This window comes from Oryctolagus cuniculus, chromosome Y (genome assembly GCF_051225735.1).
Source record: "Oryctolagus cuniculus isolate XC-2025 breed Fujian yellow rabbit chromosome Y, ASM5122573v1, whole genome shotgun sequence".
In the NCBI taxonomy this organism is placed as follows: domain Eukaryota; kingdom Metazoa; phylum Chordata; class Mammalia; order Lagomorpha; family Leporidae; genus Oryctolagus; species Oryctolagus cuniculus.
The window spans coordinates 23,636,260-23,708,348 of NC_142889.1; the positions used below are offsets into that span (position 1 = coordinate 23,636,260).

Here is a 72,089-nt window from a genome sequence, read left to right on the forward strand (position 1 = left end):
ACACGTGCTCTCTTGGCTCTGCTCTCCTCTCTCCTCTTCTCTGCTCTATCTTCTCTCCTTGCTAGCTCCTCTTCTCTCTGTTTCTCTCTTATATTCTTTTTCTCTTTTTCCTTCACCGCCCCTTCACTCCGGTCTGTTGGGTGTTCACCAATAAACCCTTTCCCTTACTCCAGTGTCCGGTGTGTTTTGCTAGGGCTAACATTAATGTATAACAACATATATTTAAAATTCAGTTGCATGAGTGATTATTTTTGAATTTTATTGCATCAAGTGTATTTAATCACATCATTTATTACATCACATATTAGAAGCAGGGGAAATGTGCAGAGACTAATTCAGTTATCCAAGCTTCACAAGAAGTCTTTGTAGAGCCTGGTTTATGGAGGGGGAAACCCCAAGCATCCCTGAATCCAGCAGCAATGGAGAAAGGCAAAAAGCACTGTATGGAAGAGAGCCCACCTGAGAAAAAGTAAACAACACACTGAGGGGGCTGTGACAGCAGCCTCTCTCACCTCCAATTAGGTCTTCTATCACCGTGTAGAAGAGTTTCATGGGGACCTGATGTGAGCTATGATCACAGAGTTTGCTTGCATCATCTCGAGTCCAAAGGCCTCCAAATCAAGGTACCAGCTGGGAAGAACTGAAGCAGGTGGTTGTGGACCTGTCAGAGCAAGATGAAGAAATGGCTGAATCAAAAAGGTATGGAAACCTGGGGCCTGGAGTCCAATCTTCAACAGCTGCTGCAAGGGTGATCTGTGAGGGAGGCCTCTGGGTGCTCGAGGGCCTTGTGGCTTCTGGATACAATCCATTCAACTGACCCGAAAGGTGCTGGAGCCCCAATCTGTAGTTACCAACAATGGCTCTGCTAAGGCCATGGTTCTCAAGTGCTTCCAAGTGAAGCTCAATGAAGTGGCACACCTGGTACAGCCCCACCCCACAGATGCCTGGATGCTTATGCACTGGCTCCAGAGGGTAGGGAGCAGAGCATCATGTCATCCACTTAGAACCCTAAAACAGTGCTACCCCCTTCCTGGAGGCATGCTTGCAGGCTGTGAGTGAAGGAACACTGCTGTACCTGACCTGAACCAACATGATGGTGCTGGCAGGAGCAGCTGAGAGACCTGCTATAGCAAGTCCATGGCCATGGCTCTCAAGTGCTGGCCCTGCCACAAAATGTCCCTGAGGTTCATCCTGCATAACCTGAACCTCCAGGCCAGCTGCAGCCAGCGCCCCTGGTGCCACTGCTCATGTAAGGGACAACTTCTATCAATGTGTGTTTGTTGGAGTGTTCACCAGCAATGTCAATGTCAAGCTCAAGGCCTGTGCATGCCAGCAGCACTGGTGTTCCAGTGCGTTGGTGTGGGCTTCTACCTTTAGTTCATCAGCAAGGCAACAGAAGCCCCTGACAGTTGGCTCATATTCTCTGCAGTCTGTGGTCCCTCTGTGACCCTGACCACTGAGTATGAGCATTGTGGGCAGGAACACCAATTTGGAGGCCCCCTGTCAGAAAAGCCCCTCCACAAACTGGACTGTGTGGGCTGTGTCCTTGGGGCTGTGAGCACCAGTTCCAGACACTTTGGCACCTCAGAGCAGGTATGTAGCATCCTTGGCATTGTTACTGGGGAACTCCCAGATGATCCTCTCCACTACACACTGCATGGGCTAAACAGCACCCTCCTGTGTCAGCATGACCAGCCTCCTGCAGCTACACTCTGCCTTCCTCCACATGGGCTTCCCGTCCTGCTCTCACAAGCTGTAAGAACCTGGTCAGGATGGAGCCTCTGCCTTGTCTCTCTGGAACCTTCTGGGAGGAGTGTCTTGGAAAATGGGGTTGACAGAGACCAACCCTGTCTTGTGCATTCTCAGCCTGTAGCCCAAGCTGCAGGCCAACTTCACAATCAACCCAGCTTCCAGCAGCAGGGACTCCAGGCCAACAGGGAGGCCAACTGGGGTCCCAGGTCATACACCCAGTCAGGGGGCAAAACAGCAGAAGAAGCAATGGAGGACAGACGCAGCCTGTACCAGAATAAGCAGAAGGAGCCCCCAGAGGACCCCACACAGTAGGTGGCCAGGTTCAAGATGATTCCTCCACAAGAACATGTGTCCATGGGGACCAATGCTGCTATTCCTACAGCCCCCGCAGCCTGCAGCTTCCACTGATGTAGCCACCACTGGCTTCCCAGAGACTCCCTATCATAACCCTGGGCCTGGGGCCAACAGCATGCCAGGCACAGACTGTGCTGATCAAGAGATGAGGCCTTAAATATTTAGAAGCAGATTAAATGTCAAGGATTAATTAAATAATATTACCAATTCAATAAAAAGGTTGATGTTCTTCATAATATGTTGATTTAATTAATTTTTAAATATCTAATGCAGGGGCCAGAGCTGTGGCATAGTGGGTAGGGCCATGTGCCGGCATCCCTTAAGGGCACTGGTTTGAATCCAGGCTGCTCCTCTTCTGATCCAGCTCTCTTCTTTGACCTGGGAGAGCAGTGGAGGATGGTCTAAGTCCTTGGGCTCCTGCACCCACATGGGAGACCTTGAAGAAGCTCCTGGCTCCTGGCTCCTGGCTCAGATAGGTCCCATTCCAGCTGTACTGCCATCTGGGGAGAAAAACAGCAGATGGAAGACCTATCTCTCTCTCTGCCTCTGCCTCTATGTAACTCTGCCTTAGTAAGAAAGAAGGAAGGAAGGAAGGAAGGCTTTCTGAAAGTCATTTAATTGTAGTACATGCGTTTATGAAGGAGGGGGTGCCTGTGTGGTATTTAAAAAAAATCTAATGCCAGTGCTTCTATTTAACTCAGATCTATTTAATAGTAGGAAAAAAAGTCTCAAAATTCACTTCTAATGAATGGTATCATGTTAATAATGTATCTTCCCCAGCTGCTCCAATTCTGATGCAGCTCTCTGCTGAGGTCTGTGAAAGCACTGGAAGATGGCCCAAGTCCCTGGGGCCCTGCACTCACAGGGGAGACCCAGAGGAGGCTCCTGGCTCCTAGCTCCTGGCTCCTGGCTTCTGGCTCCGGGCTTCGGATCGGCACAGCTCCAGCTGTTGCGGCTAATTGGGGAGTAGACCAGCAGATGGAAGACCTTTCTCTCTCTCTCTCTCTCTCTCTCTCTCTCTCTCTCTGCCTCTGCTTCTCTCTCTGTGTGTAACTCTGACTTTCAAATAAGAAATAATTTGTTTTAAATATATCTTTCCAGAGTGGTTTCTAAATGCCTATCAGCAGGGCACAGGAATTTGTATGCATGAACTGTTTTTTTCTTCTGTATCCCTCCCTTCCTCCATCCTCTTTTCTTTCATTATAGATTAAACAATGCAGCATTGATACATGTATGCTTTGTTGCAATTTTTCACGAGTATGCAACATTCTTTGTAAAACAAATACAACATGATCTGGTCACTTATTGATTGATTTTAGGTTTTCCACACATTTTAATGATGATCACAGACAACATGTAACCAGTATAGCAGTTTATAAATCAGCTACTGCTTTTGTAGGAAAGATTCCTACTTGATGGGTTACCAGTGAAGAATAATACACATTTTAAATTCCAATAGATACTCTCTCGATTTTCCATAAAATTTACACGAAGTTAAATATCTACCAGTAATGAATACCTCTACAAATGTCACTGATGTTATATATGAATGTTAGCCATCAAAAAACACACTGAACACTGGAATAAGGGAAAGGGTTTATTGGGGAACACCCAACAGACCGGAGTGAAGGGGCGGTGAAGGGAAAGAGAGAGAGAGTATAAGAGAGAGAGACAGAGGAGAGGAGATAGTGAGAAGATAGAGCAGAGAGAGGAGCCAAGAGAGAAGAACCAAGAGAGTGCAGGAGAGAAGGGCCAAGAGAGCAGGCCCTTTTAAAACTTTGCCTTTTAAAACTGTGCCCCAGGGCAGACAGGGAAGCAGGAGCAGTGAATCCCATTAGGATGGGGGTGGAGCTTGACCACAGAGGTTGGGCGATGTGGCCACCTGGCTAAACCTGGGCCAGTTTCCCAACAACTGACAGTAGCAAAGTTTTTGGTCTAGTAGTCAAATAAACCTTAAAATTTTAATTTACATTACCCTGACTGCTAGTAAGTTTCCACAGCTCCATTTTTTTCTCACTATAATGGTCCTCTTATGAATTAACTCTTTATATTCTATATCCATTTTCATTCAGGGATTCATTTTGTTTACATAAGTTCATGGAGGCTCTAATTTAATATAGTGTGAATATAATGTTTTCTTAAATACATGTCAGCATTGTCTCAGATTTTTTTAAATTTTGTTGAACAGAAGCCTTAAATATTTTATGTAATTTAATAGTCTTCATTTATGATTATTATATTATGGTCCTATACTAGATGAAAAATCTGACTACCAATTATCACTCTTGACTCTTGATATTATGTAATTATTTATTCATGTATATACATAATTCAGATTATCAAATATAAATTTAAAATTTTTATAATATATATTTGCTTTTATGCATGTTCTATACTTAAAGCCATTTTAGTGCCTATATTAGCTTCACATATGTTAAAACACAAAAATATGCTGCAGTTTATAAGTAACTTGACAGCTGTCTAGAGTTGGTCATTTTCTCATATTTCCTTGCTGCTTTTTAAGCCTCAAAAATCTTTTGAAAAAATTTATCTTCTATAGAATGCAGGCAATTCATGTTTTTCTGAAAATACTATAATTCTTTGCTAAACTCCTATTTATTGTTTAATGTTAATCCCTTTATATATGAAAGCAGAAAATTATGAAGGACAAAAGTACTATGTTGTTATAGGGACTCATGGTTTTCTTTTTGCTTGCTTGGGGGAATGAGCATCAGGACAAGGTTCAGGAGAGACCATATCACTGTACCCTGAGAACTAATGCAGCTCAGCAAATAAAACACTAAATGAACACGTGAGTATTCACTAGTGACAAAGTGTGTTTTCAAATTATAAAATCCATACAGTTTTGAATTTCACAAATGAAATATTTTAATATCATGGTAAATTATATTAACCAATTAATATAATTTATTTAAATAATTATTATTTATTTAAATAATTATTTAATAATTTAGATTAATTGAGATATGCAATAAGTTTTCTCCCATTTTTGGATGTACACTTCATGCTCACTTTTTCATTTAATAACAATTTTAAAGTATGGATTACTCTAGATACTAGAGATATAATTTTATCGTTTCTATGGAATGATTAATAAAAATTTTTAAATCAATAGTTTAATTAGGGGGCCACCATTGCAGTATTGCTAGTTAAGCTGCCACCAGTGACACTGGCATCTCATATCAACACTGGTTTGAGTTCTGGGTTTTCCACTCTTGATCCACTCCCCTGCTAATTCACCTGAGAAAGCATTGGAAGATGGACAAATTGTTTGGGATCCTGACACCTGTATGAAAGCCCTGGTTTGAGTGTGAAGCATCTGGCTTAGGCCCCACCTGGTCCCATTCATTGTAGTAATTTTGGGAGTGAAATAGTGGATAGAAGATCTATTTTCCCCCACCCTCTATTCCTGTACCTCTTTGCCTTTCTCCCTCCATTCCTCACTTCCTCTTTCATCCCTCTTTACATTTGCCTTTCAAGTAAATAAAACATGTGGGTTTTTTGCAAGGTAGCAAGGTTTAATGAGGTAGAGCATCCATCAGGACAGATGGGACAGAATCTGATGGAGAGTGCCCAGGCTATTAGATGGGGAAATGCAAAGTTACATGGTTTAATGGAGAGAATACACGTGACAGGGAAAAGTGGGCAGCTATTCAGGAATGTCTTAAACTTTTGGAATTGAAGTTCAAGTTTTAAAAACTGTACCTAAGTTATCTTTTATAAATGATGGTTATGATTTCAAAAAATGTTCCACAAAAGGAATTTCTGTATTCCTCTTTCTTTTTTCACTAGTAACTTGGAACTTTTTTATAAACATCCCCTGATGAATGACAACAAATTTGTCCAGTTTTGATCTTTGAATATGATTATTTATGACTGACAACAGTCAAATAAAAACATACTTATAAACTGAGCCAATTTAGCTTGATCCTTTACTGACTTTTAGTTTCATGGGCATTTTGTCCATATACAACTCACATCAACCATTAACTGAATTATTTTCCACTTAAAAATTATGGATACTGATTACAGACATAAGGTACAGTTTTGCTAATATGTAGGGGATTAAAAAAGACAGGGAGAAAATTACAGGAGAAATAATTTACTTATTTACATCACCCCAGTGTTGTTTACAGAATTAACACTTATAGTTAGTACTGCCTAATATGTATCCTGTGACATATATAAAACCACATTTCCTAAATGAGTTTCCAAATAATTTTATATGGAATTTAGAAAGTCAATTTCCAATGGTAATTTTAATAAGTACTCATAGCTTTTTAAAAGTGATATTATAGCATTCTATTTTCCAAAAACTCTTATAAAACTAATTTATCTCAAAAATATTGGATGTAAAGTTTGCATTTCAAACAATGAACTTCTCTTTTTCCAGAGCTATTCAATTCAGAATACAAAATATTACTGTTATTATTTAGAAAGCTGGATATCAAAATATCTTGAAAATGGTAAATTATGCCAATTTTATTTGTGTGGGTATGACGATTTCAACTTTGAAGATAAATACCAGTTGGTAAATACGCGTTAAATGATTCCACAGATATATAAGTGCATAGTAAAGTATTTTATTTCTTATCATTACAAACATAAAAATTCTGAAAAATGGTTAAAAATTCGATCAAAAATTTGGAAATGGCATTCAAATATTTCTCTCTCTCTCTCTCTCTCTTTTTTTTTTTTTTTTTTTTTTTTGAGATCCGCGGTCTTTATCAACCAAGCTTGCCTGCAGGCCCTGCATTCTGCAGGCGGGGTCTGCGTGAGACGGGCGCGGACACTCGTGGGGCCTAAACACGTGTGCACCAGCTGGACGGAGGGCAGGGTCTGCACGATCTGGATGGAGGACAGGGCCTGCGGGGTCACGACGCCAGGCCCAGCTTCTGCGGGGACCACTTGTGCCATCTGGGCCGGGGAGCGGCGGGGAGCCTGGCGGGGCAGCCATGGGGCCAGGCGGCGGCGGCGGGGCCAGTAGCTGCAGCGTGGCTACGCCTCCCCCGGCTCCACTGCTCTCCAACAGCTCGCCTGCGTGGGCGGTGCGTATGGTGAGAAGCTTCTGCCCGGGTGAGCTGGGGGCGAGGGTCTCGACCTCCTGCACGCACAGCCCAGTCTGCTCCCCATCCGCCTCGCTCAGCACCAGCACCAGCACGCTCTGCAGCCCCTTGTCCGTTTGCAGCGTCTCGAAGAGGACGTCCTGCACCACCCCCGTGCCGGCCTCTGCGTCCCCACGCCTCCTCAGGGCCTGGGCACGTGAGCAGCTCCTCCGAGGCTCCACTCTGCACCACCAGCAGGTTGGGGACCTCGGTGGTCACGGTTGCCCCGCCGGAACCCGACTGCTGGTCCGCTATGGGCTGGCTGCAGCTGGACCCCACTCACTTCCTGCGGCCCTACCTCCCCGCCCCCTACGTTCTACAGAACAATCAGGCTGTGCCCTCCGCACCAGCGTCCGCAACACCCGCCCTCCCCCTGCCCCCCAGACCTCCGGACCTGGCAGCCACATGACTCCAGTCCCCTGACCGGCTTTCCCCACTGCCTGCTCACACGGCCTCCCGCGGCCGCCCCTGGCCCCAGCGCCGGCGGAGGGCAGCAGGATGAGCTTGGGGGGTGCGGGCGGAGCTGGGGGTCTGGGGGGCTGCAGGCTGCTGAGAATCAGCTGGAGGCCCTGGGCGGTCTGCACTAGGAGAAACGTCTGCGAGTTGGGGACTGCTAGGTCCGGGACCGCGCCCCCCCACCCCCCACCCCCACCCCCACCTCGAGGGAGAGCGTGGCCTGGAGGTGAGCGAGCATGTGCACGTCCTCCGTGGCCAGCGGGGCCGAGGCGGTGGCCAGCGGGGCAGGTGCGGGCCGGCCGCGGGGGCTGCGATGCAGGCAGCGCTGGCGGGGGCGTGCATCCGCATGTGCCGCTGCAGGTAGGCGGCCATGACGAAGCCGCGGCCGCACAACGGGCGGGCAAAGGGCGATCGGCCTAGTGCTCTGGTGCTGCTGCGGGTTGGAGGTCTGGGCGAAGCTCTTGCCGCAGACGCCGCAGGCATGGGGGCGCTTGCCCATGTGGTTCCGCAGATGGTACCACAGCCCTAGGAGCCCTTGAAGGACTTGCCGCACTCGGCGCGCTTGTAAGGGCGCTCTGCAGAGGCCGGGCGGGGGCGGCGGGAACCAGCGGTTCCTGGGTGCAGGTGACCTCGGCGCCTCGGCCTGCGGGGGAGGGCGCCCGGCCGCCACCTCCTCCACGTGGCACTGCTGGTGCGCCAGGAGGCTGGCCAGCTGCGGAAGGCGCCGTCACAGCTGCCCCAGCGGAAGGCCTGCCCGGCGGCCGGCCCGTGGCTGTGCCGGTTGCTGGAGAGGCAGGCCACCGTCCTGAAGGACTTCCCGCAGGGCAAGCAGGCGAAGCCGGGCGCGGCGGCGGGAGCGGGCTGTGGCAGAAGGGACCCGGGGGCCAGCGACGCCGGCGGGTCGACTTTTGGCGGCTCGCGGGGCGCGTCCTGGGGCCCTGGAGCCCCTGCTCGCAGCCGTCGCAGCGGTACACCAGCTCCACCGTGGTCTCTGCGGCCCCAGAAACAACTCGGGCACCACAGGCGGGGGCGGCGGCGCGGGGGGCGCAGGGGGGCTGGACGGCTGCAGGTAAGCCTCGGTCACCAAGACCTTGCCGGTGTCCGGGTAGGGCTCCCGGAGCGGCGGGGGCCGGCGGCGAGCGCGGGGTTGGCGGCGGCTGCGGGGCCTTGCGTGCGCTGGTGCCGCAACAGGTTGGAGGAGTGCGTGAAGGTCTTGGGGCAGAGCGGGCAGCGGAAGGGGCACTCACCCGTGTGCACGCGCTGGTGCTGCTGCAGGTTGGAGGTCTGGGCGAAGCCCTTGCCGCGGACGCCGCAGGCGTGGGGGCACTCGCCCGTGTGCACCTGGAGGTGGCGCTGCAGGCTAGACGAGTTCTTGAAGGCCTTGGGGCAGTCGGGGCACGGGTATGGGGCCATTCTCCTGTGTTCGTGCGCTGGTGGTGCAGCAGCCGCGAGGACCAGCGGAACGACTTGCCGCACTCCCCACACTCATACTGGGCTGAGGGTGCGGGGGCGGCGGGGCCCGGCTTCTTCCTGGCCCCCTCCAAGGTGGAGGCAGGCGCCATGTCTGCGTGGGAGCCGATCATCACACCTGGCGGAAGGATTCTGGGTCAGCGGCGGGCGCTACACTCAGCCTCAGGCCACACTGGGTGCCTCCCCAGGCCACACTGGGTGCCTCCCCGGGCCACCCACCCCCCAGAGGTCCCCCGTGGGATGTGCGCTCCCAGCAGCCCACGGTTGCCCAGGAAAAGAGGCTGGTAGTGTCAAAATGGAAACCGTCCGACAAATTAGGACAACGGGTCACCCTCGCGATGCTGGCCATCTCCCTGGACTGAGCAGCCTGGGCGCGGCCGGCAGGATTGTGCTCCTTGCCCGTACATCCAGGCCGCATCCTCTGCCGCCCACAGCTCCCTAAAGACCTCACCCACCTGCGCCTCCACAAAGGCTGCAGCCCCGGCCTCGCCCTAACCCTTCAGTCTGACCATAGCCTCTGCAGGGCTCTGGCCTCCAGCCAGTCCCCCTAGCCACCATCACTCTGCCTCCTGGCTCACCGCTCTTGGAACACCAAGTCCCTGGACACCACCAGGTCTGCGGCCCCTGCTGCTGCTGGCCCTCTGCCACTGTCCCGCCCCCATTCTCACAGCCCCTCCCCCAGCCTATGCTGGCCCCCGAGGCGGCCTGGCCGGCCCCACTGCATACACCGCCGGCTCTGAGGCTCCTTGGCAGCCTCTCTTCTCCCCAGACTCCAGTACCCGGTCCCCTCCTGCTCTAAGCGGGCAACTCTGCCACAGACCACACCGGTTCCAGGGAAAACACAAGCAATCCGGAGAGGCAGCCCTCTGCTTCCAGCCAGCGCGCCAGGGGCTCCCACCTCCCAAGGGAGCCCCGGCTGTCTATCAACTGCAGGGCAGGTGCTGCCGGCCTCTGGGGTGAGACCAAGAGTTCTTCTCAACACTGCAGGGTTGCAGGACCACCCCACGCAATGGAGAATGCTGAGACCCCTCCCCGACGCGAAGCCCACTGCCCTCCATGCCTGTGCCCTCACATTCCCACAAGTCTCCCCCTGGGAGCTGTCTCCACTCCCAGGGCTGCACACCCCTGCCAGGCTGTGCCACGTGGACCTGGGACTCCTCGGACTTCCCATGCCCAACTCCAACCCCAACCCCAGCTTCCTGCGCCCGCTTCAGCCCCGACTCAATCCCCGTCTTCTGTCTGAAGGTGGCAGCCGGGCCTTCCTTGCCGCCTTTCTCCCCCTGGCTCCCGGGAGGCGGTCCGCCAGCAGGGTCCGGTGCGGAACCCGGCCACTTCTGGAGGCCCACTTGTGTGCTGCCACCTCCTCTCCCGGAGGCCGCGCCAGACCTCTGCCCCTGCCCCTTCCCTTCCTAACCCCATCTGTTCCCCACACAGCAGCTCCAGGGAGGCCACTCCACTCCGCTGCCCTGAGACCTCCCAGAGTTCCTGTTTCTGAGCCTGTCGTCTCCCCATGGCCTGCAGCCTCGTCCCCTCCGTGCCTTCTAAGGCTGCACCCCGCCCGCCAGCCTGCTCCCTCCTTGGGGCACCTGCCTGGCTTCTCCAGCACGCCAGCGTCCCCAGCCCCTGTCTCATCCCCAAGTCTTTGCCGACACTCCCCAGTCTCTGCCCCAGCCTCATCCGTGTCTCCATGGCACTCTTCGCCTCAGCAGTGGCTGTACCAAAGTGTTTCGTGGGACTATCCCGTGAACGCCACCAGTACCAACCACGCCCTGGCAGCCAAGACCACCACACCGGCTCCAGACTGACTCGTGGGGCTTGCTCAACCCTCCTCTACCGCCACCAACGCCAACTGCTGCAGCCTCTGCTGCAGGGCCGCCGGAGCGTGCAGAGGACCACCCAGGGTGTGGCCTCCGCCATGATTTCCCAAATCATGGCCGCAGAAATGGGGGCTTGTGTCCAGGGAACGAATTCCTTTGAAGACTGAATGAGCACCCACCCCTTGAAACGGTAGGGGAGGCCTCTGCAGGGACCCGCGCGTGCCCAGAAGCTGGTGCGCCTCTAAGAAGGCAGAGCATAGCCAGGGTCCGAGTGGCCACGGCCCCGCCCACAGGTGCGCGGAGCAGAGCCTGCCCCTCCAAGGCCGGTCCACGCCCTTCCAGCAGGTCGGACTTCCTCTTTAAGAGGGCGCCGCCACTGAGCGGCTGGGGAGCTTTTCCTGCCATTACCTACACAGCCATGACAACTCCTTTTAGGGGGCAAACAAACAACAAGAGGGGCGTCTTCTGTAAAACGCAGCCTCTGGCCCATTAAGAGGGCGGCGCCGGCTCAGCGGGCAAGAGTAGGCGATAAAATAGTGACCTTCCCTTGGAGGCACCCCTTCCGGTTTCACGCTCTCGGTTTTCTCAAGTCTCAGCCCTCCGGTCCCTCCCTCCACTCCCACCCCCACTCTCACCTGTGGCCCGACCCAGGAACAAGGGCGGGGAGTTCCAGGGCCTTCCCGCAGGGGCCAACAGAAAGGGAGCGCCCCAGTAGTGGCCGCACGGCCAGGGCGGGGGGGGGGGTTTCTGGGAAGGGGGCGGGGGCGCGCTCCCTCCCGCGGCCCCCAGCACGAGTCACCCTCAACTATTTCTCTTTCAACCATTCTTTATTATCTGATGAGAATCTATAGAATTCAAGCTAAACAAATAAAAGATAAATCATTCAAATATACTTCAAGATATTGAAAGAGATGTTATGCAGGATGAGATTTTGAATTTTACAGTTTCCTCTTCTCTGGATGAAACAAAGTGTTGTGCATAAGAGTTATAGCACGAGCCTGATCTCTGGGGAGGAACACAGGAAAATAAAGAAATAAAAAAGGCAAATTAAAGTGAAAGAATGCAGGGACGCAAGTACATGATAAAACATAGACTGGTTATCTAGAAGGTGATATGAAATTGATTAATCATTAAATACATGAACTTACAGCTGTACAAAGAATCAGTACAGTGTCCTACATATAAAATATTCTATTATGTGTCTGAGATAAGTTGTGCCAAGTTGGATAACATACATATATAAGAAAGCATATCCAAATATGTACAAAAGCGAACAATAATTAGGCTAGTGAATGTTTGGAAAGCATCCTATTTTGGATGCAGTATACACAACAAGCCATAGGAGAAATGTGCAAATCAGCTTTCATAAATATATACACATACTAAGGGTTCTTTCTTAAAGACTTATTTATTTAATTAAAAAAGTTACACACAGAGAGGAGAGGCAGAGAGAGAGATAGAGAGAGAAAGAGAGAGAGGTCTTCCATTCTCTGGTTCACTTTTTACATGGTTGCAATGGCCAGAGCTGCGCCAATCTGAAGCAAGGATCCAGGAGCCTCTTCCAGGTCTCCCACATGGGTGCAGGGCCCAAGGACTTGGGCCATCTTCTACTGCTTTCCCAGGCCATAGCAGAGAGCTGTATTGGAAAGGGAGTAATCAGGACTCAAACCGGTGCCCATATAGGATACCAACACTGCAGGTGGCGGCTTTATGGGCTATGTCACATTGCTGGCAACACATAATACAATCTTAAAACTGGAAATATAAATACTATTGAGATTCATGATAAATATTACAACTCAATGGCTATTCATAAACAGCACAGGATTAGGCTTACAGAAGTATATGCTTCCCGGTGCCACAGCTCAATAGCCTAATCCTCTGCCTTGCGGCACCTGCACACCGGGTTCTAGTCCTGGTCGGGGCACCGGATTCTATCCCGGTTGCCCCTCTTCCAGGACATCTCTCTGCTGTGGCCCAGGAGTGCAGTGGAGGATGGCCCAAGTGCTAGGGTCCTGCACCCCATGGGAGACCAGGATAAGCACCTGGCTCCTGCCATAGGATCAGTGCGGTGCGCCGGCAGCGGCGGCCATTGGAGGGTGAACCAACAACAAAGGAAGACCTTTCTCTCTGTCTCTCTCTCTCACTGTTCACTCTGCCTGTAAAAAAGAAAAAAAAAAGAAGTATATGCTTCCATGGTCCGACTTATAACACATTTTTTTTAATTTTCCCTCAAGATTTAAAAAAAGCTTGAGAGATAACATTTCTACTTTTTATCTGTACTCCCCGCCACCATTTTATGCTTTCATTTTTTGAAAACAACCTCCTTTGAATGTGTCATAATTTGTATCACACTAAATACTTTTATAATTTTAATTTTTAGAGGCCTTTGGACTGAAGAAAATCTAGGTTCATCCATAGCAAAGCACATGGAAGGCCCTGAAGTCTACACTTCATTAACATTTAGAGAAATCTGTCACTAGAGAGAACTGTGATACACCTGTGGAGTGTCTGAGGCCCTCTCCAGAAATTAATTAACTGATCAGTAATTTTTGTAGTAACTTACACTGACATCAATTGCTCAATAATGTGTGTAGCAACTGGCAAACATTTTGGAAATGAAAGGAGGAGTAACACACATTTATGCTAGAAATTTCTCATGGAGTGCATGATAAAGACCATTAAGATCATCACACAGTGGTGATTTTTGTCCTTATTAGTCACAAAGTTTTACCTTTAATAATCAATAAACATTAGCAGAGTAATTATATGCAAATATTGATTGGTTATCTATATAATAATCCCAGCAATGAGAATACATGTGACTCTTAGTGCCATATTCTAGAAAGAAAAGAATTCATTGGTATAGCAAAATAGTCATAGATTTGTGAACCAAAAACATGAGCATTCTAAACTATATAGATTTTTTCATATAAAGGAGGATATCATTATATTCATATAAGTGTATCTATGAACTCACTGAATCTGTTCTTTTTGTATTACTATCACATTAACATGAGAATTGATGAGAATTGTGCTGTAGTGATTATCATGTGTTTGCTATGGCCTTAAGAATCAAATGCATTAATAAATTCCTTAAAATGTTCTTCTAAGGGCCGGCATTGTGTTGTAGTGGGTAAAGCCACTGCCTAGGTGCTGGCATCCCATATGGGTGCCGGTCGAAGTCTCAGCTGCTCCACTTCTGATCAGCTCCCTGCTAATGCACCTGATAATGAAGTAGAAGACCCAAGTATGGCCCAAGGACTTGGCCCTTTCACCCACAGGGGAGACCTGGAAGAACCTGGCTTGGGAGTGGCCTAGTTCCAACTGTTCTGGCCACTTGGGGAGTGAATGAGTGGGGGGAAGATTTTCCCTCCCCTTCCTTCCCAACCCTCCCCTCTTCTCTCCCTTCCCCTCCCATCCCCACCCCTCTCCTCTCCTCTCCTCTCCTCTCCTCTCTGTAATTCTGCCTTTCAAACAAATACTTCTTTAAAAAATGATTCACAAACTTCCTCTGAAGTATGAAATATCCTAGATCTTTATTTAAAAAAATCTACAGTCAGTTGATGGGAAACATTTTGGAAAGTTAGTGTGAAGGAGCAGGTTTGGACTTTTTGAGTCAAATGAGCTATATTTATCTCACTTCAATAAATGTAACACATGAGTCACACTGAGCCTCACTTTCCTCATTGTTGACTTTTAAAGTAATCTCTACATCAAAGTATTGTGAGGGTGTTAAGTTTTGGAAACAACATAGAAAGACCTTAGTGTACACCAGGTTCTTTGTTTGCAGGGTCTTATTGGGTCTTACCTTCAGGGCAATGTTGACTTCCCAAAATGAACTGGGAATTACTTCTTTCCATTTTCTTAACCAGTTTGTATAGAATTAGTATTCCGTCTTCCTCAAACATTTGGTAGGATGTATGAGTGAAGATTCTTGAATATATATACATGTAATATTAATATTTGTGTGTTTATACATTAAATATAATGTAATGAAGAAAGAGTAGATAAATGATAGAATATCTCGTAAGATCTCATTGCTGGGGAGTTGGAGATTAACTCGAGAGTGAGGACCAACTGAAACAGCCTGAAACAATTAAACAGAGCTCTGGGTATATTAGGTGGAAAGCACCCCTCCATGTACATGGGTTTCATTCACATTTTCAGATTCAACTAGCTAGACATCAAACTTTTAGAAATGTATGGATGGATGTTCCACAGCCCTGGGATGTGAGGCCTTGTTCCCATGCTGCACTGCTGCCTCCTGCTCTTCCCCAGCCTCCAAACATGCCTGACCCCACCTCACCCTGTCTTACCACAGCACAAGGGGACCTTCATATGTCCCTGTACCCATTGGTGGGGACATGGAGCTTGGAATGCCAGAGACTCTCTGCGTGTGGGACCAGGACAGCCCAGGGGCAGTGGCTGAGGCAAGGGTTGAACAAGGCCCATGTCAGCTATTCATGGGTGTGTTCTGGGAATCCACAAGGACACCTTCACTGATGTATTTGCTACAAGTGAAGGGGCCTACCTGGTTGCCAACAATTGAGGTTATGCTGTTACAACCATAAAGAACAATACACCTGATATCTGGTTTTTGGGCCAAAAGAGAGCACTGGAAGATGGATATCAGCCAGAGAACCAAGACTGAGAAGCCAGACTGAACCAGAGAACCAAGACTGGCTTCCCAGGGAGACTTGATCAGTTCTCCAGCACTCCCTGAGGGTGCACATGACAGAAGAGCACAGGATCCATATGGAACCGTGGGCCTGCTCAGTGGCAGAGGAGGTGAGCAAGTAACAAATTCCAGCAGATCTAATGCTTCAAAGTACAGATCTCTTCAGATGGCAGTGGTCTATCTGCCCAGAAAGTAAAGATGCCACTGGGGGCCAGTGCCATGGCTCACTTGGTTAATCCTCTGCCTGCGGCACCAGCATCTCATATGGGTGCTGAGTTCTAGGCCCTGTTTCTCCTTTTCCAGCCTAGCTCTCTGCTGTGGCCTGGGAACTTGGGCCCCTGCACCTGCATGGGAGACCAGGAAGAAGCACCTGACTCTTGGCTTCATATTGGCACAAGTCCAGTCGTTGCAGCCATTTGGGGAGTGAACCAATGGAAGGAAGACCTTTCTCTCTGTCTCTCTCACTGTCTATAACTCTACCTGTCAAAATAAATAAATAAATAAATAAATTTTTAAAAAAGATGCCACTGAATGACCTTGTGTCTTGGGGTCATGGGAAGCAGCAGTTAATGGTTCAAGTTCTTTGAACCCTTTTACCCATGTGGTAGACTGGGATGAAGTTCAGGTTCCTGGCTTCAACCTGGCCTAGACCTAGCTGTTATGACCATTTGAGGACTGAACTAGTGGGTAGATTCTCTCTCTCTCTCCCTCTCTCTCTCTCTCAAACACACACATCTCTCTTTTTAGTACATACATAAATAAATATTTTAAAAAAGAAAAACAGGAGCAACACAGTAGAACTATAGAGAGAGAAAGTATCAGCCATATTACTCATTACAAAAACAAATACCGAATATTCTCAGTCTCATTGTCCTGTGAGGCCACTTTTGAAAACACAGTTTGGGGAATGCATGCTGAGCTATGCAGAACTGGGGGCCCTTATTCTGGCTGATGAGGACCTCTGCGTCTTCCTACAGAGGCAGCTGGGGGCTTGATACTGTCAAAGTCACTGATGTCTTTCCCTGACTCAGCAGGCAGGTGTAGGGGCCATGACCCATGGCAACACCTCTGTTGATGACTCTTCCTCATGGCAGCAGGTGACTGAAAGTGACCTGGTGTCTTGCAGCACATCCTGGCTAACACATGGAGCCCATGCACAAGATGACATTTCATGTGGCTGGGGAAAGAATAACAGTAAATGGAACCCTTCATGTGTTGATCTGCAGATATCTCTATTTCGATGTGACTATAACAAGTATGGCCCTCAATGGGCCTTGCCTCTGATGTTGCCTTGGGAACTCACATGGCCAGTATTTCCCCCAAAGCCTTGATCATCATGGTCACAGGGTTTTAGGGCTAGGACTTCCAGCCCAGATTGGCCAATGACAAGGGGACTGTAACCAGTCCTCTTTAGGGACACAACCAAGTTCCCTTGCTGAAGCTTAACCCTACCCCCAAGTAGCTAATGGGAGACACACTATCATGGGAACCCATAAACCTGAGGTGCCTCTGGTTTCTGGAATTCCTGTCTGCAGCTGCCAGGTTGGCATTGGCCACAAGAGGGCAGCAGTGCTCTAGGGCTCAAGAAAGAGCACAAGGGTGAGGTTGTGTGTTACCCTCAGCCAGCATGACCTACCATCCTTAGCATCAGCATCTGCAGGGGGCACTGTCCCAGGGACTCTAATCTTTACAGTCAGTACCTATGCCCCAGATATGCCCCTGGTCAGGACTCTGCTGGGCTTGGGCACATCTCTGAAATGGCCAATGGGGACCTGCTCATTTTGGAGAAATGAAGAGAAAGTCCTAGAGGAAAATTGAGGCCAGGGCTGAAGGTAAGGCTGAGGGTCACCAGGTGGAGGCAAGTGTGTCCCTATGGTGACATTGATGATGCACCGAGAAGTACAGGATCAGCCCTGGAGCAGTGTGTAGGGAGGGCTGAGTGCTGAAGACTGGGGCAGAGGTGAGTATGGCCAGGGAGGGGAAGGGGTCATGTGGCTGCAGAGGGCTTGGGCATGGGGGAGCAGTGCAGGGCTGATCCCAAAGGCTAGGCCTGTCCTATTGCTGCTGGCCAGATATTTCCAATGCCAGAGAACCTGCAGACCAAGATCCAGACCCATATCTGTCAGAAGATTCATTCTAATCCCCCAGGAGGCTATGCCCACACTATCAGCTGTGGTTCAACAGGGTTTGACTGCCTCTGAGCTCACTGCCCTGTTGCTGGCAAGCTGAAGACTAGGCTGAGGGCCTCAGTGCCTTTTGAGACTCTGTTTCCTTTCACTGGGGCCTCTCCATAAGAAGCTGATAATATCTCTGCCTGTTTTTGTAGAGCAAGGGGAGAGAGAGAAAGAAAGAGAAAGAGGGAAGAGAGTGCAACATCCACAGAGATGGTCTTACAGTTTGGGCAGTGCCATTTCATCACTTTTGTAAAGTTTCATTTCTTAGGACTCAAACCCTGAGTCCTGTCCACATGGAGGGGAGGATATCACAGGACTTAGGTGCCAAGAGGGATGATTGCATGGGGGATCTGTTTGCCATTGACCACCTCAGAGTCCCAGAAGTGGCCCCGAGGTGATTCTGAATGTGGTGGGAGCCATGTGGCATTCCCTGTCACAGAGACCACCCATAAATCTATGCAAATCTCAACATCCTGTGGTGAAAGGAGGGACCATTGAAGGGAAGTGGTTTTCCCTGGATGATACATGAGCCCTGCAGGGTTGGGCCAGCATGCAACATTCTTTCTCCCAGTGCTTCTTGGGGTCCTCCCATTTATGGGTTGGGAGTAATCTGCAAGAGATACAAGCCCTCAGGGTTCACAGGTCACAGTGGTGTTTGTTTATGGTCTATACACCAGAGGGCAGCCACTGGTAGCAGAGGGGAGGCTAAGTGCCAAGGCACAAGGATTTTTCCAGGGACACAGGCCTGGACAAAGAAACCATCAGACCTGGCTGATGCATGGCTCACTTGGCTAATCCTCTGCCTGCAGCGCCAGGACACCAGGTTCTAGTCCCAGTTGGGGCACCAGATTCTGTCCCAGTTGCTCCTCTTCCAGTCCAGCTCTCTGCTGTGGCCCGGGAAGGCAGTGGAGGATGGCCCAAATGCTTGGGCCCTGCACTCGCATGGGAGACAAGGAGGAGGCACCTGGCACAGCATGCTGGCTGCAGTGGCCATTTGGGAGGTGAACCAATGGAAGAAAAACCTTTCTCTCTGTCTCTCTCTCTCTCACTGTTTAATGCTGCCTATCAAAAGAAAGAAAGAAAGAAAGAAAGAAAGAAAGAAAGAAAGAAAGAAAGAAAGAAAGAAAGAAAGAAAGAAAGAAAGAAAAGAAACCATCAGACCTGACTCCACTGACCAGACTCCAAATAAGTCTCCTCCTAGATGGGGGTGCTTCACCTCCGGGCCTGTGCTGGTGAGTTGTGGGTGGTTTTGGTGTAGCTATTTGCAGGTGTGCACATGGCATGAATGTGGGAGTATTCAGCAGCCCACATGGCCTTGGGGGGGTCTTGTCTTAGTAAGAGTCTCAGTTGAGGGGTCCTCAAGAGGTGACCACACTTCCTTGACAATGGGCACAACAGAACTTGGAACCCTGGTAGCCAGATGCCAACATTCTTGTGTTGGTGACTTAGTCAGATAACCAAACCATAGACCCTCAGGAAGGCATATTGCCTCCCACTGTTCTGAAGGTGAGGCCTCAGCCAACCCTGGTCTGGGAGACTTCTTGAGTGCTGCAGACAATGGTGCTTGTACATCTCCCAGAGAGAAACAACAGTGACATGGGGCAAGCAGATCAAGCCAGCTTCAGTTAGAACACTGCCCTGAGACCTTCTGGGTGGCCCTACAGCCCTTCCTATGTGTGAGTGGTAGAGACCTTGAGGTAAGCTACCCTTATGAAGTGGAGGTTCACAGGGACAAAGAGCCTAGTGGGACCATGGAAACCACAGCCAATTAGATGTTGAGGGAGTACTGGGCAACCCATCTGATCCATCTTTGTAGCAACTTTCCTTGTTTCACTCCAGAATGAGTCAGTCATATTCATGAATGACACCAGCAGAGTGGGGACCATCACAGAAGGCAGACTCAAGAGGAATCCTTTGGCAAGAAGAGACCACTCGGCTTCAGTGGTGCTGAGTCCTGCTGAGTCACAGGTGGTTGTACTGGGGCCAGCATCAGTTCCTACACTGTAGTATCCACCGGTAGTCACACTTGGACCCTTCTGGTCTGCTGCCAGCAGCATGGGGACCCTCAAGGCAGACATGGTGAGAGTGTTTATTAATCAGCTTGTGCCTCCCGAGCAGAGAGGGGACCCCTTCTTCATCCCCACCTTCCTGTTAATCTACTTAAGGTTTCCCACAACCTATCAGGTGGTGTATCTGCTGTTTAGGGCTGTACCTGTAGGCATGGGGATACCTGCCACACCCTGGCTGGGTTGTGGTGATACCCTGGCACACTCAGAGCCACAGTTTTCTAATGCAGCTTCTATGTGCTCAGAGAACCAACCCCATGGGTGATGTCAGGACTAAGTGGGATGATCATCAGGGTTTTCCAGTGCCTGGCTGTGGTGGAGTGAGAAGGTGAAAAGGTCATGCCAGGAAGGCTGCTGAAGTGAGAAGGTCATGCCAAGATGGCTGCTGAGGTGAGAAGGTCATGCCAAGATGGCCACTGACAACAGAAACTGCCTGGCAACAGGCTGTGATTGGATGGCTTCAGAAACGACATGACAACAGAGCCTAACTGGCAACAGGCTGTGATTGGATGGCTTTGGAAACTGCCTGGCAACAGGCTGTGATTGGTTAGGGCATAGACTGCCCCTTGACCAGATTGGCTGCCTTGGCTGTATAAGCAGCTGTAGCAACTGAAATAAATGAGTTTGCAGGCTGCTTATCTCTGGCCTGCTTTCACCCAACTCCCAGGGTCTTTGTGATGACTCCGCGCCTCTTGCCCCCACCATGCTCCTCCTCTCAGAATGAATCCTCTCAGAAGAAATCAACAGCAACACCTGACCATAGGAGTGGGCTGGCCATGACAGGAAGTCTTATTTAGGGTATTCTTCCTCCCATGAATAGGCAATTGACCTCAAGGCTGCCTTGACACAGTCAGACAAAATGATTTTATGGTCCATATATGATCCATGGGCCAGATGTTCCCTACACCGAACTAAAAGTGAGCCAATGTCCAGATCCAAACAGAGCAGAGAGGGGCTTTCCAGAATGGTAGCTCCACACCTAAGAGACCCAAGAGCTCATATCCTAAGAGATTGGCCTACCAGAGCCTCACAAGCAGACACATCAACTTCTGTTACAACAATGGGGGGAATAATCTTCTCTCATTCCCCCTGCAATTTCCATGCTTCCTTTGTTGAACCCTTTCTCATGAACCTGCCCAGAACCAAAGCCATGTAGAACAGCTGTTTTCATACAGAGAAGGCCATCCATCTATTTGTAAAGACGCTCATTTGGATATCTGCTGACTCCTTGGGGCACATCAAATACTCCCAGTTCCCTAGCATTTGACACCCATCATGAGCACAGGCATATGCCAGATCACTTGGGGGAAGCAGTTTCAGAGTCTTCCAAAGGGCCAGAGGGATGAATACTGGCTAAGTATGGGAACCCCAATTTGCACATATCCAAGATAAAAATGATTTTCCTGGGCTTTCTAAGTGCAACATGAAATCATGCTATATTTAGTGCTGCCTTTTCTCATTCATACACATCTCAGATCCTTTATCTCATCCGAAAGACCTGGAACCATTCCCCTGTGATTGAATGGAAAGCAGTTCACAGAGAAAGGCAAGACAGAGAGGGAGAAAACAAAAAGGAAGAAACTGGGATGCTGAGGCTCCATGCATAGCCAGGTTATGTGCAGCAAAGATTTATTCTGTAATAGGGGGATGATGCAAACAATTCTCGGGTGCATTTTAGAGCAGTGGATGACCTTGTGCCCTATCCTGCTTCTACCACATAAACCACAGACCTGCCTCTGTTCATAGCTCCAACCTCCATGCCCATCATCTATAAGCACTGACCTTTTATTTTCCTGTAATTCTTATAGTGCACTGATAATGAAAGGTTAGAGAGGAGCTAGGGTAGAACCAAGAGTGTAGTAGAACCAGCTGGGTACCTTTTCTGGCCATACAAGTATATCCTGCTGCCCCACTCTATGACCCTAACCCAGGATTGTATGCAGCCACTGGTACAGTCAGCACATTAATAGGCTTTGAGGTCACAGTCATGAACATTCACTCCCACATTATCACACACACTTGAAATTAAGGCCATGATACTACTTGATGTGGTACCTGTTGTACAGCCCTGACATTTGGAAGGTGTTATGGGTTGAACAGGACTTGGCTTCCCAGATGGGTGCAAATGGTTGAATGTCAATGTCTCATGATAAGTTAGTAGATTAATGCCAATGGGACTGGGGTGTAGTCTTGGTCGAAATATAGTCTTTCGGAAATGACTGGATTGCACTTGGTTGCTGGGATGGAGACCCATGTTGGAATCATGAGGGCTTTATAAGAACAAGCCACAGAGACTGCAGAGAAAGTGCTATTCCTGTGGCCCTGCTCACCAAAGGTTCTCTCTCCTCACACTCCACCACTCTTAGCCTCCACCAGATGCCAGAATTATGGTACCAATAACACAAAGGACTCTTGCATTTCTTTGGCTTTTTTCCCAATTTTCTTATTTCTCATGGTTTGTAATGAATTTTCTGATGTGAGCTTTGACTTTGAGGCTGGAATATGGAGTTCAAGACACGGAAGGAATGGTCTTTTTCAATCAGGGCACAACTGTTGGCTTGCTCCCATTCTGGATTTCTGTCATTGTTTTGGGTGCTTCAGCCGACTTTTGGGTTCTTGAGTGGCAATTTCCTAAATGGTTTCTGGGTCTGAGTTGGTTTTGTCTTTTTCCCTCCCAAATTTTGTATTCTGACGCAATACAAACAAGAGTTTAGACAGAGGATCCATTATGAAATAAAAACCACAACCAATTGGTGTGTCATGCTTAGAAATCTCCAGGCAGCACGGCCAAGATGAGTTTTTGTGTTTTGGAAAAAAAAAATGGAACCCTTTTGCAGAGGGGACCGATAATTAATTCCCCTCCAATCAAGTTTGATGGAGATTTTCAGGTGAAAATTCAATTAGTTTCCAAAGCCAGTCAGCTGGGAGTCGTGGATGAATCTGGAAACAGCTGGTTTCCTTGTGACTAAATCAAGCCCAATATCACAAAGGACTCTTGCATTTCTTTGGCTTTTTTCACATTTTTCTTGTTTATCATGGATTGTAATGAATTTTCTGATGTGAGCTTTGACTTTGAGGCCGGAATATGGAGTTCAATACAAGGAAGGAATGGTCTTTTTCAATCAGGGCACAGCTGTTGGCTTGCTCCCATTCTGGATTTCTGTCATTGTTTTGGGTGCTTCAGAAGACTTTCGCATTCTTGAGCGGCAATTTAATAAATGGTTTCTGGGTCTGAGTTGGTTTTGACTTCTTCCCTCCCAAATTTAGTATTCTGACGCAATACAAACAAGAGTTTAGACAGAGGATCCATCATGAAATAAACAACACAACCAATTGGCGTGTCATGCTTACAAATCTCCAGGCAGCACGAGCAAGATGAGTTTTTGTGTTTTGGAAAAAGAAATGGAACCCTTTTGCAGAGGTCACCGATAATTAATTCCCCTCCAATCAAGTTTGATGGAGATTTTCAGGTGAATTCAATTAGTTTCCAAAGCCAGTCAGCTGGGAGGGGTGGATGAATCTGGAAACAACCAGTTTCCTTGTGACTAAATCGAGCCCAATATCACAAAGGACTCTTGTTCTTTGGCTCTTTTCCCAATTTTCTTATGTATCATGGTTTGTAATGAATTTTCTGATGTGAGCTTTGACTGTGAGGCTGGAATATGGAGTTCAAGACATGGAAGCAATGGACTTTTCCAATCAGGGCACAGCTCTTGGCTTGCTCCAATTCTGGCTTTCTGTCATTGTTTTGGGTGCTTCAGCAGACTTTCGCTTTCTTGAGTGGCAATTTCCTAAATGGTTTCTGGGTCTGAGTTGGTTTTGCCTTCTTCCCTCCCAAATTTAGTATTCTGATGCAATACAAACAAGAGTTTAGACAGAGGATCCTTTATGAAAGTAGCAACACAACCAATTGGCATGTCATGCTTAGAAATCTCCAGGCAGCACGACCAAGATGAGTTTTTGTGTTTTGGAAAAAGAAATGGAACCCTTTTGCAGAGGGGACCGATAATTAATTCCCCTCCAATCAAGTTTGATGGAGATTTTCAGGTGAATTCAATTAGTTTCCAAAGCCAGTCAGCTGGGAGTCGTGGATGAATCCGGAAACAGCTGGTTTCCTTGTGACGAAATCAAGCCCAATATCACAGAGGACTCTTGCATTTCTTTGGCTTTTTTCCCATTTTTCTTATTTATCATGGTTTGTAATGAATTTTCAGATGTGAGCTTTGCTTTTGTGGCTGGAAAATGGAGTTCAAGACACGGAAGGAATGGGCTTTTCCCAGCGGGGCACAGCTGTTGGCTTGCTCCAATTCTGGATTTCTGTCATTGTTTTGGGTGCTTCAGCCGACTTTTGGTTTCTTGAGCAGCAATTTCCTAAATGGTTTCTGGGTCCGAGTTGCTTTTGCCTTCTTCCCTCCCAAATTTTGTATTCTGATGCAATTCAAACAAGAGTTAGACAGAGGATCTATTATGAAATAAAAAACACAACCAATTGGCGGGTCATGCTTAGAAATCTCCAGGCAGCACGACCAAGATGAGTTTTTGTGTTTTGGAGAAAGAAAATTGAACCCTTTTGCAGAGGGCACTTATAAGTAATTCCCCTATAATCAAGTGTGACGGATATTTTCAGGTGAATTCAATTAGTTTCCAAAGCCAGTCAGCTGGGAGTCGTGGATGAATCTGGAAACAGCAGGTTTCCTTGTGATTAAATCAAGCCCAATATCACAAAGGACTCTTGCATTTCTTTGGCTTTTTTCCCATTTTTCTTATTTATCTTGGTTTGTAATTTGTTTTCTGATTTGAGCTTTGCCTTTGAGGCTGGAATATGGAGTTCAAGACACGGAAGGAATGGGCTTTTTCAATCAGGGCACAGCTGTTGGCTTGCTCCATTTCTGGCTTTCTCTCATTGTTTTGGGTGCTTCACCCGACTTTTGGTTTCTTGAGCGGAAATTCCTAAATGGTTTTTGGTTCTGAATTGATTTCGCCTTCTTCCCTCCCAAATTTTGTATTCTGACGCAATACAAACAAGAGTTTAGACAGAGGATCCATTAGGAAATAAAAAACACAACCAATTGGCGGGTCATGCTTAGAAATCTCCAGGCAGCACGACCAAGATGAGTTTTTATGATTTGGACAAAGAAATGGAACCCTTTTGCAGAGGTCACCGGTGATTAATTCCACTCCAATCAAGTTTGACAGAGATTTTCAGTTGAATTCAATTAGTTTCCAACGCCAGTCAGCTGGGAGGGGTGGATGAATCTGGAAACAGCTGGTTTCCTTGTGACTAAATCAAGCTCAATATCACAAAGGACTCTTGCATTTCTTTGGCTTTTTTCCCATTTTTCTTATTTCTCATGGTTTGTAATGATTTTTCGGATGTGAGCTTTGACTTTGAGGCTGGAATATGGAGTTCAAGATAAGGAAGCTATGGGCTTTTCCCAGTGGGGCACAGCTGTTGGCTTGCACCAATTCTGGCTTTCTGTCATTGTTTTGGGTGCTTCAGCTGACTTTTGGTTTCTTGAGTGGCAATTTCCTAAATGGTTTCTGGGTCTGAGTTGGTTTTGCCTTCCTCCCTCCCACATTTTGTATTTGACGCAATACAAACAAGGGTTTATACAGAGGATCCATTAGGAAATAAAAAACACAACCAATTGGCGTGTCATGCTTAGACATCTCCAGGCAGCATGACCAAGATGAGTTTTTGTGTTTTGGAAAAAAAATGGAACCCTTTTGCAGAGGGCACCGATAATTAATTCCACTCCAATCAAGTTTGACAGAGATTTTCAGGTGAATTCAATTAGTTTACAAAGCCAGTCAGCTGGGAGGGATGGATGAATCTGGAAACAGCCGGTTTCCTTGTGACTAAATCAAGGCCAATATCACAAAGGACTCTTGCATTTCGTTGGCTTTTTTCACATTTTTCTTATTTATCATGGTTTGTAATGAATTTTCGGATGTGAGCTTTGACTTTGAGGCTGGGATATGGAGTTCAAGACACGGAAGGAGTGGTCCTTTTTTTAACTTTTATTTAATGTATATAAATTTCCAAAGTACAGAATATTGATTACAATAGCTTCCCCCCCATAATGTCCCTCCAGCCCAGAACCCTCCCCTTATCCACTCCCTCTCCCCTTCCATTCATCTCAGGATTCATTTTTGATTCTCTTTATATACACATGATCAGTTTAGCATACATTAAGTAAAGATTTCAACAGTTTTCTCCCACACAGAAACATAAAGTGAAAAATACTCTTTGAGTACTAGTTACAGCATTAGATCTCAATGTACAGCACACTAAGGACAAAGATCCTACATAAGGAGTAAGTGCACAGTGACTCCTGTTGTTGACTTAACAAATTGACACTTTTGTTTATGGCATCAGTAATCACCCTAGGCTCTTGTCATGAGTTGCCAAGGCTATGGAAGCCCCCTGAGTTCACTGACTCTGATCATTTTTAGACAAGGCCATAGTCAAAGTGGAGGTTCTCTGCTCGCTTTGGAGGAAGGTACCTCCTTCTTTGATGACAGGAATGGTCCTTTTCAAACAGGGCTCAGCTGTTGGCTTGCTCCAATTCTGGCTTTCCGTCATTGTTTTGGGTGCTTCAGCCGACTTCAGATACTTGAGCAGGAATTTCCTAAATGTTTTCTGGGTCTGAGTTGGGTTTGTCTTCTTCCCTAACACATTTTGTATTCTGACACAATACAAACAAGAGTTTAGACAGAGGATCCATTATGAAATAAAAAACACAACCAATTGGCGGGTCATGCTTAGAAATCTCCAGGCAGCACGACCAAGATGAGTTTTTATGATTTGGACAAAGAAATGGAACCCTTTTGCAGAGGTCACCGATAATTAATTCCCCTCCAATTAAGTTTGACAGAGATATTCAGGTGAATTCAATTAGTTTCCAAAGCCAGTCAGCTGGGAGGGGTGGATGAATCCGGAAACAGCCGGTTTCTTTGTGACTAAATCAAGCCCAATATCACAAAGGACTCTTGCATTTCTTTGGCTTTTTTCCCATTTTTCTTATTTCTCATGGTTTGTAATGAATTTTCTGATGTGAGCTTTGCCTTTGAGGCTGGAATATGGAGTTCAAGACACGGAAGGAATGGGCTTTTCCAATCAGGGCACAGCTGTTCCTTGCTCCAATTCTGGCTTTCTGTCATTGTTTTGGGTGCTTCAGCCGACTTTTGGTTTCTTGAGCAGCAATTTCCTAAATGATTTGGGTCTGAGTTGGTTTTGCCGTCTTCCCTCCCACATTTTGTATTCTGATGCAATACAAACAAGAGTTTATACAGAGGATCCATTAGGAAATAAAAAACACAACCAATTGGCGTGTCATGCATAGACATCTCCAGGCAGCATGACCAAGATGAGTTTTTGTGTTTTGGAAAAAGAAATTGAACCATTTTGCAGAGGGCACCGATAATTAATTCCCCTCCAAGCAAGTTTGACGGATATTTTCAGGTGAATTCAATTTGTTTCCAAAGCCAAAAAGCTGAGAGGAGTGATGAATCCAGAAACAGCCGGTTTCCTTGTGACTAAATCAAGCCCAATATTCCAAAGGACTCTTGCATTTCTTTGGCCTTTTCACATTTTTCTTATTTATCATGGTTTGTAATGAATTTTCAGAATGGAGCTTTGACTGTGAGGCTGGAATATGGAGTTCAAGACATGGAAGCAATGGGCTTTTCCAATCAGGGCACAGCTGTTGGCTTGCACCAATTCTGGCTTTCTGTCATTGTTTTGGGTGCTTCAGCAGATTTTCGGATTCTTGAGTGGCAATTTCCTAAATGGTTTCTGGGTCTGAGTTGGTTTTGCCTTCTTCCCTCCCAAATTTAGTATTCTGACGCAATACAAACAAGAGTTTAGACAGAGGATCCTTTATGAAAGTAGCAACACAACCAATTGGCATGTCATGCTTAGAAATCTCCAGGAAGCATAACCAAGATGAGTTTTTGTGTTTTGGAAAAAGAAATGGAACCCTTTTGCAGAGGGGACCGATAATTAATTCCCCTCCAATCAAGTTTGATGGAGATTTTCAGGTGAATTCAATTAGTTTCCAAAGCCAGTCAGCTGGGAGCGGTGGATGAATCCGGAAACAGCCGGTTTCCTTGTGACTAAATCAAGCCCAATATCACAGAGGACTCTTGCATTTCTTTGGCTTTTTTCCCATTTTTCTTATTTATCATGGTTTGTAATGAATTTTCAGATGTGAGCTTTGCTTTTGTGGCTGGAAAATGGAGTTCAAGACACGGAAGGAATGGGCTTTTCCCAGCGGGGCACAGCTGTTGGCTTGCTCCAATTCTGGATTTCTGTCATTGTTTTGGGTGCTTCAGCCGACTTTTGGTTTCTTGAGCAGCAATTTCCTAAATGGTTTCTGGGTCCGAGTTGCTTTTGCCTTCTTCCCTCCCAAATTTTGTATTCTGATGCAATTCAAACAAGAGTTAGACAGAGGATCTATTATGAAATAAAAAACACAACCAATTGGCGGGTCATGCTTAGAAATCTCCAGGCAGCACGACCAAGATGAGTTTTTGTGTTTTGGAGAAAGAAAATTGAACCCTTTTGCAGAGGGCACTTATAAGTAATTCCCCTATAATCAAGTTTGACGGATATTTTCAGGTGAATTCAATTTGTTTCCAAAGCCAGTCAGCTGTGATGGGTGGATGAATCCAGAAACAGCAGGTTTCCTTGTGATTAAATCAAGCCCAATATCACAAAGGACTCTTGCATTTCTTTGGCTTTTTTCCCATTTTTCTTATTTCTCATGGTTTGTAATGATTTTTCGGATGTGAGCTTTGACTTTGAGGCTGGAATATGGAGTTCAAGATAAGGAAGCTATGGGCTTTTCCCAGTGGGGCACAGCTGTTGGCTTGCTCCATTTCTGGCTTTCTCTCATTGTTTTGGGTGCTTCATCCGACTTTTGGTTTCTTGAGCGGAAATTCCTAAATGGTTTTTGGTTCTGAATTGATTTCGCCTTCTTCCCTCCCAAATTTTGTATTTGATGCAATACAAACAAGAGTTTAGACAGAGGATCCATTAGGAAATAAAAAACACAACCAATTGGCGGGTCATGCTTAGAAATCTCCAGGCAGCACGACCAAGATGAGTTTTTATGATTTGGAAAAAGAAATGGAACCCTTTTGCAGAGGTCACCGATAATTAATTCCACTCCAATCAAGTTTGACAGAGATTTTCAGTTGAATTCAATTAGTTTCCAACGCCAGTCAGCTGGGAGGGGTGGATGAATCCGGAAACAGCCGGTTTCCTTGTGACTAAATCAAGCCCAATATCACAGAGGATCTTGCATTTCTTTGGCTTTTTTCCCATTTTTCATATTTCTCATGGTTTGTAATGATTTTTCGGATGTGAGCTTTGACTTTGAGGCTGGAATATGGAGTTCAAGATAAGGAAGCTATGGGCTTTTCCCAGTGGGGCACAGCTGTTGGCTTGCACCAATTCTGGCTTTCTGTCATTGTTTTGGGTGCTTCAGCTGACTTTTGGTTTCTTGAGTGGCAATTTCCTAAATGGTTTCTGGGTCTGAGTTGGTTTTGCCTTCCTCCCTCCCACATTTTGTATTTGACGCAATACAAACAAGGGTTTATACAGAGGATCCATTAGGAAATAAAAAACACAACCAATTGGCGTGTCATGCATAGACATCTCCAGGCAGCATGACCAAGATGAGTTTTTGTGTTTTGGAAAAAAAATGGAACCCTTTTGCAGAGGGCACCGATAATTAATTCCACTCCAATCAAGTTTGATGGAGATTTTCAGGTGAATTCAATTAGTTTACAATGCCAGTCAGCTGGGAGGGATGGATGAATCTGGAAACAGCCGGTTTCCTTGTGACTAAATCAAGGCCAATATCACAAAGGACTCTTGCATTTCGTTGGCTTTTTTCACATTTTTCTTATTTATCATGGTTTGTAATGAATTTTCGGATGTGAGCTTTGACTTTGAGGCTGGGATATGGAGTTCAAGACACGGAAGGAGTGGTCCTTTTTTTTAACTTTTATTTAATGTATATAAATTTCCAAAGTACAGAATATTGATTACAATAGCTTCCCCCCCATAATGTCCCTCCAGCCCAGAACCCTCCCCTTATCCACTCCCTCTCCCCTTCCATTCATCTCAGGATTCATTTTTGATTCTCTTTATATACACATGATCAGTTTAGCATACATTAAGTAAAGATTTCAACAGTTTTCTCCCACACAGAAACATAAAGTGAAAAATACTCTTTGAGTACTAGTTACAGCATTAGATCTCAATGTACAGCACACTAAGGACAAAGATCCTACATAAGGAGTAAGTGCACAGTGACTCCTGTTGTTGACTTAACAAATTGACACTTTTGTTTATGGCATCAGTAATCACCCTAGGCTCTTGTCATGAGTTGCCAAGGCTATGGAAACCCCCTGAGTTCACTGACTCTGATCATTTTTAGACAAGGCCATAGTCAAAGTGGAGGTTCTCTGCTCGCTTTGGAGGAAGGTACCTCCTTCTTTGATGACAGGAATGGTCCTTTTCAAACAGGGCACAGCTGTTGGCTTGCTCCAATTCTGGCTTTCCGTCATTGTTTTGGGTGCTTCAGCCGACTTCAGATACTTGAGCAGGAATTTCCTAAATGTTTTCTGGGTCTGAGTTGAGTTTGTCTTCTTCCCTAACACATTTTGTATTCTGACACAATACAAACAAGAGTTTAGACAGAGGATCCATTATGAAATAAAAAACACAACCAATTGGCGGGTCATGCTTAGAAATCTCCAGGCAGCACGACCAAGATGAGTTTTTATGATTTGGACAAAGAAATGGAACCCTTTTGCAGAGGGGACCGATAATTAATTCCCCTCCAATTAAGTTTGACAGAGATATTCAGGTGAATTCAATTAGTTTCCAAAGCCAGTCAGCTGGGAGGGGTGGATGAATCTGGAAACAGCCGGTTTCTTTGTGACTAAATCAAGCCCAATATCACAAAGGACTCTTGCATTTCTTTGGCTTTTTTCCCATTTTTCTTATTTCTCATGGTTTGTAATGAATTTTCTGATGTGAGCTTTGCCTTTGAGGCTGGAATATGGAGTTCAAGACACGGAAGGAATGGGCTTTTCCAATCAGGGCACAGCTGTTGGCTTGCTCCAATTCTGGCTTTCTGTCATTGTTTTGGGTGCTTCAGCCGACTTTTGGTTTCTTGAGCGGCAATTTCCTAAATGGTTTCTGGGTCTGAGTTGGTTTTGCCTTCTTCCCTCCCAAATTTTGTATTCTGACGCAATACAAACAAGAGTTTATACAGAGGATCCATTATGAAATAAAAAACACAACCAATTGGCGTGTCATGCATAGACATCTCCAGGCAGCATGACCAAGATGAGTTTTCGTGTTTTTGAAAAAGAAATTGAACCGTTTTGCAGAGGGCACTGATAATTAATTCCCCTCCAAGCAAGTTTGACTGAGATTTTCAGGTGAATTCAATTTGTTTCCAAAGCCAGTAAGCTGGGAGGAGTGATGAATCCAGAAACAGCCGGTTTCCTTGTGACTAAATCAAGCCCAATATTCCAAAGGACTCTTGCATTTCTTTGGCCTTTTCACATTTTTCTTATTTATCATGGTTTGTAATGAATTTTCAGAATGGAGCTTTGACTGTGAGGCTGGAATATGGAGTTCAAGACATGGAAGCAATGGGCTTTTCCAATCAGGGCACAGCTGTTCCTTGCTAAAATTCTGGCTTTCTGTCATTGTTTTGGGTGCTTCAGCAGACTTTTGCTTTCCTGAGTGGCAATTTCCTAAATTGTTTCTGGGTCTGAGTTGGTTTTGCCTTCTTCTCTCCCACATTTTGTATTAGGACGCAAAACAAATAAGAGTTTAGACAGAGGATCCATTAGGAAATAAAAACCACAACCAATTGGTGTGTGATGCTTAGAAATCTCCAGGCAGCACGACCAAGATGAGTTTTTGTGTTTTGGAAAAAGAAATGGAACACTTTTGCAGAGGGGACTGATAATTAATTCCCCTCCAATCAAGTTTTACCTAGATTTTCAGATGAATTCCATTAGTTTGCTAAGCCAGTCAGCTGGGAGCGGTGGATGAATCCGGAAACAGCCGGTTTCCTTGTGACTAAATCAAGGCCAATATCACAACGGACTCTTGCATTTCGTTGGCTTTTTTCACATTTTTCTTATTCATCATGGTTTGTAATGAATTTTCGGATGTGAGCTTTGCCTTTTAGGCTGAAATATGGAGTTCACGACACGGAAGGAATGGGCTTTTCCCAGCGGGGCACAGCTGTTGGCTTGCTCCAATTCTGGGTTTCTGTCATTGTTTTGGGTGCTTCAGCTGCCTTTTGGTTTCTTGAGTGGCAATTTCCTAAATGGTTTCTGGGTCTGAGTTGGTTTTGCCATCTTCCCTCCCAAATTTTGTTATCTGATGCATTACAAACAAGAGTTTAGACAGAGGATCCGTTATAAAATAAAAAACACAACCAATTGGCGTGTCATACTTTGGAATCTCCAGGCAGCATGACCAAGATGAGTTTTTGTATTTTGGTAAAAGAAATGGAACCCTTTTTCAGAGGGGACCTATTAGTAATTCCCCTCCAATCAAGTTTGATGGAGATTTTCAGGTGAATTCAATTAGTTTCCAAAGCCAGTAAGCTGGGAGTCGTGGATGAATCCGGAAACAGCCGGTTTCCTTGTGACTAAATCAAGCCCAATATCACAGAGGACTCTTGCATTTCTTTGGCTTTTTTCCCATTTTTCTTATTTCTCATGGTTTGTAATGAATTTTCAGAATGGAGCTTTGACTTTGAGGCTGGAATATGGAGTTGAAGACATGGAAGGAATGGGCTTTTCCAATCAGGGCACAGCTGTTGGCTTGCACCAATGCTGGCTTTCTGTCATTGTTTTGGGTGCTTCAGCAGACTTTTGCTTTCTTGAGTGGCAATTTCCTAAATGGTTTCTGGGTCTGAGTTGGTTTTGCCTTCTTCCCTCCCACATTTTGTATTAGGACACAACACAAATAAGAGTTTAGACAGAGGATCCATTATGAAATAAAAAACACAACCAATTGGCGTGTCATGCCTAGAAATCTCCAGGCAGCACGGCCAAGATGAGTTTTTGTGTTTTGGAAAAAGAAATGGAACCCTTTTGCAGAGGGCACCGATAATTAATTCCCCTCCAAGCAAGGTTTACCTAGATTTTCAGGTGAATTCCATTAGTTTGCTAAGCCAGTCAGCTGGGAGGGGTGGATGAATACTGAAACAGCGGTTTCCTTGTGACTAAATCAAGCCCAATATCACAAAGGACTATACATTTCTTTGGCTTTTTTCCCATTTTTCTTATTTATCATGCTTTGTAATGAATTTTCGGATGTGAGCTTTCACTTTGAGGCTAAAATATGGAGTTCAAGACACGGAAGGAATGGTCTTTTCCAATCAGGGCACAGCTGTTGGCTTGCTCCCATTCTGGCTTTCTGTCATTGTTTTGGGTGCTTCAGCAGACTTTTGGTTTCTTGAGTGACAACTTGAGAAATTCTTTCTGGGTCTGAGTTGGGTTTACCTTCTTCCCTCCCAAAGTTTGTATTCTGACACAATACAAACAAGAATTTAGACAAAGGATCTGTTATGAAATAAACAACACAACCAATTGGCTTGTCATGCTTAGAAATCTCTAGGCAGCATGACCAAGATGAGTTTTTGTGTTTTGGAAAAAGAAATTGAACCATTTTGCAGAGGGCACCGATAATTAATTCCCCTCCAAGCAAGTTTGACTGAGATTTTCAGGTGAATTCAATTAGTTTCCAACGCCAGTCAGCTGGGAGGGGTGGATGAATCCAGAAACAGCCGGTTTCCTTGTGACTAAATCAAGCCCAATATCACAGAGGATCTTGCATTTCTTTGGCTTTTCTTACTTTTTTTATTTATCATGGATTGTAATGTGTTTTCTTATGTCAACTTTCCCTTTGAGGCTGGAATATGGAGTTCAAGACACGGAAGGAATGGGCTTTTCCAATCAGGGCACAGCTGTTCCTTGCTCCAATTCTGGCTTTCTGTCATTGTTTTGGGTGCTTCAGCCGACTTTTGGTTTCCTGAGCAGCAATTTCCTAAATGATTTCTGGGTCTGAGTTGGATTTGCCTTCTTCCCTCCCAAATTTTCTATTCTGACACAAAACAAAGAAGAGTTTAGACAGAGGATCCATTATGAAATAAAAAACACAACCAATTGGCGTGTCATGCATAGACATCTCCAGGCAGCATGACCAAGATGAGTTTTTGTGTTTTGGAAAATAAATGGAACCCTTTTGCAGAGGGCACCGATAATTAATTCCACTCCAATCAAGTTTGACGGAGATTTTCAAGTGAATTCAATGAGTTTCCAAAGCCAGTCAGCTGGGAGGGGTGGATTAATCCGGAAACAGCAGGTTTCTTTCTGAATATTTCAAGCCCAATATCACAAAGGACTCTTGCATTTCTTTGGCTTTTTTCCCATTTTTCTTATTTATCATGGTTTGTAATGTGTTTTCTCATGTCATCTTTGCCTTTGAGGCTAGAATATGGAGTTCAAGACATGGAAGCAATGGGCTTTTCCTATCAGGGCACAGCTGTTGGCTTGCACCAATTCTGGCTTTCTGTCATTGTTTTGGGTGCTTCAGCAGACTTTCGCTTTCTTGAGTGGCAATTTCCTAAATGGTTTCTGGGTCTGAGTTGGTTTTGCCTTCTTCCCTCCCAAATTTAGTATTCTGACGCAATACAAACAAGAGTTTAGACAGAGGATCCATTATGAAATAAAAAACACAACCAATTGGCATGTCATGCTTAGAAATCTCCAGGCAGCACAGCAAGATGAGTTTTTGTGTTTTGGAAAAAGAAATTGAACCCTTTTGCAGAGGGGACCTATTAGTAATTCCCCTCCAATCAAGTTTGATGGAGATTTTCAAGTGAATTCAATGAGCTTCCAAAGCCAGTCAGCTGGGAGAGGTGGATTAATCCGGAAACAGCAGGTTTCTTTCTGAATATATCAAGCCCAATATCACAGAGGATTCTTGCATTTCTTTGGCTTTTTTCCCATTTTTCTTATTTATCATGGTTTGTAATGTGTTTTCTCATGTCATCTTTGCCTTTGAGGCTGGAAAATGGAGTTCAAGACACAGAAGGAATGGGCTTTTCCCATCTGGGAACAGCTGTTGACTTGCTCCAATTCTGGCTTTCTGTCATTGTTTTGGGTGCTTCAGCAGACTTTTGGTTTCTTGAGTGACAACTTGAGAAATTCTTTCTGGGTCTGAGTTGGGTTTGCCTTCTTCCCTCCCAAAGTTTGTATTCTGACACAATACAAGCAAGAGTTTATACAGAGGATCCATTAGGAAATAAAAAACACAACCAATTGGTGTGTCATGCTTAGAAATCTCCAGGCAGCACGACCAATATGAATTTTTGTGTTTTGGAAAAAGAAATGGAACCCTTTTGCAGAGGGCACCGATAATTAATTCCCCTCCAAGCAAGTTTGACTGAGATTTTCAGGTGAATTCGATTAGTTTCCAAAGCCAGTCAGCTGGGAGGGGTGGATGAACCCAGAAACAGCCGGTTTCCTTTCACTAAATCAAGCCCAATATCACAGAGGACTCTTGCATTTCTTTGGCTTTTTTCCCATTTTTCTTATTTATCATGGTTTGTAATGAATTTTCTGATGTGAGCTTTCACTTTGAGGCTGGAATATGGAGTTCAAGACACAGAAGGGATGTCCTTTTTCAATCAGGGCACAGATGTTTGCTTGCTCCAATTCTGGTTTTCTTCATTGTTTTGGGTGCTTCAGCAGACTTTTGGTTTCTTGAGCAGCAATTTCCTAAATGGTTTCTGGGTCTGAGCTGGTTTTGCCTTCTTCCCTCCCAAATTTTGTATTCTGACGCAATACAAATAAGAGTTTAGACATAGGATCCATTAGGAAATAAACAACACAACCAATTGACATGTCATGCTTAGAAATCTCCAGGCAGCATGACCAAGATGAATTTTCATGTTTTGGAAAAAGAAATGGAACCATTTTGCAGAGGGGACCGATAATTAATTCCCTTCCAATCAAGTTTGACGGAGATTTTCTGGTGAATTCCAAAGCCAGTCATCTGGTAGGGGTGGATGAACCCAGAAACAGCATGTTTCCTTGTGACTCAATCAAGCCCAATATCACAATGGACTCTTGCATTTCTTTGGCTTTTTTCCCATTTTTCTTATTTATCATGCTTTGTAATGAATTTTCGGATGTGAGCTTTGACTTTGAGGCTGGAATATGGAGTTCAAGACAAGGAAGAATGGTCTTTTCCAATCAGGGCACAGCTGTTCCTTGCTCCAATTCTGGCTTTCTGTCATTGTTTTGGGTGCTTCATCCGACTTTTGGTTTCTTGAGCGGCAATTTCCTAAATGGTTTCTGGGTCTGAGTTGGGTTTGCATTCTTCCCTCCCAAATTTTGTATTCTGACCTAATACAAACAAGAGGTTAGACAGAGGATGCATTTGGGGTGCCTAAATAGCACCTTGCCCTCATAATCAGCCCTTAAGTGTTTCGGGACTGGCTGAAGAGCCCATGCGAGGTTAAGCCATGGAAAGCCAAGACACTCCGGGAAAAAAAAAAAAAACCTAAAGGAAAGATCTCTGTGAGTGAGAACCCAGTGGAAAGAACGGGGCCATCGAAGAATCAAAGAAGGAGGTACATTTCTCTGAAGGGAGGAGAGAACTTCCACTTTGACTATGTATTGTTTACATAAGATCGAAGTCAGTGAACTGAAAATGCTTCCATTGCCTTGGCAACTCATGACTAGAGCCTAGGGTGATTATTGATGCCTTAAACAAGAGTGTCAATTTGTTAACAACAGGAGTCACTGTGTACTTACTCCTCATGTAGATCTCTGTCCTTTATGTGTTGTTCAATGTGAATTAATGCTATAATTATTACTCAAGCAGTATTTTACACTTAATTGGTTTGTGTGGGTGCAAACTGTTGAAATTTTACTTAACATAGGCTAAATTGATCTGTACATAAAGATAATTGAAAATGAAACTTGATGTGAATGGAATGGGAGTGGCAGCAGGAGATGGGAGGGTTGTGGGTGGGAGGGAATTTATGGGGGGGAGCCATTGTAATCCATAAACTGTACTTTAGAAATTTATATTTAGTAAATAAAAGTTAAAAATAGATAAATTCAAAGGTGGGAACAGGTTTTATGATGATTAATATTTGCTTTCCCTTTGTTTTCAATTCTGATAATCATACTGTATTTCTAAACACACATCTGCTTGTCACAGATACATGTATAAAATATGGAAAACATCATGCTATTCTACTTTAAGATACTTAAACATGAAGCTAATATTCCTATGGCAACTTATATCTAATCCATCAAAAGTTATTTGCTGTGACCTAATCAAATAATTAGTGTGTTATTCATGGGTAATATTCCAAAATTCAGAAAACTACTACAGTACATTTACTAGAATAAAATAATGAGTCTTACTGTGGGTGCATTTAAATTCATTGCACAAAGCAAAAGTTCCAGTCTCTGGGAATTAATTCAAAACTCTTGAAATCCATTTCTCTATACATTCATCTGATGATCTATCAAATCTTGATTTATAGCTCTGAGAGTCAGATCTTAACTTTCTCTGTTCGCTAGTTTCTTCTATAACTCATGCAAGATATCAACACAACCATTACATAGAGCCTCTACTGCCACTGTTGTTCTTGTCTAACAGGGAATGGCCATGGCTAATGTGAACTTCAGTGGGAGTAAGACAGTGTACTGGTTTTAGTCCCACAACATCTCCCTGGTTTCCTTTATTGCACAGATATGATTTTCCCTGTTCAAATTCCTGTGTTTTCTCTATACTGCCATTGTCCTAAGTGATATTCTACAAATGTGGGAACCTTAAACTTGAGCTTCCAAGCCTAGGTTCCCTCATCTCAGAGCTCAGAAACTAGTACATGATGAAAAAATAGGTCTCAATTTCATATTGCTTGAGATAAAAATGAAATTTCAGGGATTAATGAGCTAGCTCAGCTCCATGGACTTTGTGAGTTTATATGCCCTTTCCTGGAATTTGCTCTCTTTGTTCATCACACACCTCTGCCAACAGGAGTTGTTCCTTCTGGGAATGGAGATATAGCTTCCAAGGGAAACTCCAATATGAGAAAAATTGTGAACATCATACTCACCAAAAATTGGCTAATCATAAGCCACTCCTTTGACTCTTCTGAGTTAATAAGGAAGCTATAGTGATTAATTTGTCCTGAATACAGAAGATTATATAGTCCAAGTGGCATAAATAAAGGGAGTGATGAACAAAGAGTGAGTCTAGCTAATTAAAATAACCTCAAGGATTATTAACTGAATTTAGCCTTTTCTTTTTAAATATTTAATCATTTGAAAGGCAGAGAAATGAAAGACAAAAACAGAGACACGGACACATGAAGCATCTTTTCTTGGCTCACTTCCCAAGATGCTAAAATAAACAGGTTTTGGTGAGGACAGAGCCAGGAGCAAGTAATTTTATTTACATCTGCTATATGGGCACATTCCAAAGCATTTGGGTCATGTTCCATTGCCTTCCCAGGTTCATTAATAGAATATACACAAAGTAACACTACAACATAGGAGGCCAGCATTGCAAGCAGTGGCCAATCCCATTGCAAAATAATGTGTGCCACAAACACTAGTCATTTCAGATCCATCATTAAAAATATTTAGTCATATACCTCTGTTGCCTCATCATGTATTTTTCTATTAATTCAGTTCATAATTTTATTGTTTAAAAAGACAAACAATATACACCTTGAAGTTGTAGACATAACCATTTGATAAGAAGAGGAAATCAAAGGGATACAAATTAAAAAGTGGGAATTCAGATTATTCCTATTTGAAAATGACATGGTTCTCAATATAGGGAAGCCAAAAGAGTCCACTAGTAGATGATTAGAATTCATAAAAAAAACTTTGTTAAAGTAGCAGAATACAATATTAACACACGAAAGTTAATAGCCTTTCTATACACAGACATTGCCATGGCCAAACATCTAAACAGAAAGATTTCCAACCAACAACCTAAGTATCCATCTCAAGAGTCCTAGAAAACAAGAATAAACCAAATACAAGATGAAATTAATAGCATAGGTCATAAATGGAATGTTAACATTAAAGATAAGCAAAATAAAGATTTTATTTTTAATAGAAGAAACAATCCTTTCACTAGGTTATAAAAACTAGGTTCAAGTAAATAAAATCAAAGAAGGGGAAATTACAATGCATATCACAGATATAATAGGCATCACTAATTTATATTAACAAGGATAAATAAAAAGTGTAAAAAAATGTTTATTTGTGGATACATATAACCTACCAAAACTGAGCCAAGTAGATATAACATATCTGAGAATCCAGGTCTCCCACGGGGTTGCGGCTTTGGGTGATGATCATTGTGAATGTTGTTCTTTAGCTGCAGCCAACATGCTCTCCATGCAGGATGTTGGTTGGTCATAGAGGAAACCACCTGCTAGCAGGAGGTAGGACGTACACAGTGACCTTACTTTCTGCTTGCTGCCACTGCCAATCTACAAATGCCCTTTAGAAGAAGCCTATTGGCAAGCCAGTGGTGGTTACAGGATAGCAGAATAGGGAGGGAGCTTATTTCTCTAGCCCAGGGGAAAATAGTTTTAAATAAGTGGTAGTCTTGGGGAAGAGTTATGAAAAAAAGGCAAAGGAAACTCTACTACATGGAGGGCATGGGCACCCATGGCTCAGGACTCCAATATCCAAGAGCCTATGCACCATTGCTGCAAAGTGAGGTGAGAAAAGATGGCAGGAGGCTGAGACTCTGGTGAAAAAGCAGAAGGAAGACCCTACAGGAAGTGAGGTTTGAAGCTATGTGAGGGAAAGTGCACCAGCCTAACTAGAGGAGAGAAAAAAAGAGGGTATGAACACATTTCTCTCTGATCACCTTACAAAGCCATACAAGCCAATAGAGCAGGTGCCAATTTGGACATACATAACAGCTGCACCAGCTCATTTCTGTGCCCGGCAATCAGCTGAATGGAGATTCCTGACTCCAGTGGGGAGAAATAACAGAAGGTTAGGAGCTTGTGAATGTGTGAAGCTTCAGAACCAGGACTGTGGGAAAAAAAATGAGTGTGTGTGGAAGAACTCATGGTGTGGATGAGACTTTGAGCAGTCTCAGTGGGATACCACAAGCTCCAGAAGACCTGGACACCTGGTGAGAGACATTGCTGGAAAATCTTAAGTTATACTGAGAATTGCACAGATCCTTTGTGCGGTCCTTGGGACAGAGCAGAGGAATATTTTATCCACTTTGGCTAGTGCTCAGGCACTGGACTCCATCAAGGAGAAGAGCTCAGCTGAGCAGAAATAATTCCTTTCTGATTAAAAAAAGAGAGTGAAGATTTACCATGTCAAACCGGAGAGTATCAACTTAGGCATGCCCTTAACTCTAGAGAACTGAACAGAGCTCTCTGGCTACATCCACTACAAGCCTCTAGACATTCACTGAAAGCAGACATTCCACTCAGCTATAGAGTCATAGTACAATGATAAAAGCTGCCAAAGTGGGGGAAAAAAAGAAGAAACCAACAAGTACCTCCACAAATGCTGAACAACAAATGCAACAACCCAAGAGACAAGAATAAGGAAGACAACATCATGCTCCCAAAAGAACAGAACACTTCAATACAAGATTATGAAGATGATGAGATAGAAGAAATGCAAGAAATAGAATTCCAAAAATTGATGATAAGATTATACAGAAGTAATCAAAAGCACAAGCATGGACTACTAAAATCCATGGAGAACATGAAAGAAAATCTCTCATGAAATTAAAATCCTTTTTTAATTCTTTTTATTTAGTAAATATAAATTACCAAAGTACAGATTATGGATTACATAGGCTCCCCCCCCCATAACTTCCCTCCCACTCACACTCCTCCCATCTCCCGCTCCCTCTCCTATTCCATTCACATGAAAATTCATTTTCAATTCTCTTTATATACAGAAGATCGATTCAGTATATATTAAGTAAAGATTTCATCAGTTTACACCCACACAGAAGCACAAAGTGTAAAAATACAGTTTCAGTACTAGTTATAGCATTACTTCACATTGGACAACACACTAAGCACAGAGCCCACATGAGAAGTAAGTACACAGTGATTCCTGTTGTTGACTTAACAATTTGACACTCTTGTTTATGGTGTCAGTAATCTCCCTAGGCTCTAGTCATGAGTTTCCAAGGCTATAGAAGCATTTTGGGTTCCCCGACTTCGATCTTATTCTGACACGGTCATAGTCAAAGTGGAAGTTCTCTCCTCCCTTCAGAGAAAGGTACCTCCTTCTTTGATGGCCCCAGTCTTTCCACTGGGATCTCACTCGAGCAGATCTTTCATTTAGGTTTTCTTTTTTTCCCAAAGTGTCTTGGCTTTCCATGCGTAAAATACTCTCATGGGCTCTTCAGCCAGGTCCGAATGCCTTACGGGCTGATTTTGAGGCCAGAGTGCTATTTAGGACATCTGCCATTCTATGAGTCTGCTGTGTATTCTGCTTCCCACGTTGGATCGTTCTCTCCCTTTTTGATTCTGTCAGCTAGTATTTGCAGACACTACTCTTGTTTTGTGATCCCTTTGACTCTTAGACCTATCAGTGTGATCAATTGTGAACTGAAGTTCATCACTTGAACTAGTGAGATGGCATTGGTACTTGCCACCTTGATGGAATTGAATTGGAATCCCGTGGCACGTTTCTAACTCCACCATTTGGGGCAAGTCCGATTGAGCATGTCCCAAATTGCACATCTCCTCCCTCTCTTATTCCCACTCTTATATTTAAGAGAGATCACTTTTCAGTTAAAATTTAAACACCTAAGAACAATTGTGTGTTAATTAAAGAGTTCATCCAGTAGTACTAGAACAAAAAAATACTAAAATGGATAAAGTATTACATTGTACATCAACAGTCAGGTCAAGAGCTGATCAAGTCACTGTTTCTCATAGTGTCCACTTCACTTCAACAGGTTTCCCCTTTGGTGCTCAGTTAGTTGTCGCCTATCAGGGAGAACATATGATATTTGTCCCTTTGGGCCTGGCTTAATTCACTGAGCATGATGTGTTCCAGATTCCTCCATTTTGTTGCAAATGACCGGATTTCATTGTTTTTGACTGCTGGATAGTATTCTATAGAGTACATGTCCCTTAATTTCTTTATCCAGTCTACTGTTGATGGGCATTTGGGTTGATTCCAGGTTCTAGCTATTGTGAATTGAGCTGCAATAAACATTAATGTGCAGACAGCTTTTTTTGTGTGCCTATTTAATTTATAAGGAGGAATAAAAATGAAATTAAAAAACTCAATAGAACATGAAATCGAGATATTGAAGAGAAAACAAAATGAAAATGAAGAATTCAACAGAACAAATAAAAAATGCATTTGAGAACCTTAAAATCCAAATCAGGCAGAAGAGAGAATATCAGACTTAGAAGACAGAGCACAGAAAAGTATACAGTCTAGCTAAAGTCTGCAAGAGAAAATTAGAAATCTAAAACATATTGTTGAGAATCTATAGGATACAATATATAAAAAAACAAGATTTTGGGTTCTTGTAGGTTCTGAAGTTATGGAGAAAGAGAAAGTGTTAGAATGCCTTTTTTAAGCAAAATACTAGCAAACTTACAACAGACATGACCAGAAAAGATCATCAACACAACACATTGTAATCAAACTCACCACAGCAAAGCATAGGAAAAAGATTCTAAAATGTGCAAAAGATAAATGCCTGATTACTTTCAAGGATCTCCAATTAAATTCACATCAGACTTCTAATCAGAAACCCTGCAAGCTGGGAGAGAATGGTGAGATATAGCCCAAGACTTAGAGAAAATACAGTCATCCTATTATATTATACCCTGCAAAGGTCTCATTTGGGAATAAAGATGAAATAAAAGCCTTTCATAACAAACAGAATGAATTTGTCATCACTCATCCATCCCTGCAAAGGATGCTGAAGATGTTTTACAAACAGAAACACAGAAACACAGTCATCAACAGAAAGATGGTAAAGGAAGAAAACCTTGCAGTAAGGGATCACAGGAAGTCCAAACTATATATTAGAAATATCTTTGGGAACACGGCAGGGCAAAGTCACTTCTTATCAGTAGCTGCACTGAAAGTAAATGGCCTCAACTCTCTAGAGATCCCAGTGGAAAGAACAGGTCATCAGGTACCTTTCTCTGAAGGGAGGAGAGAACTCCCACTTTGACCATGGCCTTGTCTAAATATGATCAGAGTCGGAAAACTGAAAAGGCCTCCATAGCCTTGCCAACTCATGACAAGAGCCTAGGGTGATTACTAATGCCATGAACAACAATTGCAATTTCTTAAGTCAACAACAGAAGTCACTGTGCACTTACTCGTCATGTAGGATCTCTGTCCTAAATGTGCTGTACATTTTGACTTAATGCTAGAACTAGTGCTCAAACAGTATTTTACACATTGTATTTCTGTGTGGGTGTAAACTGTTGAAATCTTTACTTAAAATATGCTAAATTGATCTGCATATAAAGATAATTGAAAATGAATCATGATGTGAATGGAAGGGGAGAGGGAGTGGGAGAGAGGAGGGTTGCAGGTGGGAGGAAAGTTATGGGGGGGAACCATTGTAATCAATAAGCTGTACTCCAGAAATTTATATTCATTAAATAAAAGTTTAAAATAAAAGACACAGACTGGCTGAATGGATTAAAAAAACAAAACCCATTTATTTGCTGCTTTCAAGAAACACATCTTTCCAACAAAGATGCATGCAGACTGAAAGTGAAAGGTTGGAAAAAGCTATTCCATGCCAAAAGAAACCAAAAAAAGAGCTGATGTAGCCACCTTAATATCAGAAAAAAATTGACTTTAACACAAAAAAAATGTTAAGAGAGACAAAGAAAGGCACTATATAATGATTAAGGTATCAATTCAACAGGAAGATGTAACTATTATACATGTATATGCACCTAATTACAGGGAACCAGTTTATTTAAAAGATATGTTAAGGAACTTAAAGGGAGACTTAGACTCCAATACAATAATATTGGGGGGCTTCAATGCTCCACTTTTAGCAATGGACAGATCAACCAGACAGAAATCAACAAGGAAACAGTAGATTTACTTGACACTAGAGAACAAACAGATCTAAGAGATATGTACAGAAATATTCATCCTAATGTTAAAGAATACACATTCTTCTCACTAGTGCATGGGACTTTCTCTAGGATAGACCACATATTAGGCCATAAAGCAAGTCTCAGCAAATTTAAAACAAATCAAAATCATACCTACATCTCAGACCACAATGGAATGAAGCTGGCAATCAGCAACTCAGGATTCTCTAGAGCATAAGTAAACACATGGAGAATGTCAGCATGCTCCTGAATGAACACTGGGTCATAGAAGAAATCAAAAGAGAAATCAAAAACTCTCAGGAAGCAAATGAAGATAACGACACAACATATCAAAACGTATGGGATACAGCAAAAGCAGTGTTAAGAGGAAAGTTTATAGCAATAGGTGCCTACATCAAGAAATTGGAAAGGCACCAAATAAATGAACTATCAATGCATCTCAAAGATCTAGAAAAACTACAGCAAACCAGACCCAAATCTAGTAGGAGAAGAGAAATAATTAATATCAGAGAAGAAAATCAACAAAATTGAATCCAAAAAATTACAAAAGAGAAGCAAAATGTTGAAAGGATTTTTTGAAAAAAAAAAAAAAACAAAATTGACTCACCATTGGCACAACTAACCAAATAAAGGAGAGAGAAGACACAAATCAATAAAATTAGACATGCAAAGGAAATGTAACAACAGACACCACAGAAATAACAAGAGTCATTATGAATTACTACAAGAGTTGTATGCCAGCAATCAGGGAAATCTGTCAGGAATGGATAGATTCCTGGGCATAGGAAAGCTACAAAAATTGAAGCAAGAAACATAGAAAACCAAAAAAAGACCCATAAGAAAGTCAGAAACTGAATCAGTAATAAAGGCCCTCCCAACAGAGAAAAGTCCAGGACAAGAGAGATTCGCTTCTGAATTCTTTTTTTTTTAACTTTTATTTAATGAATATACATTTCCAAAGTACGGCTTAGTATACATTAAGTAAAGATTTCAACAGTTTGCACCCCCATAGAAACACAAAGCAAAATCTACTGTTTGAGTACTCATCATAGCATTAAGTCTCAATGTACAGCACATTAAGGATAGAGATCCTACATGAGGAGTAAGTGCACAGTGACTCCTGTTGACTTTACAAATTGACACTCCTGTTTATGGCATCAGTAATCTCCATATGAACCAGTCATGAGTTTCCAAGGCTATGGAAGCCTTTTGAGTTCACCGACACTTATCTTGTTTAGACACGGTCATAGTCAAAGTGGAGGATCTCTCCTCCCTTCAGAGAAAGGTACCTCCTTCTTTGAAGACCTGTTCTTTCCACTGGGATCTCACTCACAGAGATCTTTCATTTAGGGTTGTTTTTTTTTTTTTTTTTTTTTTTTTTTTGCCAGAGTGCCTTGGCTTTCCATGCCTGAAATGCTCTCTTGGGCTTTTCAGCTAGATCGGAATGCCTCTAGGGCTGATTCTGAGGCCAGAGTGCTGTTTAGAACATCCACCATTCTATGAGTCTGCTGAGTATCTCGCTTCCCATGCTGGATCACTCTCCTTTATTTATTCTATCAGTTAGTATTAGCAGGTACTAGACTTGTTTATGTGCTTCCTTTGACTCTTAGTCCTTTCATTATGATCAAATGTGAACTGAAATTGATCACTTGGACTGGTGAGATGGCATTGGTACATGCCACCTTGATGGGATTAAATTGGAGTCCCCTGGTATGTTTCTAACTCTACCATTTGGGGCAAGTCAGCTTGAGCATGTCCCAAATTGTACATCTCTTCCCTCTCTTATTCCCACTCTTATGTTTAACAGGGATCACATTTCAGTTAAATTTCAACACTTAAGAATAACTGTGTGATAATTACAGAATTAAACCAGTCATATTGAGTAGAACAGACAAAAAAACTACTAAGAGGGATAATGTATTAAGTTGTTCATTAACAGTCAGGGCTATGCTGATCAAGTCACCGTTTCCCATAGTGTCCATTTCACTTCAACAGGTTTCCTTTTTGGTGTTCAGTCAGTTGTCACCGATCAGGGAGAATGTATGGTATTTGTCCCTTTGGGACTGGCTTATTTCACTCAGCGTGATGTGTTCCAGATTCCTCCATGTTGTTGCAAATGACTGGATTTCATTGTTTCTTACTGTGGTATAGTATTCTAAAGAGTACATGTCCCATAATTTCTTTATCCAGTCTACCGTTGATGGGCATTTAGGTTGGTTCCAGGTCTTGGCTATTGTGAATTGAGCTGCAATAAACATAGGGTGCAGACCGCTTTTTTGTTTGCCAATTTAAATTCCTTTGGGTAAATTCCAAGGAGTGGGATGGCTGGGTCGAAAGGTAGTGCTATATTCAGGTTTCTGAGGAATCTCCAGACTGACTTCCATAGTGGCTTGACCAGTTTGCATTCCCACCAACAGTGGGTTAGTGTCCCTTTCTCCCCACATCCTCGCCAGCATCTGTTGTTAGTAGATTTCTGCATGTGAGACATTCTAACCGGGGTGAGGTGAAACCTCATTGTGGTTTTGATTTGCATTTCCCTGATCGCTAATGACCTTGAACATTTTTTTTCATGTGCCTGTTGGCCATTTGGATTTCCTCTTTTGAAAACTGTCTATTGAGGTCCTTGGCCCATCTCTTAAGTGGGTTGTTGGTTTTGTTTTTGTGGAGTTTCTTGATCTCTTTGTGGATTCTGGTTATCAACCCTTTATGTGTTGCGTAGTTTGCAAATATTTTTTCCCATTCTGTCGGTTGTCTCTTCATTCTCCTGACTGTTTCTTTTGCAATACGGAAACTTCTCAATTTGAAGCAATCCCAATAGTTGATTTTGGCTTTGACTGCCTGTGCCTTTCAGTTCTTTTCCAGAAATTCTTTGCCTGTGCCAATATCTTGAAGGGTTTCTCCAATGTTCTCTAGTAACTTGATGGTGTCAGGTCGTAGATTTAGGTCTTTAATCCATGTTGAGTGGATTTTTGTGTAAGGTGTAAGGTAGTGGTCTTGCTTCATGATTCTGCATGTGGAAATCCAATTTTCCCAGCACCATTTATTGAATAGACTGTCCTTGCTCCAGGAATTAGTTTTAGATCCTTGATCAAATATAAGTTGGCTGTAGATGTTTCTGGTGTTTCAATTCTGTTCCATTGGTCTATCCATCTGTTTCTGTATCAGTACCATGCTGTTTTGATTACAACTGCCCTGTAGTATGTCCTGACATCTGGTATTGTGATGCCTCAGGCTTTGTTTTTGTTGTACAATATAGCTTTAGCTATTCGAGGTCTCTTGTGCCTCCATATAAATTTCAGCACCATTTTTTCCAGATCTGAGAAGAAGGTCTTCGGTATCTTGATTGGTATTGCATTGAATCTGTAAATTGCTTTTGGGAGAATGGACATTTTGATGATATTGATTCTTCCAATCCATGAGCATGGAAGATTTTTCCATTTCTTGGTATCCTCTTCTATTTCTTTCTTTGAGGTTTTGTAATTTTCATCGTAGAGATCTTTAACGTCCTTGGTTAAATTTATTGCAAGGTATTTATTGTCTTTGTAGCTATTGTGAATGGGATTGATCTTAGAAGTTCTTCCTCAGCCATGGCATTGTCTGTGTATACAAAGGCTGTTGATTTTTGTGCATTGATTTTATACCCTGCTGCTTTGCCAAACTCGTCTATGAGTTCCAATAGTCTCTTAGTAGAGTTCTTTGGGTCCCCTAAATAAAGAATCATATCATCTGCAAAGAGGGATAGTTTGAATTCTTCCTTCCCAATTTGTATCCCTTTAATTTCTTTTTCTTGCCTAATAGCTCTGGCTAGAACCTCCAGAACTATATTGAATAGCAGTGGTGAGAGTGGACATCCCTGTCTGGTACCAGATCTCATTGGAAATGCTTCCAACTTTTCCCCATTCAATAGGATGTTGACTGTGGGTTTTTCATAAATTGCTTTGATTGTATTGAGGAATGTTCCTTCCAAACCCAGTTTGCTTAGAGTTTTCATCATGAACGGGTGTTGTATTTTATCAAATGCTTTCTCGGCATCTATTGAGATAATCATATGGTTTTTCTTCTGCAGTCTGTTAATGTGGTGTATCACATTGATTGTCTTGCGCACATTAAACCATCCCTGCATACCAGGGATAAATCCCACTTGGTCTGGGTCTGAATTCTATCATTTACTGAAGAAATAACTCCAATTCTTCTCAAGCTATTCAAAACAATTGAAAGAGAGGGAATCCTCACAAATTCTTTCTACAAAGCCAGTATCACTTACTTCCTAAACCTGAAAAAGATGTAGCAGAGAAAGAGAATTACACACCAAATTCTCTAAAGAACATACAACAAATACACAACAAAATTCAAGCCAAAATAATCCAACAACAAATTCGAAGGATCATCCAACCTGACCAAGTGGGATTTATCTTTGTATGCAGGGATGGTTCAACATTCACAAATCAATCAATGTGATGCACCACATTAACAAACTGCAGAAGAAAAATCATATATTATCTCAATAGATGCAGAGAAAGCATTTGATAAATTACAAAACAATTTCATGATGAAAACTCTAACCAAATTGTGTATAGAAGGAACATTCCTCAACATCATTAAGGCAATTTATGAAAAAACCCACAGCCAGCAACCTATTGAATGCGGAATAGTTGGAAGCGTTTCCACTGAGACCCAGTTCCAGACAGGGATGCCAAATCTCACCATTGCTATTCAATATAGCACTAGAAGTTCTAGCCAAGCCATTAGTCAAGAAAAAGAAATTACAAGGGGTACAAAAAGGGAAGGAAAATGTCAAACTATACATCTTTGCAGACAACGTGACTCTATTTAAGGTATCCAAAGAACTCCACTAAGAGACTATTGGAACTCATAGACGAATTTGGCAAAGTTGCAGGATATAAAATCAATACATAAAAATCAACAGCCTTTGTATACAGACACTGCCAGAACTGAGAAGTAACTTCTAAGGTCAATCCCATTCACAACAGCTACCAGAAAAAAAACCAAATAACTTGGAAAAAACTTAACCAAGGATGTCAAATATTTCTATAATGAGAATTACAAAATCTTAAAGAACTAAAAGAGGATACCAAAAAATGGAAAAATATTCCATGCTCACTGATTGGAAGAATTAATATCATCAAAATGTCCATTCCTCCCAAAGCAATTTACAGATTCAATGTGATACCAATGAAAATATCAAACATATTCTTATCAGATCTAGAAAAAATGATGCTGATATTCATATAGAAACATATATTGAGGCACAGGAGACCTCAAATAGATAAACGAGTCTTATACAACAAAAACAGAGCTGGAGGCATCAGAATACCAGATTTCAAGACATACTACAGGGCTATTATAATCAAAACAGCACGGTACTGTACAGAAACAGATGGATAGGCAATAGAACAGAATAGGAACACCAGAAATCAATCCAAACATCTACAACCAATTTATATTTGATCAAGGAGTTAAAACCAATTTCTGGAGCAAGGAGAGTCTTTTAAACAAATATTGTTGGGAAAACAGGATTTCCACATGCAGAAGTATGAAGCAAGATACCTATGTTACACCTTACACAAAAATCCACTCAACGTGGATTAAAGATCTAAATCTATGACCCAACACCATAAAATTATTACAGAACATTGGAGAAAGTCTGCAAGATATAGGCACAGGGAAGACTTCTTGGAAAAATCTCCAGTGGCATAGGCAGTCAAAGCCAAAATTAACAACAGGGATTACATCAAATTGAAAAGTTTCTTGTCTGCAAAAAAAAAAAAAAAAGTCATCAAAGTGAAGAGGTAACTGAAAAAAATGGGAGAAAATCTTTGCAAAATATGCAACTGATAAAGGATTAATAACCAAAATCTGGCAGGCACCACAGCTCACTTGGCTAATCTTCAGCCTGTGGAGCTGGCACCCTGGGTTATAGTCCTGGTTGGGGTGCCAGGTACTGTCCCAGTTGCTCCTCTTCCAGTCCAGCTCCCTGCTGTGGCCTGGGAAGGCAGTGAAGGATGTCCCAAGTGGTTAGGCCCTGCACCCACATCAGGGACCAGAGGGAGCATCTGGCTGCTTGCTTCGGATCGGTGCAGTGCACCAGTGTAGCAGCCATTTGGGGGGTGAACCGACGGAAAATGAAGACTTTTCTCTCTGTCTCTCTCTCTCTCACTGTCTAACTCTGCCTGTAAAAAAAAAAAAATAACCAGAATCTACAAAGAGATCAAGAAACTTCACAACAGCAAAACAAACAACCCACGTAAGAGATGGGCCAAGAGCCTAAATAGACATTTTTCAAGAGGAAATCCAAATGGCCAGCAGACACATGAAAAAATGTTCAGGATCACTAGCCATCAGGGAAATGCAAAGCAAAACCACAATGAGGTTTCACCTCACTCCAGTTAGTATGGCTTTCATACAGAAATCAACTAACAACAGATGATGGTGAGGTGGTGGGGGCAAAGGCACAATAACCCACTGTTGGTGGGAATGCAGACTGGTAAAGCCACTATGGATACAGTTTGGAGATACCTCATAAATCTGAATGTATCCCTAACACATGACTCAGCAATTCCATTCTTTGGAATTTACCCAAGGAGTATTAAATTGGCAAATAAAAGAGCTGTCTACACCTCAATGTTTATTGCAGTGCAATTCAGAATGGCTAAGACATGGAATCAACCTAAATGCCCATCAACAGAAGACTGGATAAAGAAGTTAAGTGATATGTTATGTATTCTACAGAATACTACACAGTGGTAAAAGAAATGAAATCTGGTCATTTGCAACAAAATGGAGGAATCTGGAAAACATCATACTGAGTGAAATAAGCCAGTGAAACTGACACTATGAGAAGCAGTGACTTGATCAGCCCTTGTGATGACTGTCAAGGAACAGCTTACTATTTTATTCATTTTAGTATTTTCTTTTTCTACTTAATACCATTGGTTGAGCTTTTTACTTAACACAGAATTATTCTTAGGTGTTTAAATCAAATTGAAATAAAAAATAAGAGTTGGAATAAGAGATGGAGGGGATATACAGTTTGGCACATGCTCCCAGGTATTTACCCCTAAGGGTAAAGCTTAAAACTTGCCATGGGACTCGAAATACTAAAAATTGGCATGTGCCAATGCCACCTTACTAATTAAAGTGATCAGTTTAAGTCCATAACTGATCATAAAGAGGATTAAGTGTCAAGGGAGCACACAAATAAGACCAGTGTCTGCTAATAATTGCAGAATTAAAAAGGAGAGAACAACCCAGGATGGGAAGCAGGTCACAGAGCAGACTCTTAGAATGACAAATGCCGTAAACAGAACTCTGGCCTCAGAATCACACCTTAAGGCATTTGGATCTGGCTACAAAGCACATGAGAGTAGTTCAGGCATGGAAACACACGACAAAATGTGGCAAAAATAACCTTAAAGAAAGACCTCTGTGAGTGAGATTCCAGCAGAAAGAAGCAGACATTAAGGAATGAGGTACCTTTCTCTGAAGGGAGGAGAGAACTTCCAGTTTGATTATGACCTTGTATAAATAATGGTGGACTTTGTGAACTCAAGAGGCTTCCATAGCCTTGGCAGCTCATGAAAAGAGCCTCAGATGATTACTGACATCATAAATGAAAGTCTGAATTGTTAAATCATCAACAGGAGTCACTGTGCACTTGCTCCCTATATTGGGACCTGTGTACTTAATGTTTTATACTATGAGAATTAACACTAAAACTAGTTCTCAAACCATGCTTTATACTTTGTCTTTCTGTGTGGTTGCAACCTGTTGAAATCTTTACTTAGTATAGAGTTGATCTTCTGTATATAAAGATATTTAAAATGAACCTTAATGAAGAATGGGATAGGAGAGGGAGTAGGAGATGGGATGGTTTGTGGGTGGAAGGGTGGTTATAGAGCAAAGAATCACTATAATCCAAAGGTTGTACTTTTGAAATTTATATTTATTAAATAAAAGTTTTCTATAATTATAACATATCTGAATAGAGCAATACTGAGTAAGAACATTAAATCAGGAAAAAATGTGTTCAAATGAAAGATCAGCAACAAATATCTTCATTAATAAAATCTACAAAATTAAAAAAAAAAACACCAATCTTTTGAAAAGTTAGAGAGGTAACTTTTCCAAACTCATCATATGAGGCCAGCTGGTAAAGCCATTATGGAAGTCTGTCTGGAGATTCCTCAGAAACCTGAATATAACCCTACCATACAACCCAGCCATCCCATTCCTTGGAATTTACCCAAAGGAAATTACGTTGGCAAATAAAAGAGTTGTCTATGTCTTAATGTGTATTGCAGCTCAATTCACAATAGCTAAGACCTGGAATCAACCTAAATGCCCATCAACAAAAGACTGGATAAAGAAATTATGGGATATGCACTCTATAGAATACTATACAGCAGTAAAGAAATGAAATTTGTTCATTTGCAACAAAATGGAGGAATCTGGAATACATCATGCTGAGTGAAATAAGCCAGTCCCAAAGGGACAAATATCATATGTTCTTGAGCAGTGACAACTGACTGAGCACCTAAGAGGAAACCTGTTGAAGTGAAATGTACACTATGAGAAAAAAATGGCTTGATCAGCCCTTGTCCTGACTGTTGAAGAACAACTTACTATTTTGTTCCTTTTAGTATTTTTTGTTCTACTTAATGCCATTGGTTGAACTCGTTAATTAACATGCAATTATTCTTAGGTGTTTAAATTTAACTGAAAAGTGATCTCTGTTAAATATAAGAGTGGAAATAAGAGAGGGGGGAGATGTACAGTATGGCCCATGCTCATCAGACATACCCCTAGTGGTAGAGTTAGAAACATGCCAGGGGATTCCAATTCAATCCCATTAAGGTGGCATGTACCAATGCCAGCTCACTAGTCAAAGTGATCAGTTTCAATTCATAATTGATCATAATGACAGGATTGAGAGTCAAAGGGATCACCTAAACAAGACTAGTATCTGATAATACTGACTGATAGAATTAAAAAGGAGAGAACAACCTAAGATGGGAAGTGACTCATAGAATGGCAGCTGTCCTAAACAGCACTCTGGCCTCAGAATCAGCCCTTAAGGCACTTGGATCTGGCTGAAGAGCCCATGAGAGTATTTTAGGCATGGAAAGCCAAAACACTCTGGCAAAAAAAAAGACCTAAATGAAAGATCTCTGTGAGTAAGATCCCAGTGGAAAGAATGGGGCCATCAAAGAAGGAGGTACCTTTCTCTGCAGGGAGGAGAGAACTTCCACTTTCACTATGGCCTTGTCTAAATAAGATCAGAGGTGGTGAACTCAAGAGGCTTCCACAGCCTTGACAGCTCATGACAAGAGCCTCTGGTGATTACTGACGCCATAAATTAGATTGTCAATTGTGAAGTCAACAACAGGAGTCACTGTGCACTTACTCCCCATGTAGGCTCTCTGTCCTTAATGTGTTGTACTATGTGAATTAATGGTAAAACTACTACTAAAACAGTACTCTATACTTTGTGTTTCTGTGTATGTGCAAACTGTTGAAATCTTTCCTTAGCATATACTAAATTGATCTCCTGTATATAAAAATAATTGAAAAAATGAATCCTGGTGTGAATGGTATGGGAGAGGGAGTGGGAGATGGGATGGTTGCGTGTGGGAGGGAGGTTATGGGGGGAAGCCAGTATAATCCAAAAGTTGTACTTTGGACATTTATATTTATGAAATAAAGTTAAAAAATAAATAAATAAACCTAAGTTTAATTAAGGGAATTATAAAAAGTTTTCTATAATAATAATAACATCTCTGAATAGAGCAATACTGAGAACATTAAATGAGGAATAATGTGTTCAAACGAAAGATCAACAACAAATGTCATCATTGCTAAAATCTACAAAATTAAAAAAAACACCAATTTTTTGAAAGGTATTATACAAATTGTTAGGGAGGTAACTTTTCCAAACTCATTATATAAGGCCAGTTTTTCCTAAAGTGACCTGATAGATGCAAGATCTCTGTTTATCTGATTCTCTTTTTTCAAATAAAAACTTACACAGCAGAGTCCCTGCTGAATATAATGCAACACTGTCATCCTAATAGAATTTATATTAGAATATAGGTGGAAAATTTGATAGTAATTGAATCCAGTTTGGAATCCAAAATAAAATAAAATAAAATAAAATAAAATAAAATAAAATAAAATAAAATAAAATAAAATAAAATAAAATAAAATAAAATAAAATGGTCAGATATCATAATCAAGTCAGATGTAATATAGGAACAGGGAAAATATGAATGTAATTCATAATTCCAATAATTCACATCAATCAAAAATAAACATCTGTATAATGAACTAGATGCAGAAAACATTTTGTATAAAATTATACATTCACTTATGAGAAGTAAATTGAGCAGAACACTTACAGATTGCATATAATTCAATTACAAAACCCTTGCATTTGAGGAACCTGAGCCAGATTCTATTGAATGCTAACAAAATGAAAGCATTTACCCTATAATTGGAACCATAAAATGATGCACATTTTTTACTTTTATATTCAATACTGCAATGTAAGGTCTAGGCAAAACAAAAAGAAAAGGGAAGGAAATAAAAGACATAGATATAGAAAAGAAGAAATTGAAATTATTTATTTTTCCAGATGATTTTATTCTATTTATATGGAAATGCAACGAGTTCAACAACAGGCCACCTGAACTGGTAAATGACTGGTAGATTTGCAGGATACAAAGTAAACACAAAAAATCAGAATAAGTTTTATATACCTATACTATTGTGAACCCACTGAAAAAAAATAAATTAAAGAAGAAATTAAATTCACAATAAGAATTAAAATACCCTGGATAAATTTGACTTGTGATGTAAAATGCCTCTACAGCAACAATTCTAAAGCCATGATAAAGAATCTGAGATCAAAAAGACCGCTCATATTCACAGATTGAAATACTTTCTAATATTTCCATATTATCCAAGTTAATTTACAGATACAATATGCTTTCCATCAAAATCAATGGAATTCATCATGTATCTAGAAAAATAAACCTAAACCTCATATCTTCACATATATTAAAAAAAGTTCCACATAGAAAAGTAACTCTTGAGAAACAGAACACGTCTGGGGTCACAACAAATGAGCTCAATACATACCATAGATGTATGGTAAACCCTGGCATAAAAACTGATGAATAGACCAGTGTAAGAGGATAGAGGCTCCCAAAAAGAAATACAGATACATACAGACAATGGATCTTTTACAAAGCAAACAAAAATACACTGGAAAAGGTATAGTCTATTCAGTAAATTGTCCAGAGGCAACGGGATATCCATATCGACAAGACTAAACCCAGATGACCACCCCTCTTTTCCTATACAAAGTCAACTGAAAGTGAGTCATGGATGTAAATGTAAGAACTGAAACTTAAAAAATATAGAGAAAACTATAAGACATTGACATAAGCAATGGCTTCTTGATAAGATACCCTAAGAACAGGCAATAAAAAACTAATAGAGAAACCTTATATCAAACTAACAAGATAATTCACAAGAAAGAAGACAAGCATCACTTTAATTCTAAAACCAGGTATATGTACAAAGCAAACTAAGACCAATATATTTGATAAATACAGATGCAATCAATCCTCAAAATACTTGCTAATCAAACATAACAACACATTAGAAATATAATTCACCCAGACCAAGTGGGAATGCACGAGATAAAATATGTCCTTGATAAAAACCTTGAACTGGGAATAGAAGGAATATTCATGAACACATTCAAGGTAGTTTATGACAAACACAGAGCCACCATCAAATTGTGTGGGTAAATTCAAAGCATTTCCACTAAGATCTACAAGGATGCTCACCCCCATAATTGCTATTCAATATAGTTCTAGAAGGCTTACTGAGAGCCACCAGCAAGCAAAATCCAAGCAAAGGGATACAAATTGGAAAGGTTGAAGTCAAATTATTACTGTTGATAGAAGATATGATTTTATATATAGGGAAGCCAAAAGACTCCACCAAGAGACTATTGGAACTCAAGAGAGGTTGGTAAACTTGCAAGATAAAATCAATACACAAAATTCAATAGCATTTGCATAAAAAGGCAATGCTATGGCTGAGAAGGACATGCAAGATCAGTTCAATTCACAATAGCCAAACAAATTGGAATAAATTTAAATAAAGAGGTCAAATATCTCTACAATGATAATTACAAAACATTTTTAAAATAAATAGGAGAACATAAAAATGGAAATATCTGTCATGTTCATGGATTAGAAGAATTAATAGAATCAAAATGTCCATACTACTGAAAGCAATTTACATGTTCAATATGATCCCAATCAAAATAGTAACGACATTCTTCTGAAAAAGAAAGATAGAAAAATTGATGCTGAAATTCATATGGAAGCCCAAGAGATCCTGAATAGCTAGAGCAAACTTAAAGAATAAAACAAAGCCAGAGTCATCGCAATATCAGATCTCATGACAACTACAGGTCAGTTAGAATCAAAAAAGCCTAATACTGGCACAAAAATAGACATGTAGACCAATGGACTGGAGTAGAAATTCCAGAACTTAATACATTCGTGTACAACCAACCAATCTTTGACAAAGGAGCCAAAATCAATGCCTGAAAAAAAGGTACTCTTCGACAAATGTTACTGGAAAACTTGGATTCTGCATGTAGAAGTATGAAACAAGACCACCACCTTACAATTTATACAGAAATCAACTATAGATGGGTCAATGATATAAAACAATAACCTGATAACATCAAATTACTAGATGAAAATATTGGGAAACTCAGCAAGACATTGGCATACACACGGAATTCTTGTTAAATACCCCAGAATGATAGGCAATCAAAGCAAAAATAAACAAATAGGATTGCATAAAGCTAAGATGCTTATGCACTGCAAAGGAATTGCTCAACATATTGTAGAGGCATCCAAGAGAACAGGAGAAAATATTTGCAAATCTTGCAATGGTTAAAGGTCTGATATCCAGAATCTACAAAGAGTTCAAGTAATCCAGAACAGCAAGAACAACAAAAATCCTGTCAAGCAATGGGCAAAGGACAAAACAGACATTTTTGAAGGATGACATTCAAATGGTCAACAGAAACATTTAAAAATGCTCAGGATCATTAGCCATCAGGAAATGCAAACCAAAAGGACGATGAGGGTGAAACCTCACCCCAATTAGAGTGGCTATCTTTCAAAAATTATAAAACAATAAATGTTAGCAAATATATGGGTGATAAAATACTATAATCCACTGCTGGTTAAATTGTAAAAGAGTACAACCAGTATGGAACACAGTCTGGTAATTTTTCAGTAATCTGAAAATTGTTCTACCGTATACACAGCCATCCCACTCCTAAAAATTTACCCAAATGGAATGAAATCAGCATAAGGAAGACTTGTCTGCACCTTATGTTTATTGCAGATCAATAGCTAAGATCTGACATCAACCAAGAGATTCATCAACTGAATAATGGTTAAAGAAAATGTGGTATATATACACTATGCAAAACTACTCAGCTATATAAATTAATAAGATCTTGTCTTTTACAACAAAGTATATGCATATGGAAGCCATTATTCTCAGTCAAATAAACCAGCACAAAATAAACAAATAAACAAAGCACAAAGAAACAAAGCACAAAAATGCAATGCTGAGTTTTGGTTATTGCTTACAATCCTTGTCTATACTCTTGATAAACAGTGATTTTTCTACTTGTTCCATTCAATTCTTTATTTGGTGCAGAGTTCAGCTTGTGATTATAAAATAAATTGAAATTATGCAATTATAGATATAAAAAGAAAAAATAAGAGAGGAAGGAGGACAGAGTGTCAGAGCATGGGCAAGAGGGAGGTTAGGGTGGGAAATATTATGCTCTTAAGTCTGTGTATATGAAATACATGAAATTTGTTCACCTTATATCAATAAAATTATTTTAATACCCCAGTAGACTGGGATAATGTATTTGCCAATTCTGCATTTCATGAAGAACTGAAATTCAGAATACATATGAAACTGCTGAAATTATGCACAAATATATCTAAGAATTGGGAAAGGATCTGAACAGGCATTTCTGTAAAGAAAAAATACCCATGGTCAACAAAAATGGGAAAAATGCAATATAATTATTATATAGGAAAATGCAAATCAAAACACACTAGGTGTCACCTCACTAACAAATGCTAGCGGGGTATGAAGAAAAGAAAACTTTAATATGTTATTGGAGCCTGCACTGTTGTGTAGCAATTAAGGCCACCACCTGCAGTGCCAAAATCTCATATGGGGACTTGAGTCCCAGCTGCTCCACTTCTGATCCAGCTCTCTTCTGTGGCCTGGGAAATCAGTGGAAGGTGGCCCAAGTCTTTAGGCCTCTGCTCCCACATGGGAGACCCAGGAGGAAGCTTCTGGTTCTTGGCTTTGTTTTGGCCCAGCTCTAGCCATTGCAGCCATTTGGGGAGTGAACCAGTGGAGGGAAGAGCTCTCTCTTTCTATCTGTAACTATGACTTTCAAATAAATAAATATTTTAAAATATAAGATATTGATGAGAATGTAAGTTAGCCCGAGCATTATGAAGACTTAGTATGGCCATCCCTCAAAAAATGAGAAGGGATAAACCTCTCCAACCATTGTGTATGTATCAGATGGAAATTCAATCTGCATGCAAAAGAGATTTCCGCTTTCTGTTTTGACTACAGCAGTATTCATAGTAGTAAATATTTGGAACCAACCTAGGAATCTATCAATGTGTTACAGGTTTTCCAGTCCTAATTCAGTGATTAAAAAGGATTGAAATATTATTTGCTTCAAAATGGGTGGAACTGGAGATGCTTAAGTGAAGTAAGACTGGCATAGGAAGAAGTAACTTTCACATGTTCTCTGATATATGGGTTTCTAAAAAATGGTGGATATAAATATAAATGTTTTTAATTAGGATGGGAAGATTCATTACTGAAGATACTGGGTGGTACGATAACAGATATAGAAACAGAGTTAGAAAGAATGAACCACTGGCAGTGTTCCATAATACAGTGTTGTGACTTTAGTTCATGATAAGATACACTGTATAAGAAATTGGAATGGAGGAGCTTGTAGGCCTTAAACACAAAATAAGCAAGGAAAATCCTCATTTTCTAGATTGATTAAATTATGTTGTGTACATACTCAAATGTTGCACTGTATCCTGTGATAACATAAAAGTAGTGTTAATCAAAGACTGAGCAAAATTTTAAAAATCAGAAATGTCTCCATATTCTGTCAATGAACTGTCTGCAATATGTGATTAACCAAACTGCATCATTTACAAAGCATAAGAAAGTAATAAGACAATAATCTCCAGTCCTGCTAAGGATTATTTAAATAATCTTAAAATCTAAAAATCAAGGTTGCCTTTCTCATTGAACTTTCTGCTTATCCCTTGCATGCCTTTCTGATATTCTATGAATGCCATTGTTGCAAAGCTAAACTTGAACCTAAATGGAAGAATAGTTGTAAGGTTTTAATATGTATTTATTTACTTGAAAGGAGGAGGGACAGTAGTGGATAGATCTTCCATCCACTAGTTCACTTGTCAATGTTTGCAAAACCTGGGACTGATTCCAGTTTAATCTAGGAGCCAGGAACACTTTTTGTATCTCCAATGTAGGCAGAAGGTACATGAGTACTTAAGACATCATCAAATGCCCCTCAGATACATTGTAGCAAGAATCTGGAATGGAAGTAGGGAATGGCCAGGACCTGAATGAGGAAGATAAATATGAGATGAGGGCATCCCAAGTCGTGGCTTAACTCACTGCTCATGACCCCATCCCTTTATACTGTTTCATTCATTCTTAATACTGTTGTCAAATTACAGGCGTGATGTTCAAACTTGGATCCATGTATTTCAGTTTAAAAAAAAAAAGGCTTAGGGTAACTGTTAAGTTTAATAAAACTGTATTCCACAATTGAGGACCTGGGTGCATTTCCTGATTCTGATCCTAACTCCAGCTTCCAATTAAAGCAGACCCTGGGAAGTCATGAGGATGTCTCAAGACATGTGGTTTGTGCCACCCACATGGAAAACCTGAAGTGAGTTACCTGCTCTCAGGTTTAGATCTGATCCCTCCCTGGAAGATGTGAGCATTTGCAAAGTGAACTTGTGAATAGGAGCTCTTTCTCTCATTCATTGTCTCTTGTTTTCTATCAAGTAAATTAGAAAATAATTCATCAGACATAAAGAGCAACATAGTCTTGGAAGTCATCCAAGTAAAGAAAAGGCTGAAAGCAAATGGAGGTATTCTTTATTCCAATGTAACCTAACAGATAATATTATCATTTTAATAAAAGCTTAACAATGAACAGTGTTGTTACAGTTTCTGATCATTAAAAATAATGACAGAAATTATATAAACAATAGGAGTAAAGAGTTGAGAACATTCTTTTATAAGATATCTGAGCTTCCAAAGAAATAGTGTTCCAAACCAATTTTATGTGCTAAATACATTACATTTTTGTGAACTTAAGATACATATGTACAGATTTCAAAAGTAAAATAGAATGAAGATATAAAAATGATTAAATAGAAAATATGCAGAAACATGGTCCATTATAACACCATTACATTGAAGCCTGGAAAAGCAATATGCACTTCAGGTTAATCAGGATTTGTGTCAGAAAATTTAAAAGGGTTACACAGTGAGATGAGCAGATCATTTTCTATGAGGATAGTACAGTGTTTCATATCAGTGTTCATAGATAGAGCATCAGAATATTTAAGAAAAATGCTTACAAAACTGCAAGGATTGCCCAGTGTTTATCAGAACAAATAAATACAATGGTATAAATACCCAACCAGGGGTAATTAATAGTTATCCATATGTCATTGTGCAGATACATCAGCTAACACTAGATGGAGAAAATAAATAAATAAATAAATAAATAAATAAATAAATAAGGTCACTTCAAGTGTTGAAAAAGCACAAAAATCAGTATATATGGAAGAAAAGATAGACAATCCATTTTAACTATCAATATTTCCTACAGAAGCACAGTCTATACACAATCTATAACATGACAGCATTTTGCCATGATGTAATAAAAAAGGCCAAGAATTAGCAGATGAGCAACAAAAATCAAGAAGGATATTGTCACAAATACCCAACAAAGCTAGCAAAACTCATGGTTTAGAGAAACAGAAAGTAAGCAAACAAAAACATCAAAGAACCAGGACTTTCCTCTTGGGGGCAGAAGTAGAAGAGATTGGGAAAATACCTGAACTGACCAAAGCCCCTATATTTTCCTGAATATTAGTTCTATGGATGTTAACATTCTTATTCAAATTTAGCAGAAAACAAAGATGTCAACAATTGTCTTCTTTTCAGGTTTTATTACTGTATATTAGGGATCCATGCAAGAGTATATATGTCTAACATGAAATCATGGCACATAATTTCTAAACTGGTGTACTAAGTGCAATTGAAAGGAAGCAACCTATTTATCCCACAGTATCAAGGAACACCAAACTCAGGTCCCCAGACTTTGGGGATCACTCTCAGGAGATGCAGACTAAGGGGATTCACTCTCAGGAACTAAGACAAACCTCGGCAGCCAGAACATTTAATTCAGAGAGTTCCACACTTTTTACTTTTCCCTCCCAACAGTTTGCATTGGCTCCCTCCTCCAAGGTCTTAATTCTCACCAGAAATCAAACACTTAAAATCAGTTTAAGTCTGTGACCTGTGCAGTCATTTTCATGATCACTAACACCAAGTGTGTGTTGTTTGCTTAATATCAAACAACACATCTATAACACCTATGACTCACCAACAGTTCAATTCTGCCATTATATAGAGTTAGTAGACATAATGGATTAAGATTTTAGTGTCAACACATCCCAGGCATATACCAATGAAAAGCATGTATTTGATTTTCTGGCTCCAGTCAAAATTATGAAGTTATCCAGAGATCCCCTCTAAAGCTATCTTATTTGCATGAGCTTAGCTATGGCCTGAAATTTGTGTATTAGACAGAATCATAGCCACTCATATTGCCCATGAAATATCTGAGTCTTAAAATCAAAGGTACAGGAATTGAGGAGAAAAGAATTTTTTTTCTTTTACCAGTCACAAATGAACTCTCAAATTTATAAACCATTTTATAGCCAGCAGAATCTGATATTCTGAGATATTCTCAAATGCTACAAGCTATCATTTGACTAAACCAAATTTGCATGCATAATGAAACTACTGTGTGTTCAACAGTTTATTTGATTTTCAGTTCTCACACCAGTTAGCTTGGGGTTGGGGAGTGAAGAATGATTGGCCTTTACAAAGATTTTACTCTCCACACAAGGGTGTGAAGGCAGTTAATACCTATTAGGAGAGATTAATCACTGGGAACAGGTGGGACCCTAATGAAGCGATTAGGCTAAATCAATTCATGTGATTATTGAGTGACTGCTTATTCCCAGGTGTGTGCTATAGAAACTACTTCATATTTGAACCTCCTGCAATTTCATTATTTGGTCATATGGTCTCTGTGCCACCCAAACCTCTGCCAACAAGATGACCATCAACAGATACTGCCCTCCGACCTTGGACCCAAACCATGAGACAAATACCATTTCTTTCTAAATTACTGAGTCTGTACTATTCTGTTATTAGCATCAAACAAAACCTGACTCAGAACCTAGGAAGAGCTGTGCTGGCAGGACTGAATTGTAAACTAGTGACCTCGTTTCTCAACCAAAGGATATCAGATCACATGTGGAAGTTCATTTCTCCATGTGGATTCTGTAATCACCATCAATTTGGAAAGCTGTGCAGCCCCAGGGTTCACGCAAACCCTTTTCCTTTAGACACAGGACAGGACACCAGGGTCCTGGCTACTGGCCCAGCTCACCTCCTGTGACCATAAAATGCTGGTTTCTGACACTCACCACTTTCCAGCTTCCAATGAGTCCCAGAATCCTTCTGAGGGCTCCTGAGTGTGGTGAGGGAAGTTCACAGAGCAGCAATGGGTGAAACACCTGAGACCTCTCTCAGGAACAAACCCAGAAAGCCTAACATTGGAATGCCAGAAAAGAAGATGCTGTGTGGTTCAGCAGTGTTGCCTTTGAACACCTGATTTTAAAGTCTGCCCTAACAATGAGCATGCATAACATCAGAGAACACACAGCCAATCCAAACGCTCCTAGCATGAGGGCCGTAGCTTGGGGTTGTGGCAGGTGGGGGCAGAGAGGAACTCTGCTTGGTCTCAGGTCTGAAACTGCCTCATCTTTGCAGCTTGATCCTCCCAACAGCAGGGGCCGCTCTCACCTCCCTGATGATCATGACATCAGAGCACTGTCCCTCCCTCCTTTTTCCAGGACCCTATCAAAATCTTGTGACCCTTGGACTTTTAATAATTGTCTCATGTGTAACAGAATGCTGAATCTTTCCAGTACTCTGGGTCTTTATCAGGGTCTTTATATTATTTATATTCTTGGCTCTTTTTTAAGGTCATTTGACTTTAAAAAAAATTGACTCCAGGACTATTTTAAGATACTAAAAAATACATTACATAGATTAACCTCTCTTTCTCGTGTTTCTATTACAGATATTCACTTGTAGTTCTGTATTCTGTAATTTAATATTGTTGTCTGTTTCGTTCTTACTGGCATGTCCTAACACATTGGGTTTATATATTGATCTTATACACAGTAACCCTGCATAATTCTCTGGTCAGTTTTTATTTGTTTTGAATTTTATGGGGTTATCTCCGTATATAATAGTTTAATTAACCTTTATTGATGGTTTTGCTGCTTAAAAGCATATCCTTATACATAAAGTTTTCTGTTTTTTAAATTTCCTAACTGCACATCTAGGACATTGCTGAAGACAGAAAATAAAAGGAGAGAGGCTTGTACAGCTGTGTTCCGAGGGAAATAGCTTTCAGTGTTCTATGACAATTATGCTCTATATTATAGGTGCATTGCAGCCCATCTTAGTTATAATAAGTAATAACTATTTTTACTGCTTTACTCACAGTTTATTTTTGTGATTAGATGCTTAATTTTATTCAAAACTTTTCATCTTTTAATTGCAGTTACCATGTGATGTTTTTGTGTTTCTCTTCTACATGAATTCTTCACATGATTTATTTTGAACTGTTAAACACCTTGGCATCTTTGACTCTATCTTGCTTTTTTATTGATCTCTTGTGATTTCATATTTTGCTCTATATTAACATTTTGCTTAAAATATTTGTACCTTTTTTTTATAAAGATATGTTCTTTAAGTTCTTTTTTAGTTCATGTCTTGATCTGACTGTGGCATCAATGTAATACGGTGTTCAGAAAAGAAATTAAATCATATTCCATATTTATTACCACTTTTTATGAATCTGGGAAATTGAGGAGTGTTTTACTGCCTTGAATATGAGGGAAATTCTACAAATCTAGGCCAGAAATTTTGCTTTCAAATTTGTTCATTGGTTATTTGGATTTTTCAAATACTGAGTCAATTATTTTGTTTATATAGCAGATTCCTATGTTATTGAAGATTTTTGATAAATTTATTTCATAACGTGATGGCTCTGGGTTTAAGTTTTTTAAAAAAACTTATTTCTATGCATTTCAGAATATTCTTTAACTGTGTTGCTAAACTTTATTAATTTGGTCAAGAACAATGCTGTTTGGATTTCTGTCACTGGTTATCTGTGTTGCATATTTTTACTTTTTCTTAAGATTATACTAGTCTATTAATTCTACTCATTTTATAAAAAATATTAATTTATTTGAAAGGAAGAGTTACAGAGAAGCAGAGGCAGAGAGAGAGAGATGTATTCCATCCAAGATTTACTCCCCAAATGGCTGAAATGACCAGAGCTGGGCAAACCTGAAACCAGGAGTCAGGAGACTCTTCTGGCACTCACATGTGGGTGCAGGGGCGCAAGGATGTGGTCCATCTTCTACTGCTTTTCCAGGCCATAGAAGAGAGCTGTATTGGAAGTGGAGCAGTTGGGACTTGAACTGGCACGTATATTGGATGCCAATGCTGCAGACGGCAGTTTTACCTGATACACCACAGTGCCAATCGTCTGCTCATATGTTTTCAAAACACTTTTCCTTTATTATTTGTTTCTGTGGTACAGTCTTACTAAAGGCATTATATTGATGGTATTCTCCATTTTCACTATCCTATATTGCTGTATAGTTCATCTTAGATCTTAAGAAGGATGTCACGATGACTAGGTCTCTTTCTTCTCACATAATATCTTGAGCCTATAAATTTATCTGTGCACTGATTTATATGACATCTCCTCTATTTCTTTCTGTGTTTGCCAATCCTCCATCACTCTGCCAACTATTTGCCTCGTGATGTCTCAAGCCCTATGTGCCTTCCAGCTATGCCAGACTTTATGTATCTCTGATCTTACTCCTGAAACCATATATTATCAGCAATTTTACCATTTTCTGTGGCTGGGTCTGATGTTCATCCTTGTAATCTTGCATTTAAAAATCTTTGACATCCAAGCCTGCTCCTAGTAGCCTATCCTTGTGTCTGCAGCAAGGGCTGGCTTCAGGGTCTGCATCCCTTTTATTTACACCACGTCTTTCCTCAAGTGGCTACTACTGTGCTTGTATCTTATGCCAATCCTCATGAGTCTCCAGCTCCTCTACATGTAGCCATTATCTTTCCTTCACATGCTGACCTCCCTGATTCATACAGCCCATGTCAGGACACCTGTGTCTCCATTCCTTTATACACATTGACTTCACTCCTAATTCCTGGTTATTGCTGCATTCCTCTAAAGAAGGCTAAAATTCCTACTTGGTTTGCAATATTTGTCTCACTGTTGCAAATATATTGAGAATTACTGCCTGGCCTGAAAGTCGGTTGGTGGACAATCAGTTGAGAAATCACACAGATATTCGCTATCAGTACAGCTGCAGTGTCCTTTCAGATTTTTCAAAACAAAATGCTAATGTTACACACAAATGGCATAACCATGAACAATGCCTGCCCTGGAACAAGGAAACAGAAACTACTTATTATTGAATGAGACAACTGTGCAGAATAGATATTCAAAATATAACCTATTTAAATACTGGATTTTGAATATAAGTATATATTTGACCCTCAGGTCAAACCAAATCTCCTGGCTCTGATGTCTAATAGCCCCTGAAATTAGGCTCTCACTATCAAACTGCCCTGGAAAATCCCCAAACACAAGCATCCAAGAAGCATGCACAGCAGCAGCTTCCTGCCACACTACTGAGTGTACCTCCATGTGATGTTCTCCCTGACTTCCCTTTATCCATTATCCACCAGCTGGTACCCAATCTGGCCATCCACAACAAAAGCAGAATACTCTCTACTTGATGCTGTCCTGAAGGGGCTCCTAAGTTGATGGATTTCAGGGAAATCTCATGGGTTCCTCTGGACCTTCCTTGACACTGATGAGGCTCATCCACCCATATAGTCACCAGATAGTCACCAGTGATAGGCCCACTCGCATACTGGGTCTGAAACCCCACAGGCACTCCTCTGGATGACAGTCACCTTTTACTGGCTCATGACATAGATAATTGTGGTCTGATTGGAGACTGAATTATAGGACATGCTCTCTTCAATTCATATTGCAGTGCATCAGCCCTGCTGGGTCACTGACTGACTTAGGATAATTTCATGGTCAACATTATTAATGTAGGACCCATGTTTTCTCATGAAATCTGGCATTGTTCCTCCCCACCTCTCATTTTCCATTTCTGATCCTTGGCATGCATTGAATTTGTGATAGTCTAATATCAATCTCCAGTATCTGTCTGATTTTAACTATCTAAACTGTTGAATTAAATCTATATATGTTGGAGTTCACAATCTCTGATTCTTGCCTCATTTATTTTTAAATTTAAAACATAAATCCCCTGGTATGTTTCTAACTCTACCATTTGGGGCAAGTCAGCTTGAGCATGTCCCAAATTATACATCTCTTCCCTCTCTTATTCTCACTCTTATGTTTAACAGGGATCACATTTCAGTTAATTTTTCCAATTCAATCCCATCAAGGTGGCATGTACCAATGCCATCTCACTAGTCCAAGTGATCAATTTCAGTTCACAATTGATCATAATGAAAGGACTAAGAGTCAAAGGGAGCACATAAATAAGTCTAGTACCTGCTAACACTAACCGATAGAATAAATAAAGGGGAGAGTGATCCAACATTGGAAGTGAGATACTCAGCAGACTCATAGAATGGCAGATGTCCTAAATAGCACTCTGGCTTCAGAATCAGCCCTAAAGCCATTCAGATCTGGCTGAAAAGCCCATGAGAGTATTTCAGGCATGGAAAGCCAAGACACTCTGGCAAAAGATCTCTGTGAGTGAGATCCCAGTGGAAAGAACAGGTCATCAAAGAAGGAGGTACCTTTCTCTAAGGGAGGAGAGAACCTCCACTTTGACTATGACCTTGTCTAAACAAGATAAGAATCGGAGAACTCAGAGGGCTTCCATGGCCTTGGAAACTCATGACTGGTGCATAGGGAGATTACTGATGCCATAGATAGGAGTGTCAATTGGTAAAGTCAACAACAGGAGTCACTGTGCACTTACTCCTCATGTTGGATCTCTGTCCTTAATGTGCTGTGCATTGAGATTTAATGCTATAATGAGTACTCAAACAATACATTTCACTTTGTGTTTCTATGGGGGTGCAAACTGTTGAAATCTTTACTTAATGCATACTAAACTGATCCTCTGTAAAAAAAAAAAAAGAAATTATCAACTCCCAACTTGACTCTCACTGGGATTAAACATGACAATAGGTCTGATCTGATTTCATCATCATTTAAAAAAATCATCTATTATTTTTCACTTTATGTTTTTGTGTGGGAGCAAACTGTTGAAATCCTTACTTAATGTATACTAAGCTGATCTTCTGTATATTAAGAGAATTGAAAATGAATCTTGATGTGAATGGAAGGGGAGAGGGAGTGGGAGAGGGGAGGGTTGCGGGTGGGAGGGACGGTATGGGGGGGAACCCATTGTAATCCATAAATCACACTTTGGAAATTTATATTCATTAAATAAAAGTTTAAAAAAATCTTTGCAAAAAAACCACATAAATCCAGTATCAGTATGCCAACTTTCAAAATTGATAATTTAGTATTATCAAATATCCATTGTTTCTGAAATGTAACATAGATTCTGACTTAGGTATGGTTGGAAGGATGATTAGAGGTTTTCATTTGTATCTGCTCTTACATTGTAGGTCACGGAACCAATGTTGTGTCCTTCCCATTACCAAGTATTTTCCCTCCATTTTACAATTTGAGAGCAGATAAGTTAACCATGTTGGGCTAGGGGAACCAATAGACTCTTTGAAAACTTACATTGGACTAGAGCACTGTTTTCTACCATAGTCGCTATTATTTTGGAATCTTAACATTCAAGTTGCTATCTGAGTTCCCAGTGTTTATGACATTCCCTACCATGAGGAATGACCCACAGAAAAGATCCACCTCTGTGATTCTCAGCAGTAACAGTGTCCTTCACACCAACACCAATTTTATTGCTTTTGTAAATTGAATGTCTTTGGGCCTCTTGTAGAACATAGTCATTTTATAACTTTTTCAGCTGCATCAGTTTAGCAACTGTAGCATAATTCCTATGAGATTTTGATTGTGTCTTTCTCTATCACAGAAATTCAGCTATTTCTACCTCCCTTAGCATGGACTGTTTTTGGTTTAAGTTTTCAAATGTCATCGTAGTATTACCATCATCCTTTGGGATCTTTGACAATGGGTTAAAACCTTTGTTGTTGATGAGTGTTCTCACATTGAGAAACCCTCCCTTTTCTAAATTTTTTCCTCCACCCTCAGGACTCAATTTCATGCACACCCTGCCACTCCTGATAATACATATTGGCTAGGCCTTACAACTGTTTATTTTTAGACACAGCAATTTTTCTCACTTAAAAGATTATACTTCTGTAGCTAGGGTCATTAGCATGAAAAGTTTATTTAGCCTTGAAAGCTACTGTTAGGAAGAGTAGATGCAGAGAAATCTATTTCTGGGTGGCAAACTCCTTTCTTTCTCTAAGGCATATGTGATATGATAAGATTATATTGATGTAAGTTGATGAAGTCAGAGTGGCCACAATTTGAGTGATTTTAGAAAGTCCATTGTCTGGGGACTAGTTTGGCAAGAGAGTATAGTTAAATCTACTAGCCAAAGATCATTTTCCTCAAGAGAAAGGGACATAGCAGGTTATACTATCATCAAGATTATGTAAGTATATTATAAGGCTTCATTGGACTACTATCATAATTTAGACTTTTTTATAGCCTTTCTTGTTTTACCCCCATGACCACCTGTTCTGTTAATATTATCAGCATTAAAATGATAGTTATGTTAAAATGCTTTATAGCCACAGTTATTAATTTTAGATTAATCAGAGATGGAAACTTATTTTCATGGGTGTAAATTATCATAATTTTAGGTAGTTGAATCATTTGGAAGCTTTCTGCACTTTCAGAACAAATTTTTAAAACCAAAAATTAAAGTTTAATATACAGTTTTGTCTTTATTGCATATAGCAATATGTATCAAGTGTTTTATGTCCTAGAATCAGGATAATCATAAAAATGTGCTCTATAGATAGATAGATAGATAGATAGATAGATAGATAGATATAGATTATAGCTGAAAGTGCTTAATATATACCTTAAACTATAAGCCAGTATTCATTGGTGTAGATGTCTATCTGAATTTCAAGATTCTGGGTTATGTTATATAATTCTAGCAATTCATCTCATTCAGAAGAGAACAAGTCCTAGGCTGCTTACATACTCTGCTGGATTTGTGCTAACAGTGTTAAACTTCCTAAGAAACCTCCACTCTAAACTTATTACTTTTTCCCCAAAATACTCTATTTTTAATTGATAGCTGGTGGCAAGTGCTTCTGCTTAAAACAGAAATAATCTTAAGATGATAAAACAGGCCGGCGCCGCGGCTCACTAGGCTAATCCTCCGCCTAGCGGCGCCGGCACACCGGGTTCTAGTCCCGGTCGGGGCGCCGGATTCTGTCCCGGTTGCCCCTCTTCCAGGCCAGCCCTCTGCTGTGGCCAGGGAGTGCAGTGGAGGATGGCCCAGGTGCTTGGGCCCTGCACCCCATGGGAGACCAGGAAAAGCACCTGGCTCCTGGCTCCTGCCATCGGATCAGCGCGGTGCGCCGGCCGCAGCGCGCTGGCCGCGGCGGCCATTGGAGGGTGAACCAACGGCAAAGGAAGACCTTTCTCTCTGTCTCTCTCTCTCACTGTCCACTCTGCCTGTCAAAAAAAAAAAAAAAGATGATAAAACAAGCTGTAATTAACATGTTCCAATCATAAACATCACTAGAATGGAGAACTCAATGCTCTGATAAAGAGTAATGAAGCATCAAGCTATGGATGTATCTCAGTGGATCCCTGGTGGTGGACAATAAGAGCATTGACAGATTTGAAAGTCTTCAATTAATGACATAAAGTGTATAATAATTCAACTCAATAGACAAGATAGCCAGTTCAAAAACTTCTAATCAAAGTGGAGAAAAATTCCTCTTACATTAGTAAGCACCAAATCACAAGGGTACTTATATCATGCAGGATGCATTTATGAGTAGTAAGCCACTTTTATAATTTAAATCTTACTTTACTAGAAACTATGGACTTTGCATTTGGTTAAACTTAGTTTTTTTAAAAAAGATTTATTCATTTATATGGAAGTCAGAGTTACACAGAGAGAGAAGCAGAGGCAGAGGCGGGGGGTCTTCCATCTGCTGGTTCACTTCCCAATTGGCTGCAATAGCTGGAGCTGTGCTTATCCAAGGCCAGGAGCCAGGAGCTTCTTCCAGGTCTCTCACATAGATACAGGGGCCCAAGAATTTGGGCTATCCTCTACTGATTTTCCAGGCTATATCCGTGAACTGGATTGTAAGTGGAGCAGCTAGGACTCGAACTGGTGCCCATATGGGATGCCAGCACTGCAGGCAGCAGCTTTACCTGCTACACCACAGTGCCACCCCATGCTTAAACTTATGATGAACAATTTAGAGATGAAATATAAAACGTATAAAGAGTGGGGGCTGACATTTTGGTGTAGCAGGTAAAGACATCTCCTGTATTGCTGACATTTCATATGGGTGCCCCATTTGAGTCCCAGTTATTCCATTTCTGATCTGTCCCCCTGCTAAGGTGCCTGGGAAAGTTGCAGAGCATTGTCCAAGTGCTTGGGTTGCTGCACCCACATGGGATACCTGGAAGCATCTCTTGGCTTTTGACCAGAAACAGCATCATTTTACCTAGCAGTAGTGCTCAAATAGAATGAAGTACAAGCTATGCATGGATTTCAAAATTTTTGCACCAAAATAAGTCCATCTATTTTTTTCTATGAACTTTTTGAAGCCTCAATGTATTATAGGACCATATGGACCAAAAATGGCTTTTCCTTTGCTTACATTCATTATTTTAAAGTAAGTTCTAGGGATGGTGCAGTGGTGTAATGGTTAATGCCAATGCCTGAAGTGCTGGTATACATTATGAGTGCCCATTTGAGACCCAGGTGCTCTACTTCTGACCCAGCTCTTTCTATGGCCTGGGAAAGCAGTAGAAGATGGCCGAAGTGCTTGCAAACATGTACCCATGTGGGAGATCAGCCCAGCTTGAGCTGTTGTGGCCATTTGGGGAGTGAACCAATGGATGGAAGTTCTCTTCCTCTGCCTCTGCCTCTTTGTAAGTCTGCCTTTCAAATAAACAAACCTTTTTAAAAAAAGAATGTTCTGTCGCTGAATAGTGTAGAAATTTCTAGCGCCCCCTCTCTGTCATTGCAATTGGCTCAGGGATAGAAAATCCTTGCATGACACAAAGATCCTGGTTCAGGTTGCCAAATGTGACATATGGAGTTGTAATCATCTCTAGTGCTGGGTGGCAATTCTGTCCTTATTCCCTTAGTT

General features: G+C 41.6%; 1 pseudogene; it reads right to left on the reverse strand.

Annotated features, from left to right (window-relative positions):
- Positions 1-548: 548 nt before the first annotated feature.
- LOC149119379 (zinc finger protein 628-like) lies at positions 549-9,101 on the reverse strand (annotated as a pseudogene).
- Between the last annotated feature and the right edge of the window lie 62,988 nt (positions 9,102-72,089).